General features: G+C 36.1%; 1 protein-coding gene across 1 annotated transcript; it reads left to right on the plus strand.

Moving 5' to 3' along the window:
- The first annotated feature begins 15,927 nt into the window (after positions 1-15,927).
- Positions 15,928-60,356, plus strand: FAM174A (family with sequence similarity 174 member A). Its single transcript, XM_005557439.5, has 3 exons — positions 15,928-16,547; positions 37,598-37,732; positions 59,802-60,356. The coding sequence occupies exons 1-3, from the start codon at positions 16,114-16,116 to the stop codon at positions 59,803-59,805; spliced, it is 573 nt and encodes a 190-aa protein (XP_005557496.3). The 5' UTR covers positions 15,928-16,113; the 3' UTR covers positions 59,806-60,356.
- Positions 60,357-72,089: the final 11,733 nt, after the last annotated feature.

The raw sequence follows: 72,089 nt of genomic DNA on the forward strand, positions 1-72,089 counted from the left end.
AGGTCTGGAGCTTCCAGATTCATAAAGCAATTAACACTAGATCTAAAAAGAAAAGAGAGAGACAGAAACACAATATTAGTGGAATACTTCAGCACTCCACTGAAAGTATGAAACAAATCAAGGCAGAAAGTCAACAAAGAAATAATGAACTTAAATTGCACTCTAGAACAAATGGACCTAAGAGGTATTTACAGAACACTCCATCCAAGAATTGCAGAATATGCTTTCCTCTCATCAGCACACAAAACATTCCCCAAGCTCATAGTGTAGTTTACATGTTTATCCAGCATCACTGACCTGCTTATTCAATTTGCCATTGCCTCTTGGTATACTTCCTCTTGTTGTTATTATTATTATTATTATTTTTTTTTTTTTAACTTAGGTTGAAATTGAAGATACATATGCCACTCTTGGCCAACATCCTAGCCTAGTGCACTGCAACTTCAAGAAAGGGATGTGATTTACAATATCATATTATTAACTATAGTCACCCCACTATGCAATAGAACACCAGAACTTATTATTTCTAATTGTAATTTTGAATATCTCTGTATAGATAGAAGAGAGGAATTTGAATGTTCCCACCGCAAACAGAAAATAAATGTTTGAGGTGATTAATATGCTAATTACCCTGATTTGATCATTATACAATGTATACATTTATCAACACATCACATTTTACCCTATAAATATGTATAATTGTCAATTTAAAGAGTTTTAAAGAGCTTTGAAAAATTTATAGAATATGTAAATAACTGTGAATACAAATTCTTATTATGTCTTATTAGATACATGTAAGAAAATATCACTCAATTACAGAAAATATGTTAAGGGAAGTAGAAACTGGGAATTCCAGTGTTAATATCTACACTGTTCCTATGTTTTGTTTAAAAACATCTCTGTTCAACATGAATCACTAGAGGATACAAATAAATACACCAATCCTAGAAACATACACTGAACATCCTGTTACGTGAAAACTACTTATTCTCTCACAAAAGAAGAAGAAAGATGAAAAGCAAACTCTGTAATTTAAAGGCTTCCTGATTAATCTGAAGCCAAGACAAATTATGGAATGGGAAGAAAAAAAAAAGGCAAGTATTCAAGAATGATGTTGATCACAAGACACTATGTTAAAAATTATTTTACTGGGGGTGGAGCAAGATGGCCGAATAGGAACAGCTCCAGTCTCCAACTCCCAGCGCGAGCCACACAGAAGACCGGTGATTTCTGCATTTTCAACTTAGGTACTGGGTTCATCTCACTGGGGAGTGCCGGACGATAGGTGCTGGTCAGCTGCTGCAGCCCGACCAGCGAGAGCTGAAGCAGGGCGAGGCATTGCCTCACCTGGGAAGCGCAAGGGGGAAGGGAATCCCTTTTCCTAGCCAGGGGAACTGAGACACACAACACCTGGAAAATCGGGTAACTCCCACCCCAATACTGCGCTATAAGCAAACAGGCACACCAGGAGATCATATCCCACACCTGGCCGGTAGGGTCCCACACCCACGGAGCCTCCCTCATTGCTAGCACAGCAGTCTGTGATCTACCCGCAGGGCAGCAGCGAGGCTGGGGGAGGGGCGCCCGCCATTGCTGAGGCTTAAGTAGGTAAACAAAGCTGCTGGGAAGCTCGAACTGGCTGGAGCTCACAGCAGCTCAAGGAAACCTGCCTGTCTCTGTAGACTCCACCTCTGGGGACAGGGCAATAACAAACGTAGCCGAAACCTCTGCAGACGCAAACGACTCTGTCTGACAGCTTTGAAGAGAGCAGTGGATCTCCCAACACGGAGGTTGAGATCTGAGAAGGGACAGACTCCCTGCTCAAGTGGGTCCCTGACCCCTGAGTAGCCTAACTGGGAGATATCCCCCACTAGGGGCAGTCTGACACCCCACACTCACAGGGTGGAGTACACCCCTGAGAAGAAGTTTCCAAAGCAAGAATCAGACAGGTACACTCGCTGTTCAGAAATATTCTATCTTCTGCAGCCTCTGCTGCTGATACCCAGGCAAACAGGGTCTGGAGTGGACCTCAGGCAATCTCCAACAGACCTACAGCTGAGGGTCCTGACTGTTAGAAGGAAAACTAGCAAACAGGAAGGACACCTACACCAAAACCCCATCAGTACATCACCATCATCAAAGACCAGAGGCAGATAAAACCACAAAGATGGGGAAAAAACAGGGCAGAAAAGCTGGAAATTCAAAAAATAAGAGCGCATCTCCCCCGGCAAAGGAGCGCAGCTCATCACCAGCAACGGATCAAAGCTGGACGGAGAATGACTTTGACGAGATGAGAGAAGAAGGCTTCAGTCCATCAAATTTCTCAGAGCTAAAGGAGGAATTACGTACCCAGCGCAAAGAAACTAAAAATCTTGAAAAAAAAGTGGAAGAATTGATGGCGAGAGTAATTAATGCAGAGAAGGTCCTAAACGAAATGAAAGAGATGAAAACCATGACACGAGAAATACGTGACAAATGCACAAGCTTCAGTAACCGACTCGATCAACTGGAAGAAAGAGTATCTGCGATTGAGGATCAAATGAATGAAATGAAGCGAGAAGAGAAACCAAAAGAAAAAAGAAGAAAAAGAAATGAACAAAGCCTGCAAGAAGTATGGGATTATGTAAAAAGACCAAATCTACGTCTGATTGGGGTGCCTGAAAGTGAGGGGGAAAATGGAACCAAGTTGGAAAACACTCTTCAGGATATCATCCAGGAGAACTTCCCCAACCTAGTAGGGCAGGCCAACATTCAAATCCAGGAAATACAGAGAACGCCACAAAGATACTCCTCGAGAAGAGCAACTCCAAGACACATAATTGCCAGATTCACCAAAGTTGAAATGAAGGAAAAAATCTTAAGGGCAGCCAGAGAGAAAGGTCGGGTTACCCACAAAGGGAAGCCCATCAGACTAACAGCAGATCTCTCGGCAGAAACTCTCCAAGCCAGAAGACAGTGGGGGCCAATATTCAACATTGTTAAAGAAAAGAATTTTAAACCCAGAATTTCATATCCAGCCAAACTAAGTTTCATAAGTGAAGGAGAAAAAAATCCTTTACAGATAAGCAAATGCTGAGAGATTTTGTCACCACTAGGCCTGCCTTACAAGAGACCCTGAAGGAAGCACTAAACATGGAAAGGAACAACCGGGACCAGCCATTGCAAAAACATGCCAAAATGTAAAGACCATCGAGGCTAGGAAGAAACTGCATCAACTAACGAGCAAAATAACCAGTTAATATCATAATGGCAGGATCAAGTTCACACATAACAATCTTAACCTTAAATGTAAATGGACTAAATGCTCCAATTAAAAGACACAGACTGGCAAACTGGATCAAGAGTCAAGACCCATCAGTCTGCTGTATTCAGGAGACCCATCTCACACGCAGAGACATACATAGGCTCAAAATAAAGGGATGGAGGAAGATTTACCAAGCAAATGGAGAACAAAAAAAAGCGGGGGTTGCAATACTAGTCTCTGATAAAACAGACTTTAAACCATCAAAGATCAAAAGAGACAAAGAAGGCCATTACATAATGGTAAAGGGATCAATTCAACAGGAAGAGCTAACTATCCTAAATATATATGAACCCAATACAGGAGCACCCAGATTCATCAAGCAAGTCCTTAGAGACTTACAAAGAGACTTAGACTCCCATACAATAATAATGGGAGACTTCAACACTCCACTGTCAACATTAGACAGATCAACGAGACAGAAAGTTAACAAGGATATCCAGGAATTGAACTCATCTCTGCAGCAAGCAGACCTAATAGACATCTATAGACCTCTCCACCCCAAATCAACAGAATATACATTCTTCTCAGCACCACATCGTACTTACTCCAAAATCGACCACGTAATTGGAAGTAAAGCACTCCTAAGCAAATGTACAAGAACAGAAATTATAACAAACTGTCTCTCAGACCACAGTGCAATCAAACTAGAAATCAGGATTAAGAAACTCAATCAAAACCGCTCAACTACATGGAAACTGAACAACCTGCTCCTGAATGACTACTGGGTACATAACGAAATGAAGGGAGAAATAAAGATGTTCTTTGAAACCAATGAGAACAAAGATACAACATACCAGAATCTCTGGGACACATTTAAAGCAGTGTGTAGAGGGAAATTTATAGCACTAAATGCCCACAAGAGAAAGCAGGAAAGATCTAAAATTGACACTCTAACATCGCAATTAAAAGAACTAGAGAAGCAAGAGCAAACACATTCGAAAGCTAGCAGAAGGCCAGAAATAACTAAGATCAGAGCAGAACTGAAGGAGATAGAGACACAAAAAACTCTCCAAAAAATCAATGAATCCAGGAGTTGGTTTTTTGAAAAGATCAACAAAATTGATAGACCACTAGCAAGACTAATAAAGAAGAAAAGAGAGAAGAATCAAATTGACGCAATTAAAAATGATAAAGGGGATATCACCACCGACCCCACAGAAATACAAACTACCATCAGAGAATACTATAAACACCTCTACGCAAATAAACTGGAAAATCTAGAAGAAATGGATAATTTCCTGGACACTTACACTCTTCCAAGACTAAACCAGGAAGAAGTTGAATCCCTGAATAGACCAATAGCAGGCTCTGAAATTGAGGCAATAATTAATAGCCTACCAACCAAAAAAAGTCCAGGACCAGATGGATTCACAGCTGAATTCTACCAGAGGTACAAGGAGGAGTTGGTACCATTCCTTCTGAAACTATTCCAATCAATAGAAAAAGAGGGAATCCTCCCTAACTCATTTTATGAGGCCAACATCATCCTGATACCAAAGCCTGGCAGAGACACAACAAAAAAAGAGAATTTTAGACCAATATCCCTGATGAACATCGATGCAAAAATCCTCAATAAAATACTGGCAAACCGGATTCAGCAACACATCAAAAAGCTTATCCACCATGATCAAGTGGGCTTCATCCCTGGGATGCAAGGCTGGTTCAACATTCGCAAATCAATAAACATAATCCAGCATATAAACAGAACCAAAGACAAGAACCACATGATTATCTCAATTGATGCAGAAAAGGCTTTTGACAAAATTCAACAGCCCTTCATGCTAAAAACGCTCAATAAATTCGGTCTTGATGGAACGTACCTCAAAATAATAAGAGCTATTTATGACAAACCCACAGCCAATATCATAATGAATGGGCAAACACTGGAAAAATTCCCTTTGAAAACTGGCACAAGACAGGGATGCCCTCTCCAACCACTCCTATTCAACATAGTGTTGGAAGTTCTGGCTAGGGCAATTAGGCAAGAGAAAGAAATCAAGGGTATTCAGTTAGGAAAAGAAGAAGTCAAACTGTCCCTGTTTGCAGATGACATGATTGTATATTTAGAAAACCCCATTGTCTCAGCCCAAAATCTTCTTAAGCTGATAAGCAACTTCAGCAAAGTCTCAGGATACAAAATTAATGTGCAAAAATCACAAGCATTCTTATACACCAGTAACAGACAAACAGAGAGCCAAATCAGGAATGAACTTCCATTCACAATTGCTTCAAAGAGAATCAAATACCTAGGAATCCAACTTACAAGGGATGTAAAGGACCTCTTCAAGGAGAACTACAAACCACTGCTCAGTGAAATAAAAGAGGACACAAACAAATGGAAGAACATACCATGCTCATGGATAGGAAGAATCAATATCGTGAAAATGGCCATACTGCCCAAGGTAATTTATAGATTCAATGCCATCCCCATCAAGCTACCAATGAGTTTCTTCACAGAATTGGAAAAAACTGCTTTAAAGTTCATATGGAACCAAAAAAGAGCCCGCATCTCCAAGACAATCCTAAGTCAAAAGAACAAAGCTGGAGGCATCACGCTACCTGACTTCAAACTATACTACAAGGCTACAGTAACCAAAACAGCATGGTACTGGTACCAAAACAGAGATATAGACCAATGGAACAGAACAGAGGCCTCAGAAATAATACCACACATCTACAGCCATCTGATCTTTGACAAACCTGAGAGAAACAAGAAATGGGGAAAGGATTCCCTATTTAATAAATGGTGCTGGGAAAATTGGCTAGCCATAAGTAGAAAGCTGAAACTGGATCCTTTCCTTACTCCTTATACGAAAATTAATTCAAGATGGATTAGAGACTTAAATATTAGACCTAATACCATAAAAATCCTAGAGGAAAACCTAGGTTGTACCATTCAGGACATAGGCATGGGCAAAGACTTCATGTCTAAAACACCAAAAGCAATGGCAGCGAAAGCCAAAATTGACAAATGGGATCTCATTAAACTAAAGAGCTTCTGCACAGCAAAAGAAACTACCATCAGAGTGAACAGGCAACCTACAGAATGGGAGAAAATTTTTGCAATCTACTCATCTGACAAAGGGCTAATATTCAGAACCTACAAAGAACGCAAACAAATTTACAAGAAAAAAACAAACAACCCCATCAAAAAGTTGGCAAAGGATATGAACAGACATTTCTCGAAAGAAGACATTCATACAGCCAACAGACACATGAAAAAATGCTCATCATCACTGGCCATCAGAGAAATGCAAATCAAAACCACAATGAGATACCATCTCACACCAGTCAGAATGGCAATCATTAAAAAGTCAGGAAACAACAGGTGCTGGAGAGGATGTGGAGAAATAGGAACACTTTTACACTGTTGGTGGGATTGTAAACTAGTTCAACCATTATGGAAAACAGTATGGCGATTCCTCAAGGATCTAGAACTAGATGTACCATATTACCCAGCCATCCCATTACTGGGTATATACTCAAAGGATTATAAATTATGCTGCTATAAAGACACATGCACACGTATGTTTATTGCAGCACTATTCACAATAGCAAAGACTTGGAATCAACCCAAATGTCCATCAGTGACAGATTGGATTAAGAAAATGTGGCACATATACACCATGGAATACTATGCAGCCATCAAAAAGGATGAGTTTGTGTCCTTTGTAGGGACATGGATGAGCTGGAAACCATCATTCTTAGCAAACTATCACAAGAACAGAAAACCAAACACCACATGTTCTCACTCATAGGTGGGAACTGAACAATGAGATCACCTGGACTCAGGAAGGGGAACATCACACACCGGGGCCTATCATGTGGAGGGGGGAGGGGGGAGGGATTGCATTGGGAGTTATACCTGATGTAAATGACGAGTTGATGGGTGCAGCACAGCAACATGGCACAAGTATACATATGTAACAAACCTGCACGTTATGCACATGTACCCTACAACTTAAAGTATAATAATAATAAATAAATTAAAAAAAATTATTTTACTTATCACCAGGGCAAAATAATCTCCATTCTAAGAATGTATTATTCTAAGCTTTTTGATAAACATTTTTAAAATGTGTTGTTTGTTTGATGTGATTCATTAATTCATTCATTTATTCATACTTTCAATTGACCAAATCTGTATTGAGCACTACATGAATATCCCCAGTAACCTTTAAGGTATGGTAGCTGCTTCACACCTATACTCCCTTAGTCATAAGGCAGTCTGCCCCACTTTCTGGCCACATCAGGAAAGCTCTAAGTTGACACCTGAAAATGTGATATGTGTGGTATGTGTGTGTGTATGCCATAGAATACCACTCAGTCATAAAAAAAAAAAAGAACAAAATAATGTATTTTGCATCAAAGATGGTACTAGAGGTCATTATCCTTAGTGAAATCACTCTGATACAGAAAGGGAGTAATTGCATGTTCTCACTTAGAAGTGGAAGCTAAACAAATGGGTATACACGGACATTCTCATCAGCACACAAAATATACAGAGTGGAATAACAGACATTGAAGACGACAAAAGGTGGAAGATGAAGGGTGGTGATGACTGAAATACTACCTATTGGGTATAATGTACACTACTCGGGCGATGGGTAAACTAAAAGCCCAAACTTCACCTCTACACAATACATCTATAGAACACAACTGTACTTGTACCCCTTAATCTATGAAAATAAAAAAATTAAAAAATACTTTTAAAAAGATCAAAAATGTGAAATTCAATGTTTGTATATAATAGTGGGATTTCTGAAGGAAAATATATTTGAATATCTAGGATCAAAGAATAAAAGGAATTCAATATAAAATAATATTAAGGAAATGATTTAAATGTGCTTATACATTCATTGGGAATGTCAAATATATGACTGTATTATTAATTCATTTCATTAGCAGAATACAGGAAATATGACCTTATGATGAACAAAAAGGTAAGTTTCTTTTGGTCAATTTCCAAAAGTCTCTTGAGGTCTGGGCTTAACTGTGTCTTTGGAAAGATTTCTGTCTTGATAAAACAGAAGGAATCATTCACTACTACTCTTTTTGTTGTTGTTTTTGTTGTTGTTTGAATGTTCCTTTAATTTATCTTTTTTTCTTCAACTTTTAAGTTCAGGGCTACACGTGCAGGAGTGAAGGTTTGTTACAGAGGTAAACGTATGCCACAGTGGTTTGCTCACACATCATCCCATCACCTAGGTATTAAGCCCAGCACCCATTAGCTATTCTTTCTGATGCTCTTCCTCCCCACACCACCACTCCTCCCACAGGCCCCAGTGTGTGTTGCTCCCCCCATGTGTCCATGTGTTCTCATCATTCAGCTCCCACTTATATGTGAGAGCATATGGTGTTTTGTTTTCTTTTCCTGCATTAGTTTGCTAAGGATGATGGCTTCCAGCTCCATCCATGTCCCTGCAAAGGACATGATATGTTTTCTTGTTACGGCTGCATAATATTCCATGGTATATATGTACCATGTTTTCTTTATCCAGTCTATCATTGGTGGGCATTTAGGATGATTCCATGTCTTTGCTATCATGAATAGTCCTGCAATGAACACACACATGCATGGATCCTTAAAATAAGAATGATTTATATTTCTTTGAGTATATACCCTGTAATGGGAATGCCGAGTCAAATGGTATTTCTGCCTGTAGGTCTCTGAGGAATCATAATACTGTCTTCCACAACTGTTGAACTAATTTACACTCCCACAAACAGTGTAAAAGCATTCCTTTTACACAGAAATAAAATAATACCCTTTCTTTCTTTCTCTTGCCTGATTGCCCTGTCCGGAACTTCCAATACTCTGCAACCTCACCAGAATCTGGTTGTTTTTTTTTTTTTTTTTTTTTTTTTTTGACTTTTTAGTAGAAGCCATTTTGACTGGCATGAGATGGTATCTCATTGTGGTTTTGACTTGCATTTCTGATGATCAGTAATGTTGAGCTTTTTTTTTGTATGACTGTTGATCACAGGTATGTCTTATGAGAGTCTGTTTACGTCCTTTGTCCACTTTTTAATGGGGTTGTTTTTTCTTGTCAACTTAAGTTCCTCGTAGACTCTGTGTATTAGGCCTTTGTCAGATGGACAGATTGCAAAAATGTTCTCCCATTCTGTAGGTTGTCTGTACACTCTGATGATAGTTTCTTTTGCTGTGCAGAAGCTCTTTAGCTTAATTAGATCCTGTTTCTCAATTTTCGCTTTGGTTGCAATTGCTTTTGGCATTTTCATCATGAAATGTTTGCCCGTGCCTTTGTCCTTACTGGTACTGCCTAGATTTTCTTCTCAGGTTTGCACAGTATTGTGTTTTACATTTAAGTCTTTAATCAATCTTGAGTTAATTTTCATATATGGTGTAAGGAAGGGGTCCAGTTTCAATTTTCTGCATATGGCTAGCCAGTTCTCCCAGCACCATTTATTAAACAGGAAAATTTTTCCCCATTGCTTATTTTTGTGAGGTTTATCGAAGATCAAATGGTTATAGGTGTGTGGCCTTGTTTTTGAGTTCTCTATTCTGTTCCATTGCTTTGTACATCTGTTTTTATACCAGTGCCACTCTCATTTGGTTACTGTAGCCTTGTAGGATAGTTTGAAGTTGGGCAGTGTGATGCATCCAGTTTTGTTCTTTTTGCTTAGGATTGTTTTGGCTATTCAGGTTCCTTTTTCATTCCATATGAATTATAAAATAGTTTTTTTTTTTTTTTAATTCTGTACAGAATGTCAGTAGTAGTTTAATAGAATTAGCATTGAATCTGTAAATTACTTTGGGCAGTATGGCCACTTTTGCAATATTGATTCTTCCTATCCATAAGCATGTAATATTTTTCCACTTGTTTGGGTCCTCCCTGATTTGAGCAGTGCTTTTGTTTCTCCTTGAAGAGGTCTTTCCCTCCCCTTGTTAGCTGTTCCTAGATATTTTTTTCTTCTTGTGGCAATTGTGAATGGGAGTTCATTCCTGATTTGGCTCTCCGCTTGACTGTTGTTAGTGTATAGAAATGCTAACAATTTTTGCATTGATTTTGTATCCTGAGACTTTTCTGAAGTTGCTTATCAGTGTAAGACGCTTTTGGGCTGAGACTATAGAGCGTTCCAGATATAGAATCATGTGATCTTCAAACAAAGATAATTTGACTTCCTCTCTTCCTATTTAAATACCCTTTATTTCTTTCTCTTGCCTAATTGCCCTGGTCAGAACTTCCAATAGTCTCCTAAATAGGAGTGGTGACAGAAGGCATCCTTGTCTTGTGATGGTTTTTAAGGGGAATGCTTCCAGCTTTTACACATTCAGTATGATATTGGATGTGCGTTTGTTATAAATGGTTCTTCTTATTTCAAGGTATCTTCATTTGTTATAAATGGCTCTTATTATTTCAAGGTATCTTCCTTCAATATCTAGTTTATTGAGAGTTTTTAACATAATAGGATGTTGAATTTTATTAAAGGCCTTTTCTGCATCTATTGAGATAATCACATGGTTTTGTTTTTAGTTCTATTTATGTGATTAATTACATTTATTGATTTGCATATGTTGAACTAACCTTGCATCCCAGAGATGAAGCTAATGGGATCGTGGTGGATAAGCTTTTTGATATGCAGCTGGTTTTGGTTTGCCAGCATTTTGTTGAGGATTTTTGCATCAACATTAATCAGAGATATTAGCCTGAAGTTTTCTTATTTTACTGTATCTCTGCCAGGTTTTGGTATCAGGATGATGCTGGCCCCATGAAGTGAGTTAGGGAAGAGTCCTTCCTATTCAATTTTTGGAAATGATTTCAGTAGAAATGGTACCAGTTCTTCTTTGTAACTCTGGTAGAATTCAGCTGTGAATCTATCTGACCCCAAAATTTTGTTGTTGCTGTTGGGCTGTTTAATACTACTCCAATTTCAGAACTCATTTTTGGTCTATTCTGAGATTCAAGTTCTTCCTGGTTCAGTCTTGGGAAGGTGCATGTATCTAGAAATTTATCCATTTCTATGAGATTTTCTAGTTCATGTGCATAGACGTGTTTATAGTATTCTCTGATGGTTGTCTATTTTTATTACTTTCTTCAAAAAGCTAGTTCCTGGATTCACTGATTTGTTTAAGAGTATTTTGTGTCTTTATCTACTTCAGTTAAACTCTGATCTTGGTCATTTCTTGTCTTCTGCTAGCTTTGGGGTTTGTTTGCTCTTGGCTCTCTAGTGCTTTTAGTTGAGATATTAGGTTGTTAACTTGAGATCTTTCTAGCTTTCTGATGTGTTCATTTAGTGCTATGAAGTTCCCTCTTAACACTGCTTTAGCTGAGTCCCAGAGATTCTGGGATGTTGTCTCTTTGTTCTCTTTAGTTTCAAATAACTTCTTGATTGTTGCTTTAATTTCACTATTTCCCCAAGAGTCATTCTGGAGCTGGTTGTTTAACTTCCGTGTAGTTGTGTGGTTTTGAGTGAATTTCTTAATCTTGAGTTCTAATTTGAATGCACCGTGGTCTGATAGACTGTTATGATTTAAGTTCCTTTGCATTTGCTGAGGAGTATTTTACTTCCGATTATTTGATCAATTTTAGAGTGTCATGTGGCAATGAGAAGAATGTATGTTCTATTGTTTTGGGATGAAGAGTTCTGTAGATATCTATCAGGTCCATTGATCCAGAGCTGAGTTCAGGTCCTTAATATCTTTGTTAATTTTATGTCTTGATGATCTCTCTAATATTGTCAATGAGATGTTAAAAAGTCTCCCACTATTATTGTGTGGGATTCTAAATCTCTATATAGGTCTCTAAGAACTTGCTGTGTGAATCTAGGTCCTCCTGTATTGGGTGCATGTATACTCAGCAAAGTTAGCTCTTCCTGTTAAATTAACCTCTTTACCATTATGTAATGCCCTCCTTTGTCTTTTTTGATCTACTCTTTTTAGCATTATGCTAAATTCTGAGTATTGAGTAGTGAATAAATGAGATTGACCCTTGCTTCACAGAACTTAGGTTCAAGTGGTGATAATAATCACAGTAATTTTGAAATCTTAAGTGTGTGTTATAAATGAAACATACAAGATCTATACTACAAATTTTGTAAACTGCTGTTTTAGGTAGAGTGGACAGGATAGTATGTCTCTTAGCTGCTTTCAGGGAGCAGGGTAAGGCAGTTGCTTCTGGCTGGCAGAACTGCAAGGATTAGGCATCTTAATGTTGAGTTTCAGTGTAAAGAAGACCATTTGTGATACACCCTAGTGTCAGCTTCCAAATGGCATTTATAAGTAATAAAGTGGTCCTTTTGATTTCCCGTCTTCCTTACTTAGAACTTCATTCCACATTATAAATGGAATAGAGTTAGTATTTAATGCCTCTCCCAAAAAATGGAATAGAGTTAATATTTAATGCCACCTCCCAAAAAAGTCCAACATTCAACTTGTCAAAAAAAAAAAAAAAAAGAGGAAAGAAAAAAAGAAAATGTGCATTATCTTTCCTTCCTTCCAAAATCTGATTTTGTCATGTTCTTCATCTTGATTAATGGCCTTATTATTCTCCCAGATGTGCAGGCATAAAACCTTGGCATCATTAGTTACCCCAAATTCCCATCTGTAGCTGTCCTTGGCAGTAACTCGCACATGCAAAGTGCTAAATGATTCTGAAATCTTAGAATCAAACTAATGTTTCCAAATGATTAGGGAAAGCTATGTTCTAATGTTTCTCAAAATGTAGCTCTCAAACACTCAAAACAGAATCAGAAAGAGAATTTGTTAAAATTGGAGATTCTAGATCACTATTTTAGAAATTCTGGACAAAATTTTTGGAAGTGGAGACATGCATTTTTAACAAGCTCTCAGAGTGATTTTCATGTACACTGAAATTTAAGAATCTCTTTCCTTTCCCTTACTACCTGCATCCAGATATTGTCATATCCTGTCCATTTCCCTAAATTTTTTCCCATTACTCCAATCTCATAGGCCTCTATAGCTCCTAGGACTATCTACTAACCTGCTTGGTGCCAAGCGTTTCTACCATCACTTAAACTGGCTATATTACTGCCAGGATAAACTTTTTAAGTGCAGATCTCTCTTGATATAGCAACCAACCAACTAAACAATAACGAAAACAACAAAATCAGATTTTTCAGAGATACTCAATTCTCAACAAAAGTGATCTTAAGGCAACATAGCTAGAAGTTATTGTGCTCTTTTTAGACTATCATATTGTTTGTAAAACATCATTATATAATGACATCTTGAAATCTGTCACAGGAATGAAGAAAAATTTTTCTAGGAGAAGAAACTATGTTTTGTTCATGCAATACAAAGTTACAATTTTGAGCACAAATATCTACGTAAAATACAATCTTTCAAACTAAGTAAAATTGGTTGTTTATGAATTTTTCTCTTAATTTTAATATACTTGTTCATTTACTTGTTATCAATTGGCTTGCAAACAAGTTATGCCAAGTATAGGATAGAAAAATACATACATACATAAATAAATAAATAAATAAGGGAAAAAATCTCAGAATGAGAAATTTGTATCAGATTACTTAAATTCATCTGCATACTGGGAAAAGACCAACATAATTCTAATTTGTTAAGGAATGCAGTAACACAGCTGACAGAACAACTATGTTTCATGGAAATATATTCAAAAACTATTGGCCTGCTGAATAAAATCTGAACTCTTTGTTCTTGTATTGAATAATGATGATGAATACTAGTTGAGTACCTAGTATGTACCTGATGTTATGCTATCAAACATTACATGAAAAATACCCCATAATTTTTCTTATTTTATAATGGAAGAAACTGAGACACAGAGTAATTGATTTGACCAAAATTCACATGATTATAAACAACAGAGCTGGATATTGAACTCTGGCAGTCTAATAGCAGAGATAGATTATTAACTGCCACTTTATTATATTCTCCTAATTAAGTATTACCATGATTTCATTCTAGCTTCTTAATCAACTGTTGTTAGAATAATGTGGCATAACCAATAACCATAGAAATATCAGTGGCATACAACAAATAAGCATTGATTTTTCACGTCTTTGGTCAAGCTGGGATTAACTAACTTAAGCTAACCTTGGCTGCATTTGGTGCCAGGCTGTAGGTTTAGTTATAGTTTATGCCAGATGTCTCGTCTACTAGGATCAGAGGACTATCTGGGTCATGTTCTTCTCAAGGTTAGGGCCAGAACTCTCTGCAGAGAGGGCAGGAAAGTGTAAGGGGGAAAAGGAATAATGAGAGGTGTAAGTGTGTGTATGAGTGTGTGTGTGTATGTGTGTGTGTGTGTGTGTGTTTCTGGCTCTCTCTCTGTATATATCTATATCTGTCTCTCTTTTAGCAATGAAAACAATAACTTACTCAAAAGACCCACGTATACCCCACGTATACCTTGACAGGCCACTTCTAGTTATCTGCACAAACTGAAGTTCCGTATTACCCAAGTCAAAGAGGCAAGGAAGATATTATTGAAGACTACTGCTGTCAGGAAAGGGGATAGAACTCTTCTAAGCTCAACTCCTCTAAAAGAAACAAAGGAGTGCAGAGTTTTTAACAGCTATTTTGGGAAGATCATGGGCCACCTGAGTTTTCTGATTGACTTTACCCAAAGGAAAAGTAAATTTTCTCTTCCATGACAGGGGGTGGTTTTACAACTGGAAACGAAAAGCCTACAGCAGTTAGGCTCCTATGCTCTCACACAAAATAAGAGATGGCCCACTATCTTCCCTGCTGATTACCTTTCAAAGTCATGGCTTTCCATACCATACCCTTGAGATAGTTTTCAATTACAAAACTGGCCAGAAGCTTTAAAAAATATTTACATCTGAAAAGGGAAGAGAAAGAACTTACAACGGTAAAGTTTTCTAAAGTAAATGCTCTTCATATATATATATGCACACACACACACACACACATATATGTATATACACTTCAAGTTCTACGGTACATGTACACAATGTGCAGGTTACATATGTATACCTGTGTCATGTTGGTGTGCTGCACCCATTAACTCGTCACTTACATTAGGTGTATCTCCTAATGCTATCCCTCCCCCTACCCCACGACAGGCCCCGGAGTGTGATGTTCCCCATCCTGTGTCCAAGTGTTCTCACTGTCCAATTCCCACCAATGCGTTAGAACATGCGGTGTTTGGTTTTCTGTCCTTGCAATAGTTTGCTCAGAATGATGGTTTCCAGCTTCATCAATGTCCCTGCAAAGGACATGAACTCATCACAAGTAAATGCTCTTTAGAAAGGGAGGTCAGGGATCCATAGGCAGGGAAAAAAGCCTGCTTAAAGCTTGTAATCAAGCTGAGGAAAACTAAGCCCTTCTGGCTTACAGATTAAATGTGTTATTGCAGTTTGACACGAATGAATTCAGAAAATGAGTTTCCAGTCTCTCTGGGTTCCTGCATGAGAGGGTTGCTGTACATGTTACACAATCTCTTTTTGTCTACTTACTTTCTTAATAAGCATCCTTGACCGCTCCTCACTAACAGTGAAAAGTGCAAAGCTTTCAGAACGCTCACCTCCTCGCTTTTTACACAAGTGCGCTTGCGCACTAGGCGCTGGGGCTCTGACGTCACCAAGTGCACCCTGCCCCTACCAGTTAGCAACCGAAGGCGTCCTTAGCAGCAGTGGCCGCTGAGATGTACGAACTTCCGGTCCTCCAGGCAGCTGCCACTGCTATAGCCTCTGCCACCTGCCACGACCGGGCCTCTCCCTGGCGTTTGGTCACCTCTGCTTCATTCTCCACCGCGCCCATGGTCCCTCTTGGAGCCAGGGTGGCGGGCGCGGCAGCTTCCGGGTGGTGAGAGCGCGGTCCGGGAACGATGAAGGCCTCGCAGTGCTGCTGCTGTCTCAGCCACCTCTTGGCTTCCGTCCTCCTCCTGCTGCTGCTGCCTGAGCTAAGCGGGCCCCTGGCAGTCCTGCTGCAGGCAGCCGAGGCCGCGCAAGGTCCTGGGCCTCCTGACCCTAGACCACGGACATTGCCGCCGCTGCCACCGGGCCCTACCGCTGCCCAGCAGCCGGGCCGTGGTCTGGCTGAAGCTGCGGGGCCGCAGGGCTCCGAGGGAGGCAATGGAAGCAGCCCTGTGGCCGGGCTTGAGGCGGACGATCACGGAGGGAAGGCCGGGGAAGGCTCAGTGGGTGGCGGCCTTGCTGTGAGCCCCAACCCTGGCGACAAGCCCATGACCCAACGGGCCCTGACCGTGTTGATGGTGGTGAGCGGCGCGGTGCTGGTGTACTTCGTGGTCAGGACGGTCAGGTGAGGCAAAGCCTCGGTGGGGCACCCCCGTGGGCCTGAGATACGCAGGCCAGTGATCTCCAGCAAGGCTGACTTCTGTGACCCTATACCCTTCCCCAGCATCAGGGACTCGTGCCTAAGAATATGACATTGACCTTCTTAAAGGCCTGTTACCTTTGGAGCAGTTTAAACCTATAACTAATTGCTGCCATTTGTTTATAAATTAGTGCCTTACCTCCAAATCTCTTCATCTGACCTATGACCCACGTCAGCCTCAAAGGACACCCTTTCTCTGAAGTGAAGATAATCTTTATTCCCTAGAATTTTGACTACTCTGTCTTGTAATATTTCTACTTTTCTAGTCTACATTTTTGTATACCTAACTGGTCAAAATTGTGCCTATCAGAATGCAAACTCTTGAAAGACATGATATCTATTTAGTAGGTTTGTGAGTCTTACAAATTATTTGTACAGTGCTGCCACTTAATAGGAAATCAATATATATTTGAGTGGATTAATAGTAATATGGGGGTGCCTTATGGATATTTTATTTTTATAAAATTCAGGAGAAGAAAAGTTCTTCCTTACTATCAGTGTTTCCTAGTGTTGGCCTTTAATCTGCCACCTAAGTAATTCACTTATACCTAATTAGTTGAGAATCACCTTCCTGAAGATTTGACATACAGAGCCAAGACCTCACCATTAGAAGCCAGCAAAGACACAAGGTGAGGGAAAGCTGTCTAGCAGTTTCCTTCATTATAACATAAGTGTAGAGGGTAGGTTTGCAGATTGTGTTTATTGTTTTCAAAATTACTTCACGTTTTTCCCATAATTACCCTCTGTATTGTAATTTAACATATTTCTTTAAACTGATTATTTAAAACCAAACTTTCCTTTTAAACAAGTCGTTATTATCATGAGTGGAAAACCAACATCACCATCACTTGACTGGTTAAAAAATAGTGTAAGCCAGTAGTTCCTGACATGTGGGCCAGGGAACCACACAGTTGGGAGTTTCACTAGACCTCTTCAGGGGACCTACAGTATTAAAACTATTTTCAAAATAATACATTCTGTTACAGGCTTATAGGGTACAAATAGTTCACTGATATTATTTCAGATTCCACATTGCAACTAATCTTTAAGACACTGCTTGTCAAGCTTTGGTGTAGTAGTATCATAAAGGAATAACCACTCAAATATAAAAAGGCTATTACAATGTTTCTTTCCATTCCAAATTTATATCTGTGTGAAGATGGAATTACTTTATATGCTTCAACCAAACAACACATTGCAAAGGATTTAATGCAGAAGTAAATATAAAAATCTGTTTCCTATTTTTTGTTTCTATTTTTTATCTACTCCTATCACTTTAAGTCAGATATTAAAGGGAATTGGAAATAAAAATCTAAATGTCATTCTTTTTACCTTTTTTTTTCTTTTTTGAAAAATAGTTGTTTTTCATAAAGGTTATGTTAACCTGTAATGTGCTTACTATTATTTTAAATCAGTTGATACGTATAGGTTTTCTCAAGTTTAATTAATATGTTAAAAGTTGACATGTGTAATTCACATAAATATAAGTTCTTTTGAGTTCCTGAACAATTTTAAGAATGTAAAGAAATCCAAAACCATGAGTGTAAGCAATATTTGAGAACCACATGTGTAAGCAATATTATTTGAGCTAGATATTGTTGGTTCACAAAGGCCAGCAAATCTGCACTCACACTCTAAGTGTTAAAAGAATATTGCCACCAAATTGAAACTTTCTTCTTAATGTAAAGAAAGATTAAAAGAATATTGAAACAAATTATTTTCCTCACTATATAACTGTTATTTACTGCTGTCTATATATATTTTCTATAAAAATGCATGGCCCCTTGAGTGTTATATCTCTTATACATGTAAATTATAGAATAATGATAATTTGGGGGGAATATTCCTTGCTTTTTTTTTTCTTTTGCTTCCACCTTTTAAATAATTTTAAATACACATATTTATTACCTTGATTTTCTGTCATTATTGTTGTAAAACTTGGACAGATACAATCTTTCCAATCTGATCCTATTGCATGATTTGGTAACATGATGTGTGTTAACAGCCAAATTCTGAACTATGGCTAATAAAAACTGCATTCTTTAACCAGCATCTAACACATTCATGCAGTCCAAGTCCTACATTTAGTTGGCTGCCTGGCATCCAAAGCTTGAATGATGCTAACAGTGTCTGCGCAGTGTTCAGAACTCACACTTTTTGCTTCCAGATTATAGTTTTCTTCATTATCTTGGTGAATGCTCATTTTGGCTACCATTTTCAAACTATGTATGACAGTGCACTGAAATTAGTTATTTGTGCCAAGCAAGAAGAATGGGCCAAAATCATTATTTTCTTAACTGATTTGAGGTGATGCAGAAAAATATTTTACTTGTAAAATTTTATTACATCGAACCACATGAGACTTTCAAATAGTTTTGTTAATCTAATTCATTTAGTGAATACGTAGGTAATAATAACTTCCTTTTTGAGTCTGGAAACATTCCAAAGAACAGTCATATTCTCACTGTAGAAATACAAAACATATGTATATTTATATGCAAGGAACACAGTAGGGACAAAGTAGATTTCCTAAAATGAACACTTAATCTCTATGAGAAGAGACTTGTCTGTCTTATTCTCCCCTGTATCCTCAGTGCTGAACATCATGTGCAGTATATGATGGGCACTGAATAAGCAGTTGCCTAATGGATGAGCACTCTTCATGTATTATATTGCTGAACAGGTAGGTGGTAAGGATTTGGAAATTTAAGGATAATTGCTATTTGCTGACAGAATAAAGAAATGTGAAGATTTCAATTAATACTTTTATTTTCTTCCTCTCAGTAGGACATTCACAGTAAAATATATAAGGCCAGGGAGCGGGGATATGGGGAAATCACTCTAGATGGTTGATAGTTTGAGCACGTATGGTAATTATATAAAGGAATTTTTGTCATAACTGAATAATGATTCTTACCTTAAAAGCAGGGAATTTTTCCTTTTTCATGCAGGGAATTATTTCCTTTTTCATGCCATGTCATTGCTGGTTTTTCATTTTTTATTCAATTTGGTATATTGGAAGGCAATCAATGCTTAGAGTTTAATCCTCTACTTTAAAAAAAATAAAACTCTATGCTCTTTAGCAAGTCTCTTACAATTTCAAGAAAATATGGTGCTCATGCACATATGGTGGAGATGAGCATGAAATTTATTATGTTAACTTTTTTGTAAGCAGTCAGTATTTATTCAACTGACCAGTACTGTGCACTGGGGACACAGTTTTGAGCAAAACAAACATTTCTGCATCTATAACACTTACATACTAGAGGAGCAGAGGGGCATTAACCAAATAATCACATAGATAAGTACATAAAGGATGCTATGAAAGGGCATTAAAATGCAAATCCTATTAACACATAGTATATAGGAAATACAGAATATTAATTTAATTTGAATGCTTACCTAGCCCTATATGCTAAGCCACAACACTAGGTTTTTTCGAAGAACCATACTTTGTAACTGAAAGATCATTTTTGAGCTTTTACTTATCATCCTAATAGCTGATAGTTAATAATTGATAATTTATGTATCAGATATAATGCTACGTACTTTATGTGCAGTTTGAAATTCTTGCAAAAACCTTCAAAGTAGGTAATATCATTCTTAGTGAGGAAATTTAGGCTGAGCAAGGTTAAATAACTTGCCCAAGGGTGCACCGGTAGGACCTGCCCAAACCCAGCTCTGCTGGAACTTACCTAACATGTTCAATCATCATGCTGCTTCCTGTGATCATTTAAAGTAACCAGTTTAAAGCGATATTGCACATAAAGATGGCTAGCTTATTTATGGAGAAAAATAAAGTCAATAGTGTATGCCCAGTGCCTTTCTGTTTAAAATATATGATTTTGTTGGATGTTAAACCTCCAAATTTTACCTTTTTGAAAAATGAGTTAACATTTATTGATCATCATGTTTGTGCCAAGGTGAAATAATGTCGTTTCCTACCTCAACTCCCTACATTCCTTCCCTCATCCAAAGATTTTCCTGATTTGCTAGACATAGTCAGGGAATGGTAATATTTTAAAGAAACATCTGTTAATATGGTCACATGTATTTCCACCTTAGTGGAGCAAGTCACTAATGATTTATGTATGTGAGTTTATATTTATATCAACATTTCTCTTTTGTCTGGTTACTTAAGAATATGAGTTAAGTTTTCTTTTTCTCCTAGAAGTCCTGTGGTTCCAGCCCTATTTACAAAATTATAAAACATCCATAGAAATCACTTAATTTAAGCAAAACCAGGAGTACTTTTGACTATTTAACCATTTATGTATTTAGTGACTGTCACTAATTCAGTAAATATTATTTACCACCTATTCCATGCCATTACTAAGTTCTGTGATGAGGATTAGTAGTGCACAAGGAAAGTCCCTGCCTTCATGAAACTTCCATTATAATTGTTTATATCTCCTTGGAAAGTGGAGTTTTCCTAACATGTGTAAATTGTACTGGTTTGCCATTATTTCTTTAGCTAGGCAGTGTATATCAAATGTTTTATATATAAAGAAACCCAGAAACTTGGAAATGTATTTAACAAGCACAAGTTCTCAAGTAATGATTTTTTTTTTTTTTTTTTGCAAAGATGAAACTTCCCTTCACAAAATGTTTGCTCATACACCTAAAATATTTTGAAGTGTTAAGTTAGTTTGCTATGTAGTCAGGTGCCAAAATACCAAGATGATGACATAACTGATATGTCAGCAGTCAGTGTAAAGTGATAGAATGCTCTGTTTTTAAGTGATATTTGTCATATGTGCAGTTCTGGGAGGTAAAAGTGAAGATATACTAATTTGTTAGGGGTATTGAGGCCAGAGTAATGCTTGCTCATGTAATGCCACACACAGACATTGATATCTATACCGGGTAAATGTTTGAGACTACTTGCCCTGATACTATCTACCATAGACCCTGCCTAGTGATCTCAAGAGCTGAGGGGATCTTTGTCTCACCACATCAACAGCCATTTGCTTATATGACACCCTGGCTCAGGAGATTTGTAGGACAATGCTGAATGTGGACTATGTAAAGAAGTAGTTTGACAAGTTATCATATGGGCCACCTTTAAACCCACACAAATCTGTTTCTGACAAATTTGAATGACTGATACATCTCTCAAACTGTTCTGAATATTAGGACTTCAAAGATAATAAAGACATCATATTTGTGTTCAAAGAGCTTATCTAGTGAAGGAGTACCGCTGCTTTTTGTGGTAATAAACTAAACTTTTGGGAATATGGCAGCAAGAGATCAAGCTATTTGGAGAAGGCTGCTCTTAAATATCATTCCTATTAGACAAGGTCATCTGAAAAGTCACTTAATAGCATAACAAAAACTATTATATTTGTATAGAAGACTGAAATATTTATCTCTAATCAGCATAAATCTTTTACAAACTTGCCCCGTAACTGAATCTATTTTCAGTTGACCTTTTCTCCTTGGATATATTTCATTTCACTCTTAACTGTGCAGGCAGGGAGAAGTATTGGATGAGAGCTGTAGAAAGGGGTCCATTTAAGAATGGACTATCCAGTCTTGTTTAAATGCCATTAGTGGGGAAAGAGCCAGGACAGAAGGAAATATTGAAGATACGGGAAAGGAAGATACCTAAGAAGACATGAAGGAGGGAATCTAAATAAAGCTCTTATCATAGGACAGGAGAGAGATTTTCCACTGAAGTGTTCCCATTTCCATTCCTTTCATTCTTTTATACTTTTTGTGGTCTGGCGTCTAATTCTACCACTCTAGAATTAATCATGCAGAAGATGATTACTAAGCACATTATCTCAGTTTCATGGATATTTTCCCCTCTTTTCTGTAGTACTGAGTGCACTGGTTCTTACTTTGATTTCTAAGACATCTCTTCTGGTTTTCTTCTTACCTCCTTGAGTATTTCATGCCCAGCTTCTTCATGAATTTCTTATTCCATGAACTCTTCTTCCTAATTAGCACTCTTCTACAAGCTAATGTCTGGAGAGCAGGGCCTCTATCTTATTCCTCTTTGGTCCCTAAAGGCCCAGTCTGATTCCTAGAATATAATGAGATGCATTGAATTTTTGTGGAAGAGAATGACTTTCACCTCCCAACTGACAGTGTTTTCTGGACCGTTTAACTCTTTCTGCTTTCACTGTCCATGTTCCCTGGGTGATCGATCCAAAGTTCATTTCCTTAATGGCCACCTCTAAGCTGTTAATTACTTTCTGAGTTACAGACATGTATAGCCAGCCAACTTCTTACTGGATAGATAATTCAGACTTGTTTTCAAATTTAAGCTTGAAACAATCATTTTTATCCCTGGACAAATCTTGCTGCACTCTGTAAGGTGAATAACACCATCATCTACACAGTTTCTCAAACTAGAAACCTGAGTCATCCCATGTCTCTCTTTTGCTTACGATTCACATACAGTCATCCAATTTCAATTGTTAAATATTTCTTGACTACATTACTGCTTTGTGAGCTCAATTGACCTTACATTAGTTTAGGTTCACATCACTAGATTATTGTGCTATTGTTTCTAACTTTTCTCCACTTCACTTGTCTCTCTTACAATTTACCTTCCACACTGAACAGATGGTGTTCCCTCTGAGATGTAAATCTGTCATACTATGTGTGTGCTTATAGTCCTTTATGGCCACACTGTCCAATATGGTAGCCACTAGGTACAGGTGGCTATTTAAAAACTTATATTACCTGGGCACAGTGGCTTATGTTTGTAATCCCAGCACTTTGGGAGGCCAAGGTGGGCGGATCTCTTGAGTCCAGGAGTTTGAGACCAGCTTGGGCAACATAGTGAGACCCTGCCTATACTATGTGTGTGTGTGTGTGTGTGTGTGTGTCTGTGTGTGTGTGTGTGTATGTATATATAAAATACATTCACACACATATATGTATGGAGATACATGTATATGTGTATATATATGTGTATGTGTAATCTATATGTATATACACATACTGGGTATGGTAGTACAGGCTTATAAGTTCCAGATGTTTGGGAGGCTGAAGTGGGAGGATCATTCAAGCATAGGGTATCAAGACTGCAGTGTGTCATGGTCACACTACTGCACTCCACCCTTTGTGACAGAGCAAAACCTTGTCTCAAACAAACAAACAAAAGTTAATGAAAAATAAAATGTAAAATTCCAGTCCATTAGATACACTAGCTGCATTTATTTTCTTTCTTTCTTTCTTTAGAGACAAGATGTGGCTCAGCTCACTGCAAACTCTGCTCCCGAGCTCAAGCCATCCTCCCACCTCAGCCTTCCGAGTAGGTGGGACTACAGGCACATGGCAACACACTCAGCTAATTATTGTATTTTTTTATAGAGATTTGATTTTGCCATGTTGCCCAAGCTGGTCTTGAACTCTTGAGCTCAAGTGATCTGCCAGCCTTGGCCTCCCAAAGTGCTGGGATTACAGGTGTGAGCCACTTCACCAGCCGACTAGCCACATTTTAAGGGCTAATAATCGCATGTTGTTAGTGGCAACTGTATTGGACAGAACAATGCAGAATATGTCCATCATTGCAGAAAGTTCTATTGGACAGCACAATTCTATGGCATTTCATGGGATAAATGTTCATACTCTTTAGTTGAGTATTTAATTAGCTCCTTAATCAGATTTTTTTTTTTTTTCTTTCTGATATGGAGTCTCCCTCTGTCACCCAGGCTGGAGTAGAGTGGTACAATCTTAGCTCACTGCAACCTCCACCTCATGGGTTCAAACTATTCTCCTGCCTCAGCCTCCCCGAGTAGCTGGGACTACCGACCATCATTTTTTATTTTATCTTGTCTTCCAATCTCTAACGAACTATATGTTTATGGAAGTACATTTTTCAAGGAGTGGAATTCTTTGCATTCTTTCTTTCTTCTCTTGTTTAACTCCTGGTTGTCTCTGAAGATGAAATGGAACATGTACTCTACTGGGAAATCTCTGGGATTCCAGACCATTCTGAGAATACCTGTATTATGACATTATTTCCAGTGGACTATAATAGTTGGTTCTGCTTCTGTCTTCTTTTCTACACTGTTTGCTCTTTATGCCTTATTTAGAAAATAGTAAATTTTCACGTGTTTTCTGAATTAATATCAAAAGGAAATAAGAAATAATATATCAGGCTTGATATGATGGCTTATACCTGTAATCCCAGCATTTTGGGATTCTAAGCCAGGAGAACTGCTTGAATCCAGGGGTTGAGACCAGCCTGGGCAATATAGCGAGACTTCATCTCTACTAACAAGAAAAAAAGGAAAAAATTAGCTAGTTGTGGTAACCTGTGGCCCCAGCTACTCAAGAAACTGAAGTGAATCACTGGAGTCCAGGAAGTCAAGCTCATACCCCTGCATTCATACCCCTGCATCCCAGAAATAGATGAGATCCGAGAGACAGAGAGAGAGAGAGAGATTGAGAGAGAGAGAAGAGGAGGGGAGGGGAAGGCAGAGGAGGGGAAGGAGGAGGAGGAAAATAGGAGAGAGAAAGAAAGAGAAAGGAAAAGAATAGAAAATAAATACTATATGTGAAATCAAAACATGTAAATGAAGATTAGAAATGTGAGGTAGCTGTGTGAGAGAGGTGTTAACATCAGTCCTGCAATAATGTAGTCATTTTAATTCATTTCAATTCCATACTGGAACCTCATGATATATGGTTGTGTAGAGAAGTCAATTTTTTTTAACAGGTGTATATTATTTGCATGTATTTACCCAAGATAATGTGTAGATTATTCACCAATGTATATCTAACATGACTGCAGTCCTAGGGGTATTAGAGTACAACCAGAAAATGCGTTCCTCTGTAATTGATAGAGGTTGAATGTGGGACACAATGGAGAAACTAGATTGAGATGCTTCTGGTGAGTTATTGTAAAGTTTTTCTGAAAACAAAATCAATAGCATTTGAACATTACTATCAACTGGTAGCAATGCTCAGGTGGTATCTACCAATACACTCTACCAGTGTTCCTGGACCCATTGCTACAGCAAACATCTGTTCTAACTAGATGGTCCTTATGCCCTGCCAGTTGTTAAATAGCTAAATACCTTGAGTGTCACCTCTACTCCTACTCTTCAAAGTTCTTGAGTTCTTTTGTCATGATCTCCAATGCCCGTTTTGGTATTTCTCTTCTATATTATTGCATTTGATTTTAATTTTATCTTTGGTGAAGACTACATTTAAAAAATTACTTAGGTTTGATCTTTTCTAAAATATGAGAAATATGATAAATTTTGAAATTGGGTTGAAAGATATGTTGGTAATTTGCATTGTTCAGTATGATATAAAACATATCTATAGAAATACTTTTTTTTTTTTTTTTTTTTTTTTTTTTTTTTTTTTTTTGAGACGGAGTCTCACGCTGTTGCCCAGGCTGGAGTGCAGTGGCGCGATCTCGGCTCACTGCAAGCTCCGCCTCCCGGGTTCCCGCCATTCTCCTGCCTCAGCCTCCTGAGTAGCTGGGACTACAGGCGCCAGCCACCGCGCCCGGCCAATTTTTTGTATTTTTAGTAGAGACGGGGTTTCACTGTGGTCTCGATCTCCTGACCTTGTGATCCGCCCGCCTCGGCCTCCCAAAGTGCTGGGATTACAGGCTTGAGCCACCGCGCCCGGCCAGAAATACTTAAATCATAAATTGAGAATCTTATAGTAATTGAAGACACTTTCTTAAGAAATCAGGTTTTCCTTGGCATTTTTGGAGAGATTTTTATTGCTATATTCTTTAATAATCCTTTTATTTTCTGGAAGAAGAAGTTGGTATAGAGTTGAAAATTCGTAGAAAAACATGAAGATGTTGACTGTTGTAAGATTTTGACTGGCATGTAATGTCAATTCTTTCTGTATAGCCAAACTGTATTATGCTTTTGTAATGTAAAAGTGGTAATATATACTATGATTTGATTTTATACTGTAATTTTATGTATTCACCAGTCATCTCAATAGTAAAGCAAAACATCCAAAAGATAAAACTGTCTCTGCGTTTCTGTGCTATTTACATACATATGAGCATATGTGTAATTTTCCATGCATGCCTTTATTCCTCTAGTTAATATAATAGTTTTAGTTTTAACTTTTTTATTACTGAAATATATAGAACAAACTTCACATTATTAATATATGTTACATGTTAATAAAACATATGACATAATTTTAACCTTGTGTTATCACTTATAGATCTTGTTTAAAGGAACTATTATTTTTCCTGTCATTATGTATCCTTAAATTTATATAGATGTATACAAAAAACCTTATAAAATTATTTGATAAATGTTATCTTATTTCAGCCTCAACTCTGAGGTGAATAGATAATTTTTCAAATTAGGAAATTGATATGAGAAGCTACGTATTTTAATCAGTATAGTACAAGCTACAGTTGAACAAACAACTTCAATCTAAATGCCATGACACAATAAAATTCTATTTATTCTTTAAGAAAATTCAGCTGCAGAGTTGGGCTATCCTGCAAGACAGTTGTCCTCCATGTGGTAACAGCAATTTAGCTGGCTTTAATGTTTGGTCTTGCCATGCCAACATATGTCTTTCACAGTTGTCAGAGCTTGGTGAGAGACACCAGAGAATGCACAGGAGCTTTCAAACGCCTTAACCTAGAAATGGCACAGTTACATCTGTTCATGTTTTATTAACCAGTCCAAGTCATGAGGCTCCTATGGGAAGTGAGTAGGTACTATGTGTAGGGGGCAGGGGAATGGAGGTCAAGATTTGATGAACACTAATAATATCTGCCATATGAAGTGATAGACCAAAAGTCATATTGCTGGAAGAGTGCCCAAGCTCCTGCAGAACTCAGAGTTTGAACTCTACTTTTGCCATTTCTTCTATATTATTCAGTGAGTTCTTGAATTGATTAATTATATGTTTACTCTTTCATTGGTATGAATTTGCATCTTGAAAAATAGTAAAACAAATTTCTATTGAGCCTGGAAATAATACACAGTTAATACTTTTTGCCATTAGCTTGGTCTGCACTATCTCCCTTTGCTATCTTATCTTATTATATGCACTATACCAGATACACATTGATACCCATTGCAAAACTATCTCAGTTCTTCAAAAAGTGATGCTGCCATAAACAATCAACGAAATGCATCTACTCTTTAATTACCTGTTTTTATTTTCTTCTCGCTGTCCACTGCTTAGTGTGTAGATGTTTTTCTATCCCATGGCTTCTGGCTTCTCTGAGTTTTTGCTTTCTTGTGATCTACTATGACTTGTCATACTCTTTATTCTATATGATGTCATTTTGACTCCTTTAGTCTTTATCACCCATTACAACTGACTCATGTTCATGTGTGCATATATATGTGCATATTTTCTTCCATATTGACTTCCCAACGTTGATATTCTGATTGGTTTATCTTATCTTTACGAGTTAGGCCACATCATCCGTCACAATCTAGCATAGGGATTGACAGTCCTAGTTTAGAAAGGTGCTCATCCCAGGCTTGTATTAGTTATCAGTGGAAATAAGTGATTTGTCATGGTAGAAAATATGATTAACCATTTCTGCCCATTCATTAAAAAAGTATGAGTGGAGCAGTTTTTCTGAGGTCTAGGGACAGTGGACATGACAGTTTCCATGATACCATGTCTTGTGCATTGTTTTAATAATGTAGATTTCCATATTGTTTTAATGGTGGGATCCTAATATATAAACTAACTAAAAGCAATAATGCACTGATTGGCCATACCTCCACAGAAACCTAGGACACTGAAGAGCCCAGTTTGAAAATAGTCATGTTCTTCAATTTGGGCTGCCAAATCTCTGAGACAATGTGATGGGAATGATATGATCTACAAGGAGATGGGAAAAGTGTGCTAAGCTGAGAAAACAAGTATAAAATGAAGCTGTGAAAAGTTAGTGAGCTTTTTGGTGGCAATGTTATTTAAGATTGAAAATTGCTGATAAAACATTTGATTGGTTTATTCAAAGTGGAGGATTGCTGATAGAACCTGCCTGAAAGATTCTTAAAGAGTATCACAAGGAAAGATACATCCAGATGATATACAATAGCAATGTGGCTCAGATAAACTAATATGTTAAGTGTCCTTATCAGTTAAGAGGTTTTTAGCTATAAATAATAAAATATCCAATTTAAAGTGAGTTAAACACAAGGAAATATTTTGTTGTTGTCATTTACTTATCATGTATATGAATAGGCCCAGGTTTGGTTCAGTGACTTTGGGAGATTATTAAGAATTCCATACTTTTCCACGCTTGCCTTTCTATAGGATGCCTACCTCTGCTCTAAATATTATGTTCTCACTCAATAGTATCTTAAGCAAGAAGGGAGGCCTTCTCTATCCTTTTGTTTTGTTTTTTAATCAGGGAGAAAAATCTTTCCTGGAAACCCCACTACCAGAGACACGCCCTTCCATCTCATTTTTCTGAACTGCTTCATCTGCTTACTCCTAGACAATGACTGGCAAAAGGAAAATTATATTTTCATGATTGGTTTGAATCAGTTATTATGGCCATTATGTACTTTAGGGCTGGGCTCAATTGCCCTCTAAACAAAATCATGGTTCTGTTAAGCCAGAAGAAGAAAGTTGCATCTAAACAAAGCAGATTCTATTATAGTGATCAAAATTAAGAGAGAGACTCATCAGAACAACAACTAATCAAAACAACATAATTATACTTGTTAATGTGAGTAGCTGCCAAGTTATTATTATTACTTTTACTACATAAGGATGAATTAGAAAATATAGCTCAACTAAAACAATTATCTAGTCTGGTATAATGCGAGATAGTTGTTTTGAAGTTTAGCAGACTGTTTTCACTTAATTTTTTGACCTTCATTAAAATTACTTAGATTCATTAGGAATACATTTTGTCTCAATATTCTAAAACTCAGATTCAGTAGTCAAATTACTTGTGTATGAATCTTAGCTCTACCATTCACTGTCCCGCATTTAATTTTCTCTAATTTCTGCCTTTCTGTGGATGAAATGAAAGCACTTAACCTACAGGACTGTCATGAGGATCAGGTAATATTTATGAGCCGTTTAGCTTAATGCCTGGTGTATGTGCATGCACAGAAAACATCAGCTCTTCTTAATTGCATGTTTTTTCATCTGGAATTCCAATTACAATTTATCTGGGGAGTTTTACTATAATGTTTTTAATACCTCTGTCTCATAAACTATTAATATTGTCACTATTTTCATTTTTATACTTTAACTTTATCACTTATGAAATAGAAGCTTTAAATATATAGATATACAAATATTATATATTATAAATATATGTATATTTGTATTATATATAACTTAAATCTCTGTGTATTTATATATGTATATATATGTGTATGTATCTATGTATATATATCTGTGGTACCTGACTGCTAAAGCTATAATCAGCAAGATGGTAGAACTGACAGGGCTGTAGATAGAGTCAGTGTAAGGGGAATGAAAGGTTGGTCATAGAGCCAGTGAGGGGCTACAAAGGATGAATCTTGGGGGGTACTGAACTGTAGCTAGGACTTTAAGGTTGATTGGGAAATAAATTCATGCTAAATTTTTAGAAATGGAGGTCAGAAGAATTATCAAGTCTCACATCCTGAGCCTTAGGGCCTAAAAGGGAAGACAAAGTAATCCATGTCAAGACAAAGAGGAGATATGACAAGGAAACTATATGTTACATACTTTCATATGGAATACTTCAAAGCCAAACTATATAACACTGATTTAGGATTTACTTTACCTGGGGGTGTCTGCCAACATGCCTTCAACAGGAGACAAATCTAAGCACAGGAACTGATTGTATGTGCTGAATTGCAAGGAGTTGGGAGAGAAAAGGTATCTATCAAGGAAAACAAGGTTACAGTGTCCTGAACATTCATGAACATGCTTTTGATTTTTTTGTTGTTGTTGACCTTTGGGTGTTAGCAGTAAACACTTTATTAGAATTCAGCAGTAGCAGGATACCTCGTTGGAGGAACTTTCTAGTTAACGATACACGTGGTCAAGATTGTGGAAGGGACAGAGCTTGATAACTATCAGGCTAATGGAGGGGGGTTTTAAATAATATGAAAAAATGCTAAAGGAATTCAAAAGTACAATCTGCAAACTTCAACATGGAGTCACATGCATTTTAATAGCTCCTAAGAGTTTATATCAAGGTCACTAATTATAATGATCCTGAGAGGTTAAAAAAAGACTTTAAAAAAATTTCATTTTCTTCTGTATAGGATGGCAGGAATATCTTTAGCATTGAATATGGTTCCATATAGAATGCTGAGAAATTAAAAGTAGTACAAAAAGCCAGTTTGGCTTTTGAAAGGATAAACTTCAGTTATTTGTAGTATATATGAAGGAAAACTGTGTTTTTAGAATATGGTAAATCTACATACCAAAAGGACAAAAATAAAACTCCTCAGCATAGGATACAAGCTAAATATTAGGGATTCTAGTTGGGTTAGAGTATGACAGTTGCCTGGACCATACCTAAAACATCCTAAATGAAATCTTAGAGCTCCTGATGTGAGTACATGTTTAATGTTTTTAAATATCCTAGTACTTTTTTTTTTTTTTTGTCCTGAGTCAGGAAGCTGTTACCTCCAGAGGTTCATATTATGATTTTAAATTTGGCTAGCTCCCTTAGATTTTGTTGTGGTATGTATCTGGAAATGATGTTTTTTCAGGCTTGTTTTATTCCAAGGGTGATAATTTATATATAAAATTTTAGATATCTTTCTTATACAGAGAAAATGGAAGAAATATTGTGCATCTATATATTTTAGTCAATTAATTTATTTAGCAATATTTATCAGGCATCAACTTTTATGACAGAAGTTGTGTGCTGTGGCTACTGTGGTGAATAAGAATAGATACAGCTCCTGTTCTCACAAAATCAAATGTCTGGTAGGGATGACGAACAGTTACTTAAATAGGTATTCAAGTGAACTGTTCACAAGCACTTTAAAGGACATGTATATAGTTTCAGTGGAAGCCAATACTAGACATCTGTGACCTAGTTAGGTAGAGCAGAAAAGGGTTTCCTGAGGAAGTTATATTTAAGCTGAAAGATGAGCAGGCATTCACACAACAGTATTGTGGTGGGTGGGAGAAGAGTGTGAGGCCAATGGCAGAGAAAGCACGGCCATCATGAGGGACTGAGAGAAGGCTATGTGGCTGGAGTTCAGAACCTGGAGTGGAATGTGGAGCAAAGAACAAGATGAGGCTAAAGATGAAAACATGGTCCATCTTGTGCTTATCTTTGTAGGCCATATATTATAGACTCATTACTTAATGTTGAGTAATAGGAAACCATTGAAGGTTTTAGAGAATGAAGGGAAGGTTAATGGGTGACCAGAGTAGGTAGAGATAGTGAATTAGGAAGCTATTTTAATCGGCAGAGGAAGAGATGAGAGGACAGCAGTGGTATGGTGAAGCAATATAAATGAATTTAAATTATTTTTAGGAAATACAATCAATAATACCTTGTGATTGTGGCAGCCGTGGAGATACACTAATCAGACTTCCATTCAAGAGAACATGCTACAGGAAGCAAAGTTGGTTGACATCCTCCTGCTGTCACAGATTTGGGTCCATCACAGCATTCATGCCAGGACAATAACCCCTAAACTTGTCCCTAGCCGATGACTGAGTGGAGCAGAACCTGGCCATCCTGACTAACAGGGACCTCCACTAATGGGCAACCTTTGCTTACAGACATGCCACTGGCCTGGTGAAGACTCTTCCAGAACTGCACTTCAAGCTACAACTCTTTCTAGCTGGTCGTCCTTCCTTTCTACTCTTTCACAGGTGTCAGACCTCTATTACCCATTGTAAGATCTCTATTTTCGCTTTTCTCTCTCTCTCTATCCTTCATAGGCCCTTCCCTAACAATTCTCTTGTATTCTATATTAATTTGTTAGAGCTATTGCAAAAAAGTACAAGTGGGCTGTCTTAACAGAAATGTATTGTCTCACAGTTCTGGAGGCTAGAAATCCAAAATCAAGGTACTAACAGGGCTGGTTCTTTCTGAGATCTGTGAGGGAAGGATCTGTTCTAGGCCTCTCTTGATCTTTTTGATGACATTTTCATGTTCACATGGCGTTCTGCCTGTGTGCGTGTCTGTCTCCAAAATTTCCCTGTTTATAAGGACATCAGTCACATTGGATGAAGGCCTACCTTAATGATCTCATTTTAACTTGATTACCTCTATAAAGACCCTGTTTCTAAATAAGGTCACATTTTGCAGTACCGGGGATTAGGACTTCAACATAAGAATTTTTGGAGGATACAGTTCAACCTGTAACATGCAGACACATCCCTTATTAGTATCTGATTCTTGAAGAAGTGGAAGTAACAACTGATGGATTGGGTTGTGGAAATGGGGAATAAAGATGAGAATGATATCAAATTCTTCAAAAGAATTTTTACTATGTGTCATATATTCAATTGGGTTGGACTTCCTGATGAAAAGTATAGACAACTACAATTGTGGTTCTCTAATTTTTATTCATTTATGTTTCAGGGGTAAAGAAAGTTTCACATTTATTCTTGGTCACTAGTTTACTTTTTTCTAAAAATAGTCAAGAAAAAAATTTTGTTTTAGTTATAGATTATTATTTACTGTTTCATCATTATGTCTAACCACATAAGGGAGTGTGTATGTGTGTGTGAATAGTAAATAATATATTCTTCAGGCTAGCTTTGAAAAAAAAAAAACAGAAGGGAAAATATCAAATCAGGTAGATACAACAAATTACAGCAAACTTAAATCAGGTGGATATATCAAGCCACAGCAAGTTACACTGATCAGTGTTCTCCCTTTCATAGAGCAATGAAATGAAATGGAATTTTATTCTGTTGTGTTTATTTTATGTGGCATCATATATTTTTACATAAAATTTTATCAAACTTACTTTAGTGATTTAGTTTTATTTTGATACTCTAACTTATATACATGTTATTGGAAGAGAAATAGTTCTTACCAACCTGAGTGTATTGGAACATTAAGGAATCTGCATCTATATTAAGGCAGCTATTTGAATATTAACTTGAATACCTAGAAAGCATCTGACCAGGATCATTTATCTGTGCATACCAGGTGATGAGTGAATATAATTCTATATGAGTAATCATATAGCTTTTTTCTTTTGCCTGCTCAGGCTTCCATACTTTCCTCTGTGCAAACGTGTAAAGTCTCTATTTTTATTTTTATTAGAAGCTGGCAAAATTTGTTTCTGCATTTCCAAATGCATTTACTATGTCTAGTAGAAAAGTGTACATATATTTGTCTATATCTACATGTGTGTGTATAATATATATGTAATTGTCAACACACATGTAGATGAGTTTGGGTGTCATGAGCCTAATGAAGACATTCATTTATAAGAAAAGAACCATGGCTATTAAAATTGCATAAATATTAAAGCTCTCGTTTTTATTTTTTTTTTAATAATACACAATGCATATTAAAAGACAAAGTAGCCTTTTTACTTAAAATTTTGGTGTGTTTTAATGTGTATTTTATTTTATACTTAATGTTTGTTAGTATTTTCAGTAGTATTTGTTGAATCACCCAAGTTATTTGAAAGCTTTAAATTTTTTTTTCTTTTTCTTCGTTAAGATGAATCACCCCATATAGTAATAGAGTGTATGTGTTTTATCATAGTTGATGTTTTTATGTGTCCATGTAGCTGTATGACCACATAATTATCACTCCCTATATCTTTGAACAGAGCAAAGACATTTTTAGAGAAATTACATTTCTGGTTTAAATTTTATTTAATAACATACAGCATTTTTTACTCATTCTTGGATGAGTCAGTACATATACTAAAACAGTAAATTCATTTAGATTAGAACTACATCACCCATTTCTCTGATGCCTAACAATATTCTGTATTTATATATGAAATAGGTTCTTGTTTCTAAAGAATTTCGATTCATTTTTAGAAGACAGTATTTACATACACGTTTAAATTAAAGGATAGAATAAAGAATAAAATGTCCAAACCAATGCAGCCAAATGTTTAGGCTATACACAGATAGGGAAAATAGTATTATTAGGCAAATTAGTTTGACTGCTTATTGTAAGATTAGGAATCATTAAAGACTTTAAATGTAGAGAAGAACATAAGATGAGCAGAATGTTAAAGTCTTTAAGCCCTACATTCGTATCATTTTTTGTTTGTTTGTTTTAAGACTAGCCAACCTGTCCTGTGACTAACAATGACAGGTTAACATATTAACTGTTTGATATATATGACCTGGGAGAATCTAGTTTATTTCCAAAAATAATTTCACATGACATTAACTTTATTGACTAAAAATGTCAAAATGTTTGGAACCTATATGGTTTCAAAAACTAGCAAAAGACTGACAAAAGGAAAGAGAAATTTTAACTCTCAATATCCTTAACTTATATTTCCAACTAGTTTCACTCACTCTTATGTAATCACTTTTTAAAATGAAACAATTGCATGCAGATATCATTAAATAATATGATTCAAAAGCACGAATAGTCCACTAACTTTCCTCTAGTTTTCTGTCTCTCTCTCTCTCTTTTTTTTTTTTTTTTTTTTTTTTTTTTTTTTTTTTGAGACAGAGTCTTCACTCTGCCGGCCAGGCTGCAGTGTAGTGGCTTCATCTCAGCTCACTGCAGCCTCTGCCTCCCAGGTTCAAGCCATTCTCCTACTTTAGCTTCCTGAGTGGCTGGGATTACAGGTGCACCCCACCATGCTCAGCTAATTTTTGTATTTTTACTAGAGACAGGATTTCACCATGCTGGCCAGGCTGGTCATGAACTCCTGACCTCTGGTAATCCGCCCTCCTTGGCTTCCCAAAGTGTTGGAATTACAGATTTGAGTCACCATGCCCAGACTGTTTTTCTATTTCTACTTTCTAAAGACAATACATTTATTATTTCTTTCCTTTGTTTGTTTGCCAATTACTTCCGTAAGTCTAAATCAGAGGTTAGCAAAGTATGGCCCACAGGCCAAATTCCTTCTGCTGATGTTTTGGTAAGGCCTAAGAGCCAAGAATGTTTTGTCTATCTGTCTATCTATCAATCATCCATCTATATATTTTTAAGGGTGGTAAACAAAACAAAAATTTAAATGAATATGTAGCAGAGTGTGTCCTACAGGGCATAAAATACTATCAAATTTTTTACAGAGAAAGTTTAGACCTCTGGTCTACATGATGTGTGTGGGTGTGTGGGCACACATACACACACACACACACATACTTGTTAATGTGACAACCTAAACATACTTAATTTCTCACTATGAAAGAAAGCGTACTTTGTATTTCATACTACTTCATTTTTGCTAGTACTAATATTTACTGACCCTTTCATTAGTTACATTTGTAACTTTAAATACTATGCTTAACTCTCTGCTTCCTGTGCCGTCACTTTAGACGTGTATATAGACAGCTCTATAGGTAATGACTGGTGGAAATTTTCTTGGTTTGTGTTCACACTTAGTAACATTTTGTAAATTTTAACCCTGAGACCAGGCACTTTACACCCAGAAGCTAATATCATACCTGTTGCTTAGTAAGACTCAAGTATTTGTTGCAGGTAAGTTTGTTTTCCAGGGGCTTCACTGGCATGTTTGAAGAGGCTCATGTTGCTCTTTACAGTTAATGTTATAGCCCAAGTATTTCTTATCCCACTTATGTCGAACAGAGTAAATCAGAGTTTATGCAAACGGATTTTATTTGTGGTAACTGACTGAAATATTTTCTATTTTGTTTTCAAACTCCAGTGGACACTCTTGTGAAATACATTTTGCTGTGTGTGGAGTTGAAGTTGTTGGTTTGGAGATGACTTAGGCATTCCTTGCAGGGTCATAGTTTTGGTCGCCAAGGTAGAAGTCACTCAGAGCCTCAGCAACTAACTGAGGAACATCTTAATTGATACATCACTGTGCTAGAAAGTGGTTATATAGTGGTGAATAAAACAGACTTGGTTGCTGCCCTCAGAGAACTTACTGGGAGAGACTGATGAATAAACACCACATAAACATATACATCAGCACATAGGAATGCAAATTAAGGTAAATGATTTGAAGGAAAAGAACAAGTTATTTGAGACACAAACTGGAAGTAGGACTCTAAATCTTGAGTTTTCATACATACAGCTAATAATAATGAATGTTAAGCACCCTTGAATCTTTTCAATTTCACTAAGCCAGTGGTTCTCAAACTTGAGTATGCATCAAAAGCCTAAGAGATGTTTGTTAAAACACAGGTTTCTGGGCCCCATCTTCAAAGTTTGTCATTCACTAGGTCTGGGCTAGCCGTGAAGATCTGCATTTCTTGTAAGTTCCTAGGTGACTGTGATTCTGTTGATCCAGAGAACCACACTGCAAGAACCACTGATCTCAGATAATGGTTTATATCACATTGGAATCACATGTAGAACCTCAACAAAATATTGATATTTAGTTCTTTTTGCTGTACATTTTGATTCAGTTAGGGCCTAAACATGGGACTTTAAAAAATACTCCTAGGTAATTCTGGTATGCAGCTAGAGGTGTGGGGTATCAGTTTAGTCTGTGAACATGCATATACATACAGTTTCTGACAGGGACATCTAAACAGTGGTAAGAAAGCATGAAGAATATGGGGAAAAGGCTGGAGCAGGAGGTTTCGCTAAAGAAGTACCTGACCTAAGCCTTTAAAAATTAAGACTTAAAGTACAGTACCTTAACTAAGGCTTAAAAGTTATTTGTCGGCACCATCAGTTGACAAGGAGAAGAGAGTATGTCAGACAGAAGAAACAGGCGATGGCACATAAACATGTAGGAGTAGGTTTTGTCTCATAATGTTTAATCCTAGGTGGTAAATTTGTTGCATATCTGAAATGTAACCCTTCTGATATTGAGTGCTTTCTATGTCAGAAACAGAATAATAATTTATTTTATTTTACAAATAAATAGACACTAAGGATCATCTATGCCATATTAAATAATTTTTATTCATTAATTTGTTCGATTTGATAGGATGAGAAGAAGAAACCGAAAGACTAGGAGATACGGAGTTTTGGACACTAACATAGAAAATATGGAATTGACACCTTTAGAACAAGATGATGAGGATGATGACAACACATTGTTTGATGCCAATCATCCTCGAAGGTAAGTATTCCAATAGTTTAATTCCATGAATCAGGAAGCAAGTCCTTGACAAGTAAACTGAAGAAGTAAAATAGACGTTCATTTAACAGCTTGTATTCCAACACAGTTTCTTCAATTCTGTTTACTGAAGTTCTTTTTGCTATCTACCCCATAGCTCATATTCACATTGTTTTGCTGAAATAGATACAAACAATAGAATACCATCTCAAAATAATTTTTAAAAATTTCTTTTTTTTTTTAATCTTTTATTTTAAGTTCAGGGGTACAAGTGCCGGGTCGTTACATAGGTAAACTTGTGTCATGTGGTTTTGTTGTACAGATTATTTCATCACCCAGTTATTCCCTAGGACCCATTAATTCCTTCATTCTTGCAATATGTATTAACTTGGGTGTGTGTGTGTGTGTGTGTGTGTGTGTGTGTGGTGTGTGAGAGAAATACTTAGTAAACTTAGTTTCCTTTTTGTATTCTGAAGATATTTTGTTTTTAGTTGGGTTCTAGTGTTTGCAAATAGTGCTGCCTTGCAGAATTGGGGGACTAATTGTTTATGGTCTGATCATACAGCTGTAACATCTATACTGAGATCTATTCTCACTAAGTGTTAAGACCTTTCCTAAGAGGTTCAGATAAATAAAATGACATGAGTATAGAATAAATGCCAATGTAAATAGAATGGGAAAAAAGGCAACAAAGATTCAACCTAATAAGGAAAGCCATCTTGGAATCCAGAAGGATTACTGGGTGAAGGAGAATTAGAGTGCAGAGTCAGGTACAAATGCAAAGAAAACAAATCTCTTAGGATTACAGAAAAGAAGATGACTCAACAAAAATTGGACTACTAAGTCCTATATATCTGTATCTATATATCTGTCTATCCATCTATCTATCTAGGCTGTTTATATATGCGCACACACACACTTAAAGGAAGTTTTAGTAATGCTGATAATTTATTCATTTAATGAAAATATGTTCATCAAGCATACATTTTGATAGTATTACAGCCTGAGTAGGCAAACATGAACCAAACAATTACATCTGTCCATTAGGAACTCACTTTCAATTAAAGACACACACAAGATGAAAGAAAAGGGACAAAACGGATATTCCATGCAAATGGTAACCAAAACAAAGCAGGGGTTGCCAAATTTTTATCAGACAAATTAGATTTTAAGTCAAAAACTATCTCTTGCGACAGAAAAAAAAGATCATTACATAGTAAAAGAGTCAATTCACCAGGAAGATATGACAATTAGTGTGACTCTATCAGAGCACTTAAATTATAAAGCAAATATTGACAGATCTGGAGGAAGAAATTGACAGTCATGAAATAATTTATGGTACTTTAATATCCCACTTACAACAATGAATAGAATATCTAGACAGAAAATCACTAAAGAAACCGCTGACTTAAACAACACTATAGAACAAATGGACCTGACAGACATATACAGAACTTTGCACCCAACAGCAGAAGAATTCACATTCTTCTCAAGTGCTCATGGGATGCACTCTAGGATAAATCATTTTAGGTCATAAAACAAGTCTTAACAACTTTAAGGAGATTGAAATTATTCCAAGTATCTTTTCCAACCTCCATGGAATAGAAATAGAAATCAATAACAGCAGGAAAACAGGAAAAAAATATAAATATGTGGAAACTAAAAGATACAGTTTGAATATACCTCCAGGCCAAATCTCGTGTCAATTGTAACCCTCCATGCCGGAATTGAAGTCTTGTCAGAGATGTTTGAATCATGAGAACTGATCCCTCATGGCTTGGTGCTGTCTTTATGATAGTGAGTTCTCGTGAAATCTGGTTGTTTTAAGTGTGTAGCACCTGTTCCTCCTTGCTCCTGTATTTGCCATTTGAAGTACCTGATCCCATTTCACCGTGCACCATGAGTAAAAGCTCCCTGATACCTCCACAGAAGCCAAGCAGATGTCAGCACCATGCTTGTATAGTCTTCAGAACCATGAACCAATTAAACCTCTTTTCTTTATAAATTACCCAGTCTCAGGTATGTCTTTATAGCAACGAAAGACTAGATTAATATATTGAACAACACACTCTTGAGCAATCACTGGGTCAAATAGGAAATCAAAGGGAATTTTAAAAGCTATTTTAAGACCAAAAAAAAAAAAAAATGGCATAACAAAACTTATGGGATGCAGCAAAAGCATTGCTAGGAGAGAAGTTTATGGCAATAAATGCTGATGTTATGAAAGAAAAAAGACTTTAAATAAACAACCTTGCTTTACCCTTTAAGAAAGTGGCAAAATAAAAACACTTTAAGCCTAAAATTAGCAGAATGAGGGAAATAATTAAGATTATAGTAGAAATATGTTAGAGTTGAAAAAAATGAGAAAAATTAATAAAATTAAGATTTTGTTTTTAGAAAAGATAAAATCAATACACCGTTAGCTAGACTAAGCAAAAAATAAAAAGGCTCAAATAAATAAAATAAGAAATAAAAGAGAAGAAATTACAATGGGTGCCTCAGAAATTAAAGAAGACATGAGACTATTATGAACAATTATATGCCAACAAATTTGATAACCTAGAAAAATGGATAAATTCCTAGAAACATTTTATCTATGAAACTTGAGTCAAGAAGAAACTCAAAGTCCAAACAAACAAGTAACAAATAAGGAGATTGAATCAGTATCCAAAACTTTCCAACAAAGAAATGTCTAGGACCATATGGCTTCATGGGTAAATTATACTAGACATTTAAAGAAGAATTAATACTTGTCCTTCTCAAATTATTCTGAAAAATAGAAGAAGAAGCACTTTAAAACTCATTTTATGAGGCTAGTATTACCCTGATACCAAAGCCAGATGAAGGAAAGCAAACTACAGGCCAATATTCCTGATGAACATAGATACAAAAATCCTCAATAAAATGCTAGTTACCCAAATTCAGCAGCGTATTAAAATGATGATACACCATGATTAAATGGGATTTGTCCCTGGAGTGCAAATATCTTTCAACACATGCAAATCAATGCAATAGAACACATTATTAGGTTGAAAGAAAAAAACCCACAAGATCATTTCAGTAGACTCAGAAAAAGCATTTGACAGTGGTATCCACATAGACAAATGGGGTTGCATCAAACTAAAATACTTCTGCACAGCCAAGGAGATAATCATCAGAGTGAAAAGGAACTTAAATAATGGGACAAAATATTTATAAACCATATAAATATATATATATGAGTTAATATCCAAAATATATAAGGAATGCATATAACTTAATAGCCAAAAATCTCACATAATCTGATTTTAAAATGGGCACATGACTCTGTTGGTGGGAATGTAAGTTGGCACAGCTGTTATGGAAAACAGTACAGAAATTCCTCAGTAAATTAAAAATATAATTACCTTATGATTTAGCAATTTTGCTGCTGGATATATATCCAAAGGAAATCATTATTGCATAGAGAGATCTCCACTCCCATGTTCACTGCAGCATTATTCACATTAACCAAGTTGTGGAAATAACCTAAATGTGCATTGACAGATGTATTAGTCCATTTTCATACTGCTTGGAAGAAATATCTGAGACTGGGTAATTTATAAAGAAAAAGAGGTTTAATGGACTCACAGTTCTGCACGGCTGGGGAGGCCTCACAATCATGGCAGTAGGCAAAAGAGGAGCAAAGGCACATCTTACATGACGGCAGGCAAGAGAGCATGTGTTGGGGAACTACCCTTTATAAAACCATCAGATCTCATGAGACTTATTCAATACCATGAGAACAGCATGGGAAAAACTTGCCCCCATGTGTCAGTTACCGCCCACCAGGTTCCTGCCATGATACATGAGGATTATGGGAGCTACAATTCAAGATGAGATTTAGGTGGGGACACAGCCAAACCATATCAACAGATAAATGAATTTGAAAAGTATGACACATATATATATATATAAATATATATAATTACATGTATAATATACTATTGAAGATTATTCAGCCTTAAAAAAAAAAAAAGAAGAAGAAAATCTGGACATTTGCAACAACATGGATGAACATGGAGGAATTTATGTTATTTGAAACAATCCAAACATAGACAGATATTGCATTATCTTCCTTATATATGGAATCTAAATAGTCAAGCTTATAGTAGTGAATAGAATAGGGGTTGCCAGGGGTTGCAGAGAAGAGAAAATAGGAAGATGTTAGTCAAGGGGTCCAAAATCTTAGTTATGCAAAATGAGTAAGTTCATTTATGCAAGATGAGTAAGTTATGCAAGTAACTTGTACAACAATGTGAGTATAGTTAACAATACAATATAGTATTGTATACTTTTAAGTTTGATAGGAGGGTAGATGTTAATTGTTCTTGATACACACAAAAATATGGTAATCACAAGAGAGAGGTGATGGATATGTTGATTAGTGTGATTGCAGTGATTGTTTCACATAGTATGTGCACATCATAACATCAAGGTAAACACCTTAAGCATATCCAATTTTTATTTGCCAATTATACCTCAGTAAAAATGGAAAAATAAAAAGTTCATGAAACAGTTGTAATCTATGCTAATCATCAATTCTATAGGCCATAAAAAGTCATTTTGAAAATTTTAAGAGAAGGGAAACTTTGATTACAAAGTTCTATTTTGAAGGTTACCCTGACTGCGTGGGTTGAAGGAGACCAAGATAAAGAGTAAAGTGACAAGGAAGAAAAGTAATTAGATGGTGCAAAGGCATGGGATGACTTGCATTACAGATACAGCAGGAAAGGCAGAGAGGAGTGAATTATTTAAGCAGCTTTGGAAAGTATTAATTACCTGCCCTAATAAACATCTTAACCAAGATGTAGGTCCTGTTTTCAGAGTGAAAGAGCGAGAATTGATTATAATAATGGTAAAGCATGTTTCAGGGATAAGAATGAAATCATCTTGAGTTGTTTAGTAATTTGACCCAATTTACTCAATAAATAAGGCAAAACTTTAATATATATCTAAATAAAGTGACAGGAACAGCACATTACTATTTACCTATTCATTAATTTATCCAACAAATGAATGATGCAGCAGCTATTTACTTGCCAAGCACTGGTCTAGGTGTTTGAGATACATTAGAGAGCAGAACAAAACAAACAAAAAAAATTCTGACTTTGTGAAATTTGGCAGCCAGCGGGGAAAAGAAACAGTTTATTTTTCATCTTCAGTTCTCCTTCTATATCTATCTGATTTTTTTTCTTCAAGAAGCATATATTCACGCATTACTTTTTTAAAAATCCATTTCGTCTGGAAATAATTTTAAACTTACAGAAAGTTTACAAGAATGAAAACAGTACACAATATTCCATACTTGTTTTCCAGATTTACTACTTATTAACATTTTATCTTATTCTCTTGAGTGTTCTTTTTTTCTCTCGTAGTATGTATAGAGAAGAATTCATTCCTCTCATTTTGTATTTATATGATATTCTGATGTTTGTATTTATCTGATAATTAGATTCAGGTTCCTCATTCTTAGTTGAAATACTACTTACTTCATGCTATCTTCTAAAGGTATCATACCTGGAAACACAGATGTCCACTTGTACTTCATTAGCAGTGATAATTTTTATGCACCTATTTAAGGTTTTCCTCAATTTCTCCATTGTGTTAATGATATTTCCCCTCCATAACTAATGAAGAAACGTTTTGCAATCATGAAAATATCATATTTCTCATCTAAATTTCTCCCCATGTTTAACATCTATTCATCACAATTCTTGCCTGATCTAATCTTCGTTATGAAAGTTAGAACACAATTATTTTCAAACTTCATTATTTCTTTTCTGTACCAGTCAGCATTGACATTCTCCTATAAGTAAAAACCTTCTCTTCTTCCTTGTCTATCTATCTCAATATGTAATGATGATTTTCTCTTTTTCAAAGGTTCATAATTCATTGCTGTACTTATTTTAGTGCACATGTGGTCCCAGATATGGTCAGTGGGAGCTTCTTCAAAATGGTTTCTGTCCTTGTAACTCGGTCCCATTTTTTTAAAATACCGCCTTACTTTCCAGCCTCACCAGATGTTCTAGATCCTTTTGGATTCAGCCTTGAAAGCAGGCATTTCTCCATAGAGCTCTGGTTTCTTTGAATGGACATTCGGTAAACTCTTTGCAACTGGGTTGACTTTGTTTCTGGGCCTTTCAGCACACAGTTCCACTAAATGTATGTATTTATGTATTATATGCATAAATACACCTGGTGTCCATGTGCTTGCATATACACACATATATGTGTACTTTAGATATTATCACTTCACACCTCCCATTCCAGTTTGTCTCTATGGATTCTTTTTGGCCTGCTTCCTTTCCATAATTGTGTTTTTCTACTGTCATGAGATGTCTGGTTTCAATACTTCTACTAATCAGTTCAGTCCTATAATAAAACTGAATTAGTTTCTGAGTTTCTTTGCCTATTAAAGAATTGCATTGCTTAAAAAAAAACTTTCTAAAAGAATTTATGAAAGTTTGCAGTTTTCTCCTCACTGTCCCATCATGTCCAGTACTAAGGATATATAGTCAGATACTGTGTTCATAAATAATTTGGCTTAGTTCTTTCCCACACTCCTCTTCAGTGTGCTCATAGTAGTCATTTGAAATATAATTTAATTTAGTTTAGTTTGCTTTCTGTTTTAGGTTTCTTCTTCCTTTCCTATTTTTGTTTTATTTTATAAGGAAAACACAGACATGCTTCCAAAAGTTAATAATACTATACATAAAATTTAAACACACACAAATATATACAGACACACACAAAAGTTGTAGTCTCTCGTATACTTTCCACTCTCTATTCCATTCTTCCCACCTCATCCTTTGAAGATAAACACCTTCATTATTTTCTGGTTTATCTTCCCTATAGTTTTTTTGGTAAAAGTTGACAGAAACCTGTATTTCTTATGTTTACCTCATTTCTTACATAAGATGTAATATGCTATATATGCTCTATTATACTTTTTTGTTGTATTTGATATTTTCTATAAGTCATGCCATATATATGTATGCATTATACTCACTATAGAGTAATATGTAACTATAAGTCATGTCATTTACTATGTCACATGTATATGAACATATATGACATAGAGCTACATATTACTCTATAGAGGCTACTATATATATATATATACTTATTTACAGCTGCATATTCAATAGTGGCTATAGCATGATAACTGTGGTTTATTCAGTCACCTATGGTTTGACATTTAGGTAGGTTTTAGTTGTTTTGTAATTATAAATAGTACTGCAATGAGTAACTTTGTGCAGATGTATTTTTGTATTGTTGGAGGCAGATTTTCAGGGTAAATTTCTGGGAGTAGAATTATGGGTTGGATAATGTGAAATCAGTTTTAATGATGAGGAATTCAAGATGCCTATAAGATGATCTCCCACTGGGCAGAGCAAATTGGATAGATTCATTCTTTCATTAAAAGCACTGATTAACTACCATGTGCCCCAGGCACTCTACTAAGCTCTAGAGATGCATACAATAGTGCGCAAAAATGGACAAAATGCTCAGCCTCATGCATTTAACAAAATATATATATATTTATCTCCACAATGCAGAATGAAGGAGTCTTAGATATAAAGTTGGGATTTGCAATTTTTGGTTTTTGACTAAATCAGGAATAATGGCTCTTCTCTAAGCCAGATTTCCTTTTCTCTTTTTAAATGAGCAATAAGGATGGATTTTTCAGGGCACAAAGAAGCAAAGAATGGTCATAGAGTTTTCCTATTCTCCTCTTATTCTCTTCTTGAAACAATATTAAACATCATTTAAATTACACTCACACTGGATCCTAGATATCTGTGCTATTTTTTTCAGTCTAAGCACAGAGGTCGGGAATCAGGGTGAGTGTAATTTGGAGAAGGTGGCCACATTTCTACCATGTAACAGCATTTTTAAAGAGGTGTGAGAAGAGGTGTGTTTATTCCTATTACCTTCTGGGGCTTAGAAATTTTTTTCTACAATGAGATATACATTCCAAACACCATTACTTTATTTGAAGAAGGACCCTATGTGACTTTTTAATTCAATGGGCAGAACCCTATCTGATTTTTTAGTGTTGATATTAGAGGTTAAACATATATTACACTATCACTTCATTAAACATTTTTAACTTTTCTTGTGTGAAACCTGCACACTGATCTTGTTGTGGCTCACTTTAGTAACAAATGATACTCATGGTTAATACCATTTTCCCCCCACTAAATTGGAAGAAAAAGTCAATACTTATACAAGATCTCTTTAGGCACTGAAAGAGGAACTTGAACAGCTATATAATGCCTACATCGTAATCTCTTAGATCCTGTAAATTTGTTCAGTTACATGACAAAGATGGCCAAAGATTGCAGAGGGAATTAAGATTGCTATAGGTGGATTTTAAAATAGTTGGATATCCCAGATTATATGCATATTGTATATCAAATAATTTTTATTGCTGTAGCATTATAAGAAGTAAATATCAGATAAGGCTAGCCCCAATATTAAGTAGGTTAGCTGTCAGGTTTTTTTTTGTAGATATTGCTTGTTAGCATAAGTAAATTTCCTACTATTTCTAGATTGCTAAGAGTTTTTATCATGAATAGTTTTGAATTTTGTCACATACTTTTTCTGCGTGTACTGAAAGTGATTGTTTTTTTCCTTTTAGTAAATAAATATGGTGAATTTCATTAATTGATTCTTGAATGTTAAACCAACATAATATTCCTGAGACAAATCCTCCTTTGTCATGGTATCCTTTTATATACTGTTGGGTTCAACTCACTAATGTTTTCTTAAAGTGTTTATAAAGACACACACATATGTGTGTGTGTGTATATATATATATACGTGTGTGTGTGTGTGTGTGTGTGTCTTTTACAGTATATTTATCATGTTTTGAAATTAGGATTTCTGTTTCTCATAAAATGTGCTGGGAAGTGATCCCTTTGCATCTATGTGTGTAAAAATGTGTGTAACACTGCCATTATTTCTTCCTTAAGTATTTAATAGAACAAATGAGTGAAACTGTTAAGTGAATGGACTTTTTTATTGGATGGGAAGAGTTATTTAATACACATAGAGCTATTCAGATTTTCTGTTACTTCTAATGTAATTGTAAATTGCTTTATCAAGAAATTTCTCCATAAAATCCTGGATTTTAGAAAACAGTTAAGTGGTGAATTATGTGCATAATTTTCACATAACTGCTTTTCCTTGTGATTATTTAAGTACTTAAATATATACATGTATATTCCAATAAATATATAAATATATAGAAATATTTATTTAAATTTATATTTATATGTTCCAGTAAATATATAAATATATATACTTCAATATATAAAGTATATACTTAAGTGTGTATATATATGTGTGTGTATATATATTACTTTACTGTTACTTTATTATAAAGTAATAGAAAGGTCCAGAAATGTGGCATCTTTTACTGTTGTTATTGTTGTCAATAAATCTACTTTCCATTGCCAAGATTGCTACAAATACCCTGCAATGGAAAGAGTAGGTTTTACAACCATTTTTACAGCAAAGTCTCTGGTGGCTATAGTTACATGTGTTATATGTTGCTGTACTGATTATATTGGCCACATACTTTGTTAACCAAGGCAAATTAAAGTCAGCCATCAAAGAATATCAGAAACATATAACTGTTACAGTTTGGGTTTTACCATTGAACTGAAAAGATGATTCCCTTGCTGACTCTGATATTCCTGATTATTATTTTTTTTTTTAGAACTGTTGAAAGTTTTATAGAAGTACTTTAAAATATTGTCGATATGATTTAATAAATAAAACAGGCCGGGCGCTGTGGCTCACGCCTGTAATCCCAGCACTTTGGGAGGCCGAGGTGGGCGGATCATGGGGTCAGGAGATCGAGACCATCCTGGCTGACACGGTGAAACCCCGTCAGTACTAAAAATACAAAAAAATTAGCCAGTAGTGGTGGCGGGCGCCTATAGTCCCAGCTACTCAGGAGGCTGAGGCAGGAGAGTGGCGTGAACCCGGGAGGTGGAGCCTGCAGTGAGCCAAGATCTCACCACTGCACTCCAGCCTGGGCGACAGAGTGAGACTCCATCTCAAATAAATAAATAAATAAATAAATAAATAAATAAATAAATACAAACAGTTCAGTATTATTCCTGCTTAAAGAAGTTATATTAATCTGTCTAATTAAATGTAGTAAAGTTGATTCAAGTAAAGTTTTTTATTTTTTCTTAATAAAATGTGACATTTCCTAATAAAACAGCACTTGAGCCAATTTTAAACTCTCTGAAAATGTCCTAACTACATGGTTAAGACAGTCTTGTATAAATCAATCATTATTTTTATTTGATCAATGAACTCTATATGTGAGCACAATGTACCACTGAATTGGATTCTAAAGGACAAAGAAACATACAGTTCCACAGATTTCCAAACTTATAATTTTTCTTTGTTTGTTTGTTTTTGTTTTTGTTTTTTTGACACGGAATCTTGCTCTGTCCCCCTGGCTGGAGTGCAGTGGCACAATCTCAGCTCACTGCAACCTCTGCCTCCCAGGTTCAAGCTGTTCTCATGCCTCAGCTTTCCAAGTAGCTGGGACTACAGATGTGCACCACCAAGCCTGGCTAATGTTTTTTATTTTTAGTAGACACGGAGTTTCACCACGTTGGCCAGGCTGGTCTCAAACTTCTGGCCTCAGGTGATCCACCTGCCTCAACCTCCCAAAGTGCTGGAATTACAGACGTGAGCCACCGCACCTGGCCTCAAACTGAAAATGTTATTTTTAAACTGATGACTCGGTCCAGCTTTCGCTCTTGGAGTAAATATTTTATTAGAAATTACTAAGTCCTATTTCAGTTATCTTAACTTTTTAGCAATAAAGTTTTTGGCTTTACTTCTGTTGCTGTTTACTTCTCTCTTGTTATAATTCTTCACCCAAATTTGACACTTATTGAATAAAAATTAGCAAAGAACCTATATTCTACTGGGGGGATGGGGCGGGGATAATATTCAAATAACTAAAACCCAGAGCAGAAAAGAATATCTAAGTAAATGGTGCAGTTTTTCATAAAAGGAATTTTTATTTCTAGCCTGGACAGAGTGAAGTAACAGAACTACAATAGGAGTGATTGTGACAGCTGCTTGTTAATAAAATATACCCTTAGTGCAGGATGTATCAGAGACTATGCTAGGATCTAAATTCACTATGAAATAATTAAAAACATTTCTTGCAGAGTAGTTGCTATTGTTCTTATTTGAAAGATAGGAAAACTGAGGCTTAGTTTAAATGGCTTCATCTGCAATATCCTGCCATCAATCTCATTCCATTTGTTTAATATTTATTTGATTTATACTACACGTAAAGAGGATAATTCTAGATTCTGCTCACTATGTCTTCTATACTACCACTTGTATTACTGTTAATTTTCCAAATACATAGGTCCCAAAATAAAGCATATAAGTAGTATGATTTGTCTGCCTTTTCAATTGTAGTACAGAATATAATTAGTCTACAGTATAACTTGTAATAATTCTTGTGAGATCATCCCTTACTGGTGCTATCTTCTTCTTTAACGGTTTTTAAAATTAGTCCCTCTTCATTTTCAAGATTCTATCCACAGAATAACAGGAAGCAAGTCATTTCCAGAGAGGCAAATGAATTTCCTTGCTTATGATTTTACAAAACTAGTTTTTGTAGTCAGCTCTTTCTGAGAGGGGTGCTTTTTAATGTGGTCTTAAATACATCAAAATATTGTCGGTCATTAAGATGTGGGGTATTTTCTCTGTTTCTTTATATTAAATTGAACCATATGAAAACACCAATATATGGTTTAATATAAATTTCCTAAAGGAAGTGTGTTTTTTCATGTAACAGAATATCACAGATGGGGCCTGAGCAGGCAAAGTGCTTCAAGGGTCTTGCTCCTCTCCTCTGTGATTCCCTTGGTTCTGCTCATTGTTCTGCATTGGTTTTATTCTTAGGTTGATAAGTGGATCATACCAGCAGTTCCTATAATTACAACCAGATGGTAACTTTAACTGGAAGTCAGGGCCACACTCTTTTATGTATCTTTCTTAAGAATGAGAAAGGTTTCCATAAAGTCCTCCAGCACAGTTGTTTTTTATTTTTATTTTTTTCACATCATTGTCCAGGATTAGATTATGAGATCATTCATAAACTAGGACCTGGGGAGGAAAATGGAAGTACCATGATTAGCTCAGACTTATCAGCTGAGGTGGAAGATATTGAGTAGCAAACCACCATTCCACCAACTATGTCTTGTATGTTAACCATTGAGGCTCAGTACAATCAAATGGGGAAAAATTATAGGTTTCTGGAAAAAAAAGTTTGTGCTGCTTAATACAACTTTTATTGAATGCGCTGTTGTTACCCTAATTTTGTTAATTAGAGGCATTTTTTTTTTTGTTTAGTTGCTGAATCATTTTGCACAAAGGAATTATAAAACTGAAAAACAAATCTCTGTTCTTGAACTGTTGGTAGAATTTTCAGCTTTTCCAGAAAAAAAAAAAAAAACTGATGAGGAGTCAGAGGCCGCATATGCTGACTAAAAATTACTATCGCTTTTCTCAAAGCAAAATGGAGACAAATTCTCATAAGCAATCTGAAGAAACACAAGTTTAAAAGAATGCTTTACAGCATGAAACAACAAATGGAAACAATACCTTCTTGCTATTTTGTTTGATTTAGTAAATTTATTTTTAAATTACCCTGATTTCATTATTACACATTGTATGATTGTATAAAGATATCACATATACCTTACAAATATGTAAAACTATTATGTATCCATAATAATTTAAAATAAAAATTAAGTTTTAAAATTATTTTATAATCATTTTAAATAATAATTATTTTATAATGATATAAACTAGAGGACATTTTGACAATCTTGGTAACAGATTCTAAAAGCTAATATTTCTGTCATTTCAGGCTACTTTAGTAATTTCTGCCAAATATGTAATTTTAAAAGCCCTACATTTGCTTTTTGGCTACTGCTGTTATGCTTCATTAAGTATACTATTGTATTGTACGTGTTGATTATATTTTGTGCTCAATGAGGTACTTGGCCATGAAATATTTCCTGGTTATTAACATCAGTATATCAGAATTAGATTGCAGATTTGATACAAGTGTTTAGTGAGAAACCCTCATTAAGAAAATCTTATTCAAACAGTTATCAATTTGAAAATACTATAGTTCTAATTTCTAAAACACTGTCTTAATTGTTGGGTATAACATAGTATCAGAATAAACACTAACCTTAGTCAAAGTAAATAGAATATAAGATTGTATTAAAGTACTAATATTTACTTTAGAAATTTATATTTAGTTTGTCCACTGGTATGTTGGTGGTAGGATCGTTCCTACTTAATTTTTTCTCTTAAAGGGAACTTTGCTGTGTTTGTCATTAAACAGGTAGCAAAAAAGAACTTTTATATAATTTTTTTTCAAAATTTTGCTGAAGATTAAATTTGGCTACTGATGAAAAAGAAATATTTGGGATGGGAGTCACTGAATGAAAGCATGGATTCTAAGACATTATTATTTATGAATAGCAGTTTCATAGAGAAAGAAGAGGTATCCAGTACAATAAATGTGTAGGATACAGCATAGTGCATACTAGTAGGATGTCTTGGTTGTTTATTATTTTATAGTCCATTTGTTTGTAGAAGAAATAGGAATCCATTGATATAACCAGAGCAGCATTTTTTTTTTCTTTTAGTACAGTGGAAATTCTGTAAATGATAGAAAACTGAGCATTTGACATAGGATCTAATCTTCAGATTTCAATGACTAAATCCTCCAGAACTGAGAAGTATTATGATAAAATAAGGAGCAACAGAACATAATCATATAGACTTAAGTGCTTCTTGAGCTTCTATTATTGACTGAATGCCCTTAGACCCATCTCTTGAATCTTGATTCCTCCTTCTTACCAAATTGCCTGCCAAATAATATAGTTGGACTGCACTTCTAAAATATTTCCCAGTTTTTGATCTCTGTAATTGCCTGTTTTAATCTTGTAGACTACCCTAAAAAGACAATCCTTAGTCTTAATTGAAAACTATTTAGTTTATCCAAAATAACAACAAAAATCCAAAAAACTTAAGAACATCCAGCATATGATTGATCAGGATGACACTAAAATTCAGGCTTCCCTTCTAGGCCAATGTTTTTTGTCCTTCTGAATTATTTCCAAGCTGTATTTCTAGTTTTGCACTAATAAAGAAGGATATTGTTTTTCTTTTTTTAATATTTTTTTCTCCAATTTTTGATGACCATCATCCCATTCAGTACCAAGTGATATTCCTCACAGTTAATAAAAACTCAACACGTTTGGTGATTAGAAGAATGAATGTTTAATTTCAAAATATTTTTACCTATTAAGCTTAGCAGCATGCATAGCTCAATGTGTTGCATACCTATTTCAAATATGTTGAAAGCCATCAAGGCATTAAATGTTGTGGTTACTTATGTGTGTTTTCATGTGAGACTATATATTTGAAATAGATGTATGTGTACTGGTAATCCATGTCACTGCCATATAATGTAGTTGAGCAAGAATATAACATTCTTAGTTTTTCTTTATTTTATATTATAATGGTGGAAAACTGAAAATTCCAGTTAGTTCCCTTATTTTCAGCTTAAATTTTGTCAATTCAGGATGTAAATATCATACTGATAAAAATTCTACCCCTTATTTCTCCTCTCTCTTCACTTCAAATTGATCCAAGTTCTTCGGAGACAGACTTCATTATTCAATTAATCTAAGACACCATTAATTTTAAGCAGATCATTAAGAAAGAAAAGAAATAGCTGTCAGTTAAATTGTGAAATGATGTAGCAATTTTTTGTTTTGTTTTGTTTTGTTTGTTTGTTTGTTTATTGGGACAGAGTTTTGCTCTTGTCACCCAGGCTGGAGTGCAATGGCACGACCTCGTCTCACTGCAACCTCCTGCTCCCAGGTTCAGACAATTTTCCTGTCTCAGCCTCCCATGTAGCTGGAATTACAGATGTCTGCCACCACGCCTGGATAATTTTTGTATTTTTTAGTAGAGATGGGGTTTCACCATGTTGAGCAGGCTGGTCCTGAATTCCTGACCTCAGATAATCCACCCGTCTCAGCCTCCCAAAGTGCTGGGACTACAGGCATGAGCCACTATGCCCGACTGTGATATTTTTAAATTATACAAGAATTGTGCACACTAGCCTCTCAGTACTTTTTCATTGTGTTTTCCTTCTGAAGAATTTGGCAATTTATGTTTGTAGTTGTATTGTTTGGTGTATAATAGTTTCTCAAAACAGAAACTAGCAGAGTTTTCATTTATCCGGGGTATCTTTCCATGTTAAGAGATATTTGTTTTTGGCAAGCGTGTATGGGATTAATGTCATCGTTTAGTGCTAAATATTTGCTTCACTGATATTAATTATAGTTTAGTGTTCTCTTTTATGTCTTTCTGCATACAAAAAAAATTTGCTTCAATGGTGATTCATGAAATAAACTTTTTGAAGGTATTTTAACCTCATTAAATTCATCCTTATAATACCAACAATGCATATAATTCACTCAAAGTGACGACAATGCAAAGAGCTTTGATCCACACATACAGCCAATGGCAACTATGTAAGAACTGCCCCCGTCTGACAGCTATTGTAAGATGCCATCAATTGAAAGATGCATCTGAAGTTCAGAGATTTTAAATTGTGAAAAATGTGTGTCTTATAAACTCTGAAATATAGTACCGTTCATAGGAAAGGTCATACTTGCTGTATTAGTCAGGGTTATCTAGAGGGACCAAACTAATGGAATATATATGTACGGGAATTTATTAAGTATTAACTCACACTATCACAAGGTCCCACAATAAGCCACGTGCACACTGAGGAGCAAGGAAAGCCAGTCCAAGTCCCAAAACTGAAGAACCTGGAGTCCAGTGTTCGAGAACAGGAAGCATCCAGCACAGGAGAAAGATGTAGGCTGGGAGGCTAGGCCAGTCTCTCCTTTCACACTTTTCTGCGGTTTATATTCCAGTCATGCTGATGCTGATTAGATTGTGCCAACCCAGATTAAGGGTGGATCTGCCTTTCTGAGCCCACTGACTCAAATGTAATCTCATTTGACAGCACCCTTACAGACATACCCAGGATCAATTCTTTGTATCCTTCAGTCCAATCAAGTTGACACTCAGTATTAACCATCACACTTGCAGTCTTCTATCTTTGCTGGCCACAGGTGAGGGATAGCTTGTCCTGCTTGGATTTGGAGCACAGCCTCTATCCCTGCCATTATTGCCGAAAGAGCATCCTGTTAACAGACCCACTAGGATTATACTGTGTGCTCCTGGTTCTGTTGCAGAGTTTGTTTGTTTGTTTTTGTTGTCTGTTTGTTTTGTGATAGATTTTGGCTCTTGTTGCCCAGGCTGGACTGCAATGAAGTGATCTCAGCTCGCGGCAACCTCCGCCTCCCAGGTTCAAGCGATTCTCCTGCTTCAGCCTCCCAAGTAGCTGGGATTACAGGCGCCTGCCACCATGCCAGGCTAATTTTGTGTATTTTTAATAGAGGCGAGGTTTCACCATGTTGGCCAGGCTGGTCTTGAACTCCTGACCTCAGGTGATCCACTCACCTTGGCCTCTCAAAGTGCTGGGATTACAGGTGTGAGCCACACACCAGGCCTGTGGCATTTTTTTGAATCAACCAGTCTACCTTCTACAACTTCTATATCACCCCTCCAGAGAGTAGGAATCCTTAGCTATTTTTCTTATACCATATTAACACTCCACTTTTTTAAAACTGCTATGGGATTCCTGAGAAAGAGCAACTGAGAGATAGCAACATGGATTTCAGTGAGTAGGTGGCAACTGAGTTAAAGGTTTTTTTGTTTTGTTTTGTTTTTCTGTTTTGTTTGTTTGTTTGTTTGTTTCTTTGACGGAGTCTTGCTCCGTCGCCCAGGCTGGAGTGCAGTGGCCGGATCTCAGCTCACTGCAAGCTCCGCCTCCCGGGTTCACGCCATTTTCCTGCCTCAGCCTCCCGAGTAGCTGGGACTACAGGCGCCCGCCACCTCGCCCGGCTAGTTTTTTGTATTTTTAGTAGAGACAGGGTTTCACCATGTTAGCCAGGATGGTCTCGATCTCCTGACCTCGTGATCCGCCCATCTCGGCCTCCCAAAGTGCTGGGATTACAGGCTTGAGCCACCGCGCCGGGCCTGTTTTGTTTTTTTAAAGATACAAGTTAATCAAATAAGAGCCTATGAAGGCCCAGCATGGTGGCTCACGCCTGTGATCTCAGCACTTCAGGAGGCCGAGGTGGGCGGATAATTTGAGTTCAGGAATTTGAGACCTCACTTAAGGCTGGAAGACCATGCTTAAGACTGGAAGAGAATTGGTTTAATTCTTGATGAGTTAAAAATATTTCCAATTGGGCATATAAATAAGAATGCCTTCTTCAGTATTACGTTTGGTCTGTGGTTGAGTGATGCCAGGGAGGGAGTGTGGAGTGGTGGTTCCTATAGTGGCTGCTGAACAGCATGAAAGCATCCAGAATGGAATTCTGATGAAATTCCCACTCAAGGAATGAAATACTCTAAATGAGAGAACTGGTCATACAGTCTTATAAATATAAACAGTTTCAAGAAAATGTTGGACACAATGTAATATGATTGATAGATCACAATAGACAGTTATGCCTATTTGCATATGTTTTGAGGTTAATTATCAGTCTCAAAAAACCTTTCTGAAACCATACCTTAAGAGACTCTTTATGTGGTAGTTTCTTTTGTATTTGAAAAAATTATTGTAGATATTCCTTAGGGTCTCATATATAGTCAAGTTCAAAAGGCTATTTAGTGATAGAATTTGGATTAGGTTGTAGTCATTTTGTGTTCTTTTCCTCATTTATGAAACTGCAACTTTGATTTTACAGATTGACTTTTTTTCATAGTCCACAAATTCATTATCAGTATTATCATGGGTTATAAGCATTAAAAGAATAAGGCCTATACGATAGAATTCTAAGTGTTACATGTTTTTTTGTTTGTTTGTTTTTTTAATAACCTTCAGTATATTTTTAAAGGATTAAATTTGCTTTCAAAGTAAAAATATATTAGAACCTCATTATTCTTATACTAATCATTTAGAGAACTATTACAGACTCCTGACTAAAGTTTCAGATAACACAAGATGAAAAAGAGCATTATTCATTTTCAGATGTTTTTCTAATGAAGTTCTAAATGTTATTGATGATTATAAAGGAAGATTTATTAAGTTTGTAAAACCTGCACACTTTGGGTTTTGTTTTGTTTTTGTTTTTCTTTTAATTTGGTTTGATCAAATGCTTTTCATTATGATGGCTCTTACTAGCAGAAATTTTTTTGGAAGCCAGGATTTAGATTAAGTAGTAGTAAAGTAAGTTGTATAATTAGAATGAAAATCTATAAAAATGTGTGTGTTGAAAATATAGTTTTATATTACAATAAACTAGTTAGGCAATAAGAGTAAATGGGCAAACTTGCCCCATTGTAATGTTTATTGGAAATCTTGTCTTTAGTATGGATAATTTTTGTTACCGTATTATAAATATCCAAAGCATTGATTGTTTTATAGATTATACTTAGTAGCTTGTAGCCTTAGTAACCCTCATTTCTGAAGGTTAGAAATAGGAACAAGGAACTGTATTTATAGAAACCATAGAAATGAATAACTGTTGTTGGCCCTTGAATAACATGGGGGCTAGGAGCACCAACTACACAATCGAAAATCCACGTGTAACTTTTGGACTCCCAAAAACTTAACTATTAATAGCCTGCTGTTAACCGGAAGACTTACCAGTATCATGAACAGTCAATTAACATGTATTTTGTATGTTATATGTATTATATACTCCTTTCTTACAACAAAGTATGCTAAAGAAAAGAACATGTTATTAAGAAAATCATAAGGAAGATAAAATATATTTACTGTTCATTAAGTGAAAGTGGCCCTCATAAAGGTCTTCATCCTCATTTTCACGTTGAGTAAGCTGAAGAGGAGGAGGAAGAAGAGGGGCTGGTCTTGCTGTCTTGGGGTGGTAGAGGCAGAAGAGGTGAAGGAGGTGGAAGGGGAGGCAAGCACAACTGGTGTAACTTTACAGAAACACATCTGAGTTTTTTGCCTTTTCATTTCTCTAAAACTGTTTCTGTTAGTACCAATTCTACTTCCACAGTCTGCTTTAGTTTTAGTGCCCATATCACAGAAAGGTCCATGTCATAAAAGAAGCTGAAAGCAGTCTTGAATAATTGGAATCCTTCTGCCACATTGACTACTGTCAATTTATTTTCTGGTACAGCTTCTTCTACGTCTTCTTCCTTATCTTGTGGCACTGGTTCAGAAGCACCCATCTCGATCAAGTCATTTTCTGTTCATTGTTCCTTTGGAATGTCACTTAGCTCTTGAATTACTCCAAGATCTTTATCTTGACATCTTTTATTCCCCACCTTTTTTTTTTTTTTTTTTTTTTGTTTTTTTTTTTTTTTTTTTTTGGCAATATCCACAATGTCTTTCATGATTTCCTTGGTTGGCTCTATTGTAAATCCTGTGAAGTCGTGCGCAACATCTTGAAACAGTTTCCTCCAGCAGAATTTACTGTTTTGCACTTGATGGCTTTCAGGCCTTTTTCAATAAAATGGTAGCATATTCAATGGTATATTTCTTCTAGACTTTCATGATGTTCTCTCTATTGGGATCTCTTCTGTAGTGTTGAATAAACCTTTCCATAGTGTACTGGGTGTAATGAGCCTAAGCATCCTTACGGCCCCCTTATCTCAAAGCTGAATTAGAAACATTGTATTTGGAGGCCATTTTAATGCGTTCAGTGTTGAATTCATGGGGTTCTTTGTGGCCCAGGGCATTGTCCAATATCAAAAGAACTATAAAAGTCAGTCCCCTACTAGCAGTGTACTTCCAGACTTCAGGGACAAAGCGTCAATGGAACCAATCCAGAAAAAGAGTTTTCAGTGTCCAGGTCTTATTGTACAACTAAAAGACTGGCAGCTGGTGTTTATCTTTTCCCCTCAAAGCTTGGTGGTTAGCAACTTTGTATGTAAGGGCAATCCTGGTGAGAAACTCTACTGCATTTGCATGAAACAGTACTGTTAGCCTATCCCTTCGGTCTTAAATCATACTGCTTACTTCTCTTCCGTACTAATAAGTGTCATTTGTGGCATTTTTCTTCTAGAACAGGGCACTTTCATCTGTATTAAAAACTGTTTAGGCAGATATCCTTTCTCCTCAGTGATTTTCTGAATGGTTTCTGGGGACTCTGGTCTGTTGCCTCTTGGTCAACAGAGGCTGCTTCTCCTTTTATCTTCACAATTTTTTTTTAAGCCAAACCACGTTCTGAAATTATTAAACCCTCTTTTGTTGGCATTAAATTTTTCAGCTTTAGATCTTCCACCTTCCTTTTGCTTTAGATTATAATATAATGAATCTGCTTTTTCTCAAATCATATTAGAGTCTGTAGGTTTGCATTTCTTATAGCAATCATGTAACCACATAAAAGCTTAATTTTCAGTATGAGATAAAAAAGTTATTTCAAAAAAAGTGCAAAGATGTTGTGCTTGCTGATGAAACTACAGTGACAGTTTCACAGTTTTTTGTTTGTTTGTTTTTGTTTTCCTTTTTTACAGTGGTCCTTAGGCTGGATTCATTTTTCTTGAAATGGCAGGCAACTCCTGCTGCAGACCTCCATCTACAATACATATCAAGCAATCCAGCTCTTTTTTTGTAATGTCATGACTTTTTCTGCTTCCAGCAGAAGCAATTCCATTATCAATAGTGGCATTTTGTATGGGTGTCATCATGTTATTCAAGGTTTATGATATTGCACTAAGTGCAGTAGAAGCTATGCAAGAATCATGAGAGATCACTTTTAATGCAATACACAATTTATTGGAGATACGAATTGCCCAGGTGGAGATGATTAGTGTCACATGGTGTTTTAAGTAAATACCAACAACACTTGAACTCACCATAATGATAACTAGAGGGGACTGTGAAATTACTACAGTAGTACACTATGTACTACAGTTAATTTTCTGCAGTTATGATTTAATACTGCATCTTTATATTTACTTATCTCTCGGCTGCAAATAGCACCATGTACAGTCTGTGCTTATGTGCATAAGTTTTGGTAAGTTTTAACATTTTGTAGTAGATTTGTATATATGTTATCATAAATGATAAAATAGATCAGCATCTACATTTATTTTATCCATTCATGGCATAGTTTTTTCTTAAATTTTTAATATTTCTTTTTCTTTCTTGAGACAGAGTCTTGCTCTGTTGCCCAGGCTGGAGTACGGTGGCACAATCTCTGCTAACTGCAGCCTCCACCTCCCAAGTTCAAGTGATTCTCCTGCCTCAGCCTCCTGAGTAGCTGGGATTACAGGAGTGTGCCATCATGCCTGGCTAATTTTTGTATTTTTAGTAGAGACGGGCTTTCACCATGTTGGCCAGGCTGGTTTTAAACTCATTACCTCAAGTGATCTGCCTGCCTTGGCCCCCAAAAGTGCTGGGATTACAGGTGTGAGCCATTGCGCCCAGCCTTTTTTGATATTTCTAAAGTACGTAGTTCATTATACTATTTTTCAAATTGTCTCAGATCTCAAAAAAACTTTAGACTGTATTTATTGAAAAAAATCTAAGTGGTACCAACTTAAGTGGTACTATGCAGTTCAAACCCATGTCATTCAACAGTCAACTGTATTGTATACTCAAGTCCACTAAAGTCATTTATTAATATTACATGAGGGTAAACTTTATTATGAATATAGCCTAGTCTTTACTCATAGTAGTTAAATATAAAATTCCTTTAATAAGTTAGAATTTGTGTTTAAAAGATAATTTCTGAAATAATTAATCTAGACAAAATAAGCATGTGTTATTGGTGTTCTTTTTAATAATTTTAAATACTTGTATTATGTTCTTCCTTCCCCTCCAAATCTTTCTGAATAGTTCTAAATGTTTTTTAAATTGTTCCAGAAAGGACACTTATGGTATTTTTTTTTCTTTTTCTTGCAGATAAGAATGTGCCTTTTGATGAAAGAACTTTATCTTTCTACAGCGAAGAGTGGAATTTCTATGTTTAAGGAATAAGAAGCCACTATATCAATGTTGGGGGGGTATTTAAGTTACATACATTTTGACAACCTTTAATTTGTTGTTGTAATAAATACTGTATCCTTTATTATATCTTTATATGTATAGAAGTACTCTATCAATGGGCTCAGAGATGTTGGAGATAAACTATACTGTAATAGTTTATCAGTTTGACAATTACTATAAAACGGTGTTTTCTGATCAGTTTTTGTTTCTTGCTTACCATATGATTGTAAACTGTTTTCTTTTATGTATTAATCAGTTAATGCTAATTATTTTTGTTGGTGTCATGTTAAAGAGCTATAAATTTCCAGCAACCAACTGGTGTGTAAAAATAATTTAAAATTTCCTTTACTGAAAGGCATTTCCCATTTTTGTGGGGAAAAGAAGCCAAATTTATTACTTTGTGTTGGGGTTTTTAAAATATTAAGAAATGTCTAGGTTATTATTTGCAAAACAATAAATATGATTTAAAATTATCTTAAAGTGGTCCAGATTATATGTTTATAAAATAAACATAAGACTATAGAATTGAAAATTAATATATGTATTTGTAATTGATTTATCAGAAAATCTATCAAAATAGATTTTATTCTATTTTAGCAACTACTATGTAAAAGTAACATATGTACTTTGATTAGATATTTCAGAAACCTGTGAATTTTACAGCCACTTTATATCTTTACTGTATAGTAAGAAGTAGAAATTGCAATAATGGCATAGTTCAAATACTTGATTGTGTTATGGAACAGGAGATTGAGGAATTAAAGTAAACACATAGACTTTGGAGTCAGATCTATATTCAGAGACTGATTTCATGATCTCTGAACAAATTATTTAACCTTACTGAGATTCAATTTTTCACATTCTAGAAGTTACAGGAGAACTAAAGGAAAAGCATGGATCATGAACTCAGTTGCTTACTGGGACCAGGGAAGTAATTTAAATGTGCATGTAAGTCAGGATAGGCTACATCAGAGAGAGTTAACATACGGTTCCAAATCACAATGGGTTGCAACAAAGATTTATTTTTTATTTCTGCTACATGTTTGTTATGAACTATGATTCTGCTCTTTGTAGTATTTTCTCCATGACCAAAGATGATGTGAAACCTCTGTCCCAAATATGGTCTCATAACTAAGCATCCAGACATAATGCACCACATGCTAGTTCATTAGCTTTTGCCTCAAGGTGATAAATTTCAATTTCACCTACATTTTATTGGCCAAAACAAACTCTAAGGCTGCACCCAAGTTCTACAAGGCAAGGATAGATAATTCTCTCGCAAGGAAGTAAATGGGAGTATTTGGCCATCCACAATGCAAACTTACTTTTACCTGTATGCCAACTGGCTTTCCATGTGAATCAAGTAACCGTGATGTCAGTGTATATATGTATAATGTGTGAGCAGAGACTAAAGTGGAAGGTATTTGTTTTTCTAAAGGAATCAGTCTCTCTTCAGATTCCACTAATAGTTACCATGAGAAAATACTTGCCTGTGTTGTTAACTCTTAGTTTTTAATTTCCAAGAGAAGCCAAACCTACAGATATTGTGTATTAAATATCCCTAATTTAAAATGTTATTAGCACAGAACACGTTTGGATTAAATTTGGCCCCATACCTTATATATTATGACATGGAAAACATCATACACTGTAGTATCTTGGAAATAATGACTATTTAATAACCGCTATCATTTATAAGCTAGCTTTTTCATTAACATTAATTAGAAGTAAGAATCAAAAAGTAAGAATTTTGATAAGTGGTCAGACACAGTGGCTCACTCCTGTAATCCCAGCACTTTGGGAGGCCGAGGCGGGCAGATCACGAGATCAAGAAATTCAGACCATCCTGGCCAACATGGTGAAACCCTGTCTTTACTAAAAACATAAAAATTAGCTGGACATGGTGATGTGCACCTGTAGTCCCAGCTACTTGGGAGACTGAGGCAGGAGAATCGCTTGAACCTGGGAGACGGAGGTTGCAGTCAGCCAGGATTGTGCCACTGCACTCAAGCCTGGGTGATAGAGCGAGACTCTGTCTAAAAAAAAAAAAAAAAAAATTCTGGGAAGTAAGGCAACTTAAAGTAAGGATCATTTTCATAAATGGTATCCAAGTAGCTTTTAAAGGGGATGCAGCACCGACACCAACTTAATTAGAAATATACAATTTCTCTAGATGACTACTTTGAAAAGGACACCCTTCAACTGGACATGGAAATGTTGTCATGTTTATTGAAAATTCCTTTATTATTTTCATATAGTCATCCCTATACTGCAAATCTAGTTATAATTATCATAATAAGCCACATTTTTATTAAAGTGGTAATGCATCTACAAAATCACCTACAAAGTTGATATGCCAAATTTTAGCTTCATTAGATACATAACAAGCATGCTGATGAAGTTGTTAGGATTTTTATCTAAAACCCTAAAACTCTATATGTACATTTAAAAATAACTGGTGATACCTTAGATATAATAAAAACATGTTGTTATTCTCCTTTCCCATTTGGTACCTCCTTTTAGTGGTATTATTGGTATTAGCCAAACCTAGGAATTAGAGATCAGTAGAGCTGGTATAGTTGAGTCTATAGCTCAGGAGAATAAATGGGAAGAAAGAACAGGTTTTGGAGTAACTTTTCTTTGGTACTTTAGTTTGAATTATATTCATTTTAATTTACTCATTATAGTTTTATCATTTTCACCTTATTTACTTTTCTATTTTTTAAAATTCTCTAACGACTTCCATTAAGTGAAGCAATAAAGAAAAGATTGTTTTGTCGTAAGTTGGGAGGTGAAAAATAGCTTATAAGGAAATAAATGAAGGGACGAAGACAGTGAAATGATCCACTCCATGAAAATGGGCAATTAGAGTAATTATTTCCCTAACTACCCCTCTGGCTATCCCATCATTTTCAAAGACTTTTAAAACGAAAAGCTTTATATTCTGTGCCTTAGAAGAATCAAGCAAAAAGTACTCTCAACACCAGTTGATGCTTGATTTGCTAAGATGGATGTTATTTCCATTAATTCTTACCATTTCTTACATTAAAAATTGAATATTTTAAATTCATCGTCTTTAACATATTTTGCCTGTCTATGTCAGTCACTTGTTACATGACAGGAGGTAAAAGTAGAAGAGAGGAAATTTGGGGAGGAACTGTCTCTAAAACTTCTATGGCTGGCTGGTAAGAAACTATGGCTGCTGCATCTCCCATCAAAAGATCCCATTGTAGATCCACAGTATAGGACCTATACCAGGTGTTCTGGCTCTATTTTCGCATCAGATTCTAGTATATGTGTTTTTTTGTTTTGTTTTGTTTTGTTTTTTGAGACGGAGTCTCGCTCTGTCGTCCGGGCTGGAGTGCAGTGGCCGGATCTCAGCTCACTGCAAGCTCCGCCTCCCAGGTTCACGCCATTCTCCTGCCTCAGCCTCCCGAGTAGCTGGGACTACAGGCACCCGCCACCTCGCCCGGCTAGTTTTTTTGCATTTTTTAGTAGAGACGGGGTTTCACCGTGTTAGCCAGGATGATCTCGATCTCCTGACCTCGTGATCCACCCGTCTTGGCCTCCCAAAGTGCTGGAATTACAGGCTTGAGCCACCGCGCCCGGCCACAGTATAGGACCTATACCAGGTGTTCTGGCTCTATTTTCGCATCAGATTCTAGTATATGTGTTTTTAATTGCACTTCTCTTCATTCTTACCATGCAATTTCCTTCAGTACCCATGGAATATGTTGAAATTACTAGGTTTTTCACCAGGAATATGTTGAAATTACTAGGTTTTTCTTAAATAGGCTTTTTGAAGCAAAGTAAGCAAAACAACTCTGATAGTTTCTTCTCTTAATCTGTCAGGGTTCTTTTTAGGTCAATCTGGGCCCGCACGTATTATTACTTACCTAAAATGGCGTGGAAGTTCATTTCATCCTCCGACTCTTCTCACTCCCTTACCGGAAGAAAGTTCTTGACATAGCATGCAGCTTTGGCTGACAGCTGACTTTTTCTCATTCTTTGTCTCCAAAGCAGGAAGTATGAGAATGTTTAAGCCCCAGACTTTGGTTACTATTCCCTTGTTTCATGTATTTTTCTTAACGAATATATTGTTATTCATCCATGCCGGGTTCAAGCTCCCTCCCTAAAATATAAAGTTTGATACTAGCCTGACTAACATGGTAAACCCCGTCTCTACTAAAAATACGAAAGTTAGCCGGGCGTAGTGGCCGGTTCCTGTAATCCCAGCTACTTGGGAGGCTGAGGCAAGAGAATCACTTGAACCCGGGAGACAGAGGTTGCACTGAGCTGAGATCGCTCCATTGCACTCAAGCCTGGGTGACAGAGCGAGACTTCCTACTCTAGCTATCGGTTTTTATTTTTGTTTTTGTTTTTGTTTTTGTTTTGTAATAGGATAGATTGTGCTCTTCCAGCAGCCTCATAAAGAAATGTATCTTTCCACCTTCTAACTGGACCCTCTCACAAATTTTTTAACATTGTTTTCCCAGTACTAGGAAACTTCTCATGGACCGATAGTTTCTCATGAATAAATAAGCTAATGTTTAGGTAGACTAGTCCAAGTGTAGTCAGGGAGTCCAGGAAGTCTGCAGATTTACCTGTTTCCAAGCAACAAATGTGACTTTTGATTAGTTGTACTTGGCTTGTCCGATCTGCCATACCATATACCTAGAGCTATGGATGTAACAAATCCTAAATCCTAAGGTAAAATCAATAGGTATAATCTTTCAGAAAAGACAAAGTCTGCATCATTTCTGCTGATAATTACTTTATTCTTAGACTACATCTAGGTTAGCTCCGAAAGTAAGCATCCCAGTTATTTGACTTGTATTTCCTAGTGAACTTTAATATCCCATTTTCAAGATATGTGAATTATTTTAAAATAGCACATACATTTATTATTTTAACTTTCTATGAATAAAATAGCCTTTTATGGATAAGGGTAGCTTCATAAATTTTATTTCTTGTATCCACAGGAGTCTACTGCTTATTGCTTCTGATTGAGTTGCCTATCAAGGCACTGAACATTATTCCTAACAAGGAATATCTGCACCTACAATGAATATCTGTGCACAGTTTATTTACCTTTAACTCTTTTCTGCTGTCTTTGGTATAAAATTTTATCTAAGGGCCGGGCGCGGTGGCTCAAGCCTGTAATCCCAGCACTTTGGGAGGCCGAGACGGGTGGATCACGAGGTCAGGAGATCGAGATCATCCTGGCTAACACGGTGAAACCCCGTCTCTACTAAAAAATACAAAAAAACTAGCCGGGCTAGGTGGCGGGCGCCTGTAGTCCCAGCTACTCGGGAGGCTGAGGCAGGAGAATGGCGTAAACCCGGGAGGCGGAGCTTGCAGTGAGCTGAGATCCGGCCACTGCACTCCAGCCTGGGTGACAGAGCAAGACTCCATCTCAAAAAAAAAAAAAAAAAAAAAAAAAAAATTTTATCTAAGGACCTGAAAGCCAAAAAACTGTTAGCAGGACCAAAGGGACGCTTCATAGGAGTACTGAAGAGCAAGATAACTTGTGTAGGAATTGTGATGGTCCCTAGCCTATGAAAATATATATTTTGTAACATATGTGTACTGGCCCAACCCTTGAGGATTAATGTTATATTGTCATAAGGAGCAGCCTAAACATCTGTAACAGTTATAAAGCTCCATGAGTGATTCTGTTGCAACTCCAAATGGGGAACTTCTGTCAGTGTGTAGATAATCACACTGTGATCTAAAGCAGAGTTCAGAAATGACCATACCTTATATTAATTTCTGGCCCCATTATTTTTTCCATCTTATTTATCTTCATTGTTTCTTTTTCCACAGTCCACAGTTTTCCACATACAATTAATAGTTAAGACTAATTGAATACTAGTGTGATAAATATTTTAGATTTGTTAATTCATTCAATCCTCACAACAACTTTGAGGGAGGGATTATTATCCCTATTTTTGCATATAAGGATACTAAAGCTCAGAAAAATTGCAGAATTTGCCCAAAGAAAACAGCTAGAATGCAGTCAAATGGCCTGCTAAATAAGTTCAGAAAATTTATTTTTGCTAATGGAAAAATCTCCATTTGTTTCCAAAAAAAAATGAAAAGTTTGTTTATAAATGCACGTTCAACAAAAAAGAATCAATTTGAGGAGGTGAGAAAGTTGGGGCACAAAGAAAAAGTAGGAAAATAAGGTCACAGCATAATTTCATGGTCTCACATCTATGATATAAGTTGCTAAAAATGTGCCATAAATTTCATTCAAGAGAGAGGCAAAAGCTGTTCAATTATTGCTAGTACAGAAACCAGAGGGAAATTTGTTTTCCAAGGTTCTCAAGGAGTAATGTAAGGAGATCCCACGGTATAAAGTACTGAACACTTTCCTCAATATATTTATAGTAACCTCAGAAGACTATCACGCACATCTTTCTCATAATGCCTTTTAACACATACCGGCATGTCTTACACTAGATGTACTTACACTACAATATAATCCAGTAAAATTCATTTCAGAGAAGCAAAATAATCCTGTTTGTATGCAATCATTTAGTTTACTTATACAATCATTTAGTTTACATTGGTACACAATCATTTAGTTAACTGAAGGGTAAATTTTAATGCCATCTAAGACAACCTTTCCCAAAATATAGTCTATGAAACAACCTATAAAAACAATCAGTATCTTTCCGTGGCTTCTCTAATATCCTTTTTTATTTGTTTGGGTTTTTTTTTTTCTTTGTTCTCCTTTTGTTTGTATCTCTTTGTATTTATGGATCTCTTTGCCTCTTATGTTTCTCCTAGATCTTCTCATCTTTGCACTAATAGCCTTTCCTGGTCATAACCACCCATTACTTCAGTTATGATATTAATTCAGCTTCAAATAAAACGTTGCACCAAAGTTAAACAGTCAAAGAATATTTTATTCAAGGCTGTTGCAATGGTGAAATCCCAGAACTGAATCTAAACTCAACTTCTCTGGAACAAAAGGCAGGAATGTCTTTTCAGCACTGGGGTGCCTGGCCAAAATGTACTGGAGGATAATGGGGGAGAATCATAGGACACCTGTGTTTGTTAGCTAATTGTCTTTACCCAATGGAAAACTAAACTTCTCACATCTTTATGATAGAGGATAGTTTTGCAACTTGGCTTCAGGAAGGTAGGAGCCAAGTTGCAAAACTACCATCTATCGTAAACTGTCGTAAACTCTATCACAGAAACTGCCGGTGCTATCTTCCTCGACATTTATTTAGACTTCAAAAAGATGGCTTTTTGGTCCTTGAGGAAACTATGCCAGGGTTCTAAATTTGGCAAGAAGATTTAAAAAGTATTTACGTCTGAAATGGGCAAATAGTAAATTTATAATTACGTTGTCTAAGGTGTATACTCAAAAAAAGCAAAAAAGTAGGTAAGTGGCCACAAGTTAGATAGAAGCCTGTCTACAGTTCAGTCAAGCTGAGGGGAACATTAATGCTATTTTGGACAACAGGTTAATCAGAAATGTGGATTTCCTTAGATTTTTATCTGATGTTTAAAATCCATATTTTCAAGCTTCTATATACAAATCATATATATACACACATATATATATATATATCTTCCACCCCAAATGGATGGCCCAGAGATACATCAAACTGATGGTCATTATCATCCTTACACAAACTACCTTTACTCTGTGTTACCAATCTCAATGAAGGGCACCACCATTCATTCAAGTGTGCAAGCCAGAAGACACGCTATCTTCCCTTAGCATCTCCATCACCTTCCATACCCCAAGCAACACCTTGCTCGTATATACGTACAATCAAATAAGGAAATTAGCAATACCCAATTAATTTTTTCAAGTTAAAATTATTGGACATATATTCTATGAACTAGACCATTAACATCTCAGTTTGCCATGTCTTTTTTTTTTTTTTTTTTGGGGCGGGGGGGGAATGAACAGAAATGTTCTATGAGAAGTCTTTACTCTTCTACTGGGTACTATCTGAGTCAATTTCCAGATTGAATTGGGGCCTTCCATCCAGGCACATACACTAATTAGGCTCTCCAATTTCCATCACAGAATTTTAACTCTATCTCCATCTAAGCATTTGAGTTAATCTTCAGTAACAGGTAATGTTTGCACTGTAAGATTTTATCAGATTCATTTACCCAAAGCTCACTAGCAAGATGTTTTTGTAAAGACTGGTGACAGAAATCACTCATCACCAATTTCTCTATTCTGAATTTTGTCCATGGGTTAATTCAGACTGCCAACAGCTATACAAGTTGACTACATTGTTTTCCTCTTGTAGAATTTCTTTTAACTATCTGTCATTATGCCACTGCTGAACAGAGATATTATCAAATATATAACTGTGAAAGATAAGGGTATATTCAATGTGTTATTAACGGGTAAGTTGTACACTATATCACAGCATATATCTTTTATAAAGAATTTTGAGAAATATTTTACTTCAGTATCAAAAATTTTGGGATTTCCATTGAGCAGTTAGTTTTATTTTTACTTTACATGCTCTGAGGAGTTTGTAATTATAAGGCTGGTTCTTTCTTTTTGTCCACAAAACTTGGGAGCTGAACCAGAAGCCTCTGTTTATCAAAGTACAAGATAGTATAATATCATTTTGTGTATTCACTTTATCCCTGGAGTATCAGTTTGGTTTTGTGGCTACATGTAACCAAAAAAACAAATAGGAAATTGTGTTTTTCTAATATCTTGAATTCAGGGAGTTTGTGGTTGCTAGTGTTTCTTAATAGCTCAGGGGATCCAGGCTCAAGGTCTCTAAAAATGCTTTGGTATTTTCTTTATGCTCTTAAGATGACTGTTTGAATTCTAGCCATCCTGCCTTTTTTTGCAAAAGGAAGGAGGCAAGAATGAAAGAAATATAGTTGGCTCTTTGAACAGCTGTTTCAGGCACCTATTATTTCACATAAAAGTCTTCAAAACTTAGTAGCTGAAAACATTTATCATCATATTTTATTCTGTGTATTGACAAAGCTTAACTTGCTTTCCTCAGTTGGGATCTCTCATCTGATTACAGTCAGATTGTGTCTGCGATTAGAATTGTCTAAATATTCAGCTGGATTGGAAGTCCAAGATGACTCAGCCATATGGCTGGGAGTTGATATTGGCTGTTGGCTGGGAGCTCAGCTGAAATGCCTACACACAGCTTTGACTTCTCATAGCGTGGCAGCTGGGTTCTAAGAGAAAGCCTCCCAACAGTAAGCATTTAAAGTGAAAGTGGCAAGTCTTCTTATAATCTGGTTTTACATGTTTGAGAATATTGCTTCTGCCACATTCTACTGGTCAAGCAAATCACTAAGGTGAGCTCAAACTCACAAGAAGGAAATTAGATGCCACCTCATCGTGTGAAATACAGCATATGTGAGCACAGAGAAAGGATTCAATGGTGACTATTTTTGGAGACTATCTACCACTATACGCTCTGCCTACCAGTATCCATGTTCCTCCCACATGCAAAATCAACTAAGGTTTGAAGCCTAGGATTCATCATTCAAATGAAGTTCAAGGGGAAATGAGGGTCCAACTTCTCAGGTACAATTCCTCAAACATAGTTTGTTTTTAACAGAAGAATTTTGAACCAAAGAGACAAGTTACCTGCTCAGTAACACAATAAGTTATCTTCTCAACTGAATGCTCAATATTACAATGGTGATACAAGGCTATGAAACTGACAAAAAATCAATTTTAAAAAAGACTGTGCTCTGGCAAAAGACAGATAGCAGTCCCTCATCGATGGCAATTCTGAAGTCTAACTGAGCACATGTCACCAGTTCCTTGATTGGGGCCCGGTCCTGCCCCAGAGAATGTGTCTCTATGTCACTTTGCTTTGCCTTCTAGGCACCTGGCTTTGTGCCCTACACTTCTTTCTTTTCCATTAGCAATGGCCTGTGTTTGCTGCTAAATATCTTTCTCAGCCGACTTTCTCCTAGAAAAAGTTTGAGTCCCAAATGGCTCTTTTGAAAAAAAAAAAAAATCTGAACTTCTTCTATAACTTTTAATTCAGTCTTATTGAGGTTCATGCCATTAGACAAATGCCAGCCCCACAATTTATTTTTTGTCAGATAGATTCCTCTTCATTGTAGGATTTGAGTCTTGATACTGTGGATTCCCAGCCTTAAGATTCCTAGGAGCCCTGTTGTCTAGTTGAGGGAGTCTTTAAAATTCTCCTTCATATTCACAGATGCCTTTTTCCCGGTTGCAGCCCTGTCATAAATGTTTCCAAGGTGTCAATAAAGGGTCCTCTAATTGCTCTATTGAAGTTAACTCTACCTTGATGTCATGCATTACTGAAAACACCTTGGGATTGAGTTTTACTCTGAGGCTATTTCTTATTTTGAGAAAAATTTTGCTACTTGGAGAAACTAGGGATGATAAATAATTTTATTTTTGAACATGGTAAGTCTTAAAATTTTTCCTCTCATTTTTTCTATAAACCACTGAATATTATCTTTTTAAAAATGTCATTCTCTCCATAAGTACCTAATGTTATGCATCTAACAGAAACCAATTGGCAATTTCAACATTCTGCCCAGAAATCTCCTTATCCTGATATAGAATTCAGTAAGACCATTTCTATTTACTACATTACTGCAGCGTGTTATCAATAAACTTTTTGTCACTGAAAGGTTTTATGAGACCTAGTCTCACGAGTTCCTGGATGTAACTTCTGCTATATTCCAATAGCCAAATCAGTCACTAAAACCTTCTCAGATTCAAGAAAAGATAAATAAAACTTCATCTCATGGTATATGATGGAACATTTATATAAAGAAACGGAGGCAATTTATGGTGAGTTATTGTCAGAGATTATTTAATGCACTAAAGCAAAAATTTCCCAGAAATCCTCAGCACAGTTTAATCTTTTCTCATTAACCAGAATTGTTTCCTGTTTCAGAAAGCAAGCAGCAAAGTACTGAGAAATATGACTGTGTGTGAGTGTGTGTGTGTGTGTGTGTTCATTGCCAACCCCCACATAAAAAAATTAGGAGGTCCCTTAATGAGAAAGATGAAAATTGATACTTGATAGGAACCTTAACAACATTTTCGATAGTTCATACATTGGCTACCTAACACTTAACGTTCTCTAAGCCTTCTTCACTTAAATGGTGTAATGTAATTACCTCTTTTCCAGTAGAGATACCTCAAACTCTCATCTAGTTATGCCATCCAACTCAGAGTTTGAAGTGTGTGATCTTGGTGACATGTAAACTCAACAATAGAACAACTACCAGTTCCTGCTTGTCTGGCATTGTATTACCTAGAAGACAAAGTATCTGTCCCCAAAACATGTACAATATTTAAGAAGAAATAGATTAGCTATTTTGAGAAATTTAATCCAGGAACAGATGGGATTAAGCAAATACAGAGAGGTTACTGATCTTGCATCTCTCAAATCTTATGGATCAGGAATGACAAGGACTCCCTGAACCAAGAGCAGTGTGAGTTCTTGGTCAGGCAGTATTTTACTCCTTCATTCAGTTTCTGTGTTCCCTGGCTCTGCCCTCTCAGATGTGGTACAGATCTGATACTTCAAAAGTCTGAAGAGCTCTTGTACAGCTCTCAGAAACTACTACCTGTGGTTGTGTGTTGGAAGAGTGTAGTAATTATTTGGTAAAAATTTTAGTGGAGTAATGATAGTCATGAAAGTTTGCAGTCCAGACAGGGTGTGTGGTCGCTATACAGTTCCGTTAAAGCATTCATAGATTACTTGTTTCTAGTCAGTATCCCGTAGGAGTAACTATAGCTAAAGATCTCATAAAACTTTTTGACATTGAATATCCTTGTTACTGACTGGGTCTTTATGTTCATTGACTTGGGATAATTGAAAAATAATATACCTGGAAAGAGGCTACACCCTTACTCTCATTTTTGCCGTCAGATGAGCTCCATTTGTCTGGCTGCCTATGAGTTTATCTCTTGCTAAGTATGTTGCTTTGCTATCCTTGCAATGGCTTCTATGTAAAGTATTAAAATTGCTTTTATTCTTTCTTTTTCTAAGTCTTCAAATTATAGGATTCTCTGGCAATATAAATGTCAGGCTGTGGGCAGAGAGTGCTTCCTTATCTAAGTGGCATTTCCCTCCATCTGTGCTTGCAGGCTATTTACTTCTCACTTGGGTCCATCTTACTCTTGTAGAATTTTCCTAATGGTGGCAATAAGAGCCAGCACTAGCCAATATTCTAATC

This window comes from Macaca fascicularis, chromosome 6, assembly GCF_037993035.2.
Source record: "Macaca fascicularis isolate 582-1 chromosome 6, T2T-MFA8v1.1".
In the NCBI taxonomy this organism is placed as follows: Eukaryota; Metazoa; Chordata; class Mammalia; order Primates; family Cercopithecidae; genus Macaca; species Macaca fascicularis.

Coding starts and splice junctions, on each gene's coding strand:
- FAM174A (XM_005557439.5), top strand. CDS start 16,114: ATGAAGGCCTCGCAGTGCTGCTGCTGTCTCAGCCACCTCTTGGCTTCC. Junction 16,548..37,597: donor TTCGTGGTCAGGACGGTCAG/GTGAGGCAAAGC, acceptor TCGATTTGATAG/GATGAGAAGAAGAAACCGAA.